The sequence below is a fragment of the Panulirus ornatus genome, chromosome 58 (genome assembly GCF_036320965.1).
Source record: "Panulirus ornatus isolate Po-2019 chromosome 58, ASM3632096v1, whole genome shotgun sequence".
Classification (NCBI taxonomy): domain Eukaryota; kingdom Metazoa; phylum Arthropoda; class Malacostraca; order Decapoda; family Palinuridae; genus Panulirus; species Panulirus ornatus.
In genome coordinates this window covers 18470443-18535628 of record NC_092281.1, presented here as the reverse complement: position 1 = coordinate 18535628, position 65186 = coordinate 18470443, and the positions used below count along the sequence as shown (strand labels likewise).

Sequence of the window (65186 nt, the reverse complement as noted above, 5' to 3'; positions counted from 1 at the left end):
AGAATAATCTTGAACACTGCAGCGTCCTACACACATGCACCTTCACTCCTTGTGTCAAATCCCTACACGTCGGGTGGACATAACGATATGAAAAAACAAATGAATTGATTATTGACAATGCTTCACTCTCAGTCACAATTCTCTGGTTACTGTCTTTTTCAGCAGAAGAAATGAAAGCCAATCAATGGACACAGTACACATACGCTGGGTGTTGGAAAGGATGACAATTGAACGTGTGATCAAGTATATTCCTACGAGTCCAAGGTGGAAATGAAACGCGATAATTTCCCGAGTGCGCTTTCGTGTAATAATCACATCATCTCCCCAGATGATGCGATTACACGAAAGTGCAGTTGGGAACTTATCGCGTTCCATTTCCCCGTAGACTCATAGGAATACATTGGGTATGTATATCATAGCTAACTCAGAGTCTGTTCTGGGGAAGTGACATCAATTCGTTATTCCAACGTGACTTTCAGTCAATATTCTTTCGTAACTTTGACGGATATATCACTTCATAACAACGACTCAGCACATACACAAGGCATTCTTTTTTCTATTGAAAAGGAACCCTCTTTACTAAGATATAAATCGGTTCCTGGAACCAACAAAAAACACTGTCATCAGTGGCATCCGAATTTGTGTTGGGAACCATTTCAGGGAAAATTGTGTGGACGAGCTATGTAAAGACATGGGTCCATCCATACTAGGATAAAGAACGGGCAATCTTTACCATCAACAGACTTATATAAATCTTCCCGGGTCCTTCATCATCTACAGCCGTACATTTTCATTTTAAGATATTCCACCATAATCTTAAAGCTACGTCAAGGCCTAAGGGAGGAAAACTGGTGCCTAATTGCTTCGACAGGACAGAGTCTTAGTTACCTCACAGACACGCAATGAGGAGAAAATTGAGCTACTTGTGTTAACGCTGCCATATATGCCAACTCCTGTTCACATATATACAGTATCTGTATAAGTTTTACTAACTAAACTTACAATAAAGTGTTTATGGAATCCTTCTATCTATAAGGGGATGAAATAAAAATGATAAAACCTAATCAATATGTAAGGTAAAAACAAATATTTAGGCTAACATGAAAGCAACACAGTTCACTCTAGATATTACAGAGTGAAATGTAATTGCATTATATATCTCATTCAGTAAGGCTAAGGGAATCATCTGCAAGGATATAAAAATCTCGAATGCTTAGGAAAACAAAAACAAAAGCAATATGCGTATGCGAGAGGTACATTGCCTTACAAGGAGGGGAAGATAGTGGACAATAGGGTTTTTGACTTGGTTTCATAAACTTTTTATAGTTTTCTCGTTTTGAGGTTATTTTCAAATTCGATCTAGTATAAACCTTTCATGGAGTCGTAGGGACGAAATTCATCCCCATAAACTCATGACGTGAATTTTCTAATAAGAATTTAGACATTTCTATTTTTCTGATATATATATATATATATATATATATATATATATATATATATATATATATATATATATATATATATATATATATATATAAAACTGGCATATTTCTCTCTTATGTCTCCCATGATGATGTGATTATTACACGAAAGTGCACTTGGGAACTTATCGTGTTTCATTTTCCCCGTGGATTCATAGGAATATATATATATATATATATATATATATATATATATATATATATATATATATATATATATATATATATTTCTTTCTTTTTTCTTTCATACTATTTGCCATTTTCCACATTAGCGAGGTAGCGTTAAGAACAGAGGACTGGGCCTTTGAGGGAATATCCTCACCTGGCCCCCTTCTCTGTTCCTTCTTTTGGAAAATTAAAAAAAAAAATGAGAGGGGAGGATTTCCAGCCCCCGCTCCCTTCCCTTTTAGTAGCCTTCTACGACACGCAGGGAATACGTGGGAAGTATTCTTTCTCCCCTATCCCCAGGGATATATATATATATATATATATATATATATATATATATATATATATATATATATATATATATATATATATATAACACGCAAAGAAAATCTTGAATACTCTATTGCTCAAGATAGTGTTAAGACCACATACGCTCTCAGTGCATATATATATATATATATATATATATATATATATATATATATATATATATATATATATATATATATATATATATATATATATATATATATATATATGTGGCCCTTAATGACAGTTGTTATGTTGGTTATTTGGGCTTTATTGCCCATCGAATGTCCAGATTATCAAGGCCGTCAGAGTCAAACCCTAATCAACAATCGTAAACCTTGACCACCTTCATAAGGAGTTCAAGGTGATTCTACGACCGTAAAACACTCGCACTGTACATGTAGGTCATGTGTGCGAGATGTGTTGCACTTTATGTAAGAGATGACTGTTGACTCATCTTGTGTGTGTGTGTGTGTGTGTGTGTGTGTGTGTGTGTGTGTGTGTGAAGAATCGCCGTTTTCTTTTCAGTGTCGACCGAAGCAGATCCAATGCTCTATGGAGAAACTATGAGTCGTCGTTCAATGAATATGATCCGGAAAAGGGGATGTATATTTCTCTCTTGCTTGAATCACATTTAAATCGTCTGAGATACATCTCACAGGATGAGCTCAGAGTACCATTCGAGCTTATCTCTTTCATTCGACCACCAAAGGAAACTTCGATAGATTCCTAATCATTTGTTGAACTCGATTAACGAGGACTAAAGAGAATACCTTGTTCAAGTGGGTTTACTTTTGACATCATCCCACTGATTTGATTTTCATGATTTTAGATATATATGCAAAATTGGATTCAGATTTGAGGATTAGGTCGTAATTTCTACCAGGAATGATGTGACATGACTTATGCATTTCACATGTAGAAATAACTTTGTCCTGAACACTGAGAAAAACAGACGTTCATCAGATATCTAACAATATAAACAGATCTTTATATCTAAACTTGGGGCAGTGATCTTTATAAAATGTTGACTATAATTTGTTCATCTTGTAAAAAGGAATCTTTTCTAGAGTAATAATCAATAAATTCTAGAAAACAATCTGGGTTTTATTTACATGAAGTGAGGCTGGATACTGTGTTGTAAGTCTTTGGCACCATAAAGCCGGGTCTGGATGGGATTTACTATTCACACTTTGCCACCGTAACATACTGATGAGAGAAAACCCAGTCACAGTTATAATATGAAAGCAAAATGTACACCCCTTTTGGCTAGAACGGATAAGTTGTTCGGCAAAGTTCGGTCACACGATCAACCCATTGACATCCAGATGACGCGGAAGTTGGTCGACGTAGACATGATTAACACACATAGCAACACCGGCACACTAGGTGGCCTTGCTTCACATTCGGGTATAAAGGTAAGCCACAGACCCCACACTCAGCATAGTAAGGTTCCCTACACACGAACACCATCATCATGAGGGCTCTGGTAACTATCATGGTGTTTCGTTTGAGGAAGACGAGCGTCTGGTGTTGCCACAATAATACCCACTTTTGATTCGTATCTAAACGGTACGATGCTAGTGTGAATATGCGAGAAAATGACCTCATAGATTTTTTCCTTTACACTTCTTAACTTCTTCATATGAATATGACGAAACTGATTTAAACCATCAAATAACTTTGAAGAGACTTTTAGTATCTTACTGTATTAAGGACATACTGCAGTATGTGTCAAACAGATTGTGACTTACACATTAAGATCGTGTAAGCGACCCCAACTGAGTGATGAAGATGATATTTCAAAAGTTATCTCCTTCCCTCAGGTTGTCTTGGCAGTGCTGGGTGTGTGCTCTGCTCTCCCCGCCATCAGAGACACCCCAGAGGTCGCGGCAGAGAAAGCGCGGTTCTTCGAAGTTTTCCGTGCTGCTCAGGCCGTCGCCCAGCCCCAGACCAAAGCTATACCCGAGCAGGCCAACATCCCTGCCCCCATCCAGCAAATATGGACCGGCCCCTTGGCTGCCACCATCCCTGCTGGCATTGATGGTAAGATCATCCCCGTGTCTAACACTAACGAGGTTGCTGCTGCCCGCAATGAATTCTTCAACACCTACCAAGCTCAGCTGGCTGCTACCGTGGGTATTGCCCCTCAGGCCGTAGCCCCTGTCCAGCCCCAACCCGCTCCCATGGCCGAAGCTCCCGTCCAAATTGTCACCCCCGTGCAGGCCAAATGGACCGGCCCAGTCGCCGCCACCATCCCCGCCGGAGTACCTGGATCCTCACCACAGGTCCCCGACACTGCCGAGGTGGTGGCCGCCAAGCAGACATTCTTCAACACCTACCAAAAGCAGGTAGTAGCGACGACACCATGATCAACCCACAAATAAACCTTACTGTGGTAGGTTACGAAATTTGTATAGAAAATTGTTGAAAGACATGAAATACATCTAATTTTCTACAATATCCAAGTGTTCATCTCCTCTCTTTTTTGGAACTTGAAAGTGGACAAAATTTCTTCCTGAGAAAACAGCGCACTTCACCGATACCATTCTTACTTGTAGGCAGCTGTAACCCAAGATTCATATGTGGTCAAAGACTCGTCAGGCTGTATCCTGACATGGCCCTGATTATTAGACTGCCTTCATCTCCGATTGATTGGTACGCACTAAAGCCTATCCACTGCAGGAGTGATTAAGGACACCGAGTTCCAAGTTAAAACCACCTGTAAAATACGCTTAACCACTTCAATTTCCTACAAAACACGTACACCCCACAGTCCAAATGTGGCCTTCCACATTGGCTGAACATGATGATAGAAGACTCTTTCTTGGTTATTGATTGGCGGGAAAGGATTGCGAGAGCTGAAGAATTTAGGAAAGGCTGTTAAGAGGGCTCTCTGGAGTGTGGCGAATATGAAACAAAGATGAGAAAAGAGTAGGAAGGGAGGCGAGAAACAGGTCCTGTGGCACTACGCAGATGTATCATAGTCCTTGAAAGGAGATAAACAAGATAAGATCATATACTATTGTAATCATCCAGCTCTATTGTATTTCTTTGGTTATTTCCATTTTACCGGTCACTGTACACAATACACATTCACTGGGCGTATATATCATGGCTAACCAAGAGTCTGTTCAGTGGAAGTGACATGACTTTGTATATTCACTGTACCATTAAGTTACACTACTTTCGTGACATTGCGAGATCTGTCACTCGATAACGAGTCTACACATGCATAACGCACTTCACACTACAAACCCTCTTTCCCAAGGAAATATTGGTTTCCGCAACCATCAATGATACGTATATGGATTTGGATTAATAATTATTTCAAGGGTAAGAATATGTAGACAGGCTATAGGAAAATATGGGTCCGTACCTAACTAAATAACAGCGTATTTCTACCATCTACTGACGTATATATTCATGGTGTTTAACATTTTCGCCAACGACTTCAAAGTTATGTCTTCTGTAGGGGCTGGGAAAAGGGGTAGGGGTGCGAATGGGTGCCGAATGCTTCGACAGGATTAATGAGCTTCAGTTACCTTGCAGTACACGAGGCTCAACTCACCTCATGAACAAGGAAAATCTAAAACGTTAATGCCTGCATTACACATATTCATCTGCCTTACAACCCAAGTATAACTCACTTCTGGAACCCAGCCTAAGTACATACGTCAAACCCACCATTCCTCGAGACCGCTTGATCCTCCAGCTTAGCATCAAAATCCACACAGTCAAGCTTCGGCTTGGAAGAGTCTATGCCGATCCACAGAACCTGATACATCACTCCTTGACACATCTCTTCACCTTAGGGGATCCCTTGGCCAACATGAGGCCGTCCGTGACACAACGTACCAGGCCAGAACCAGCTGTAAAATTTTGGGTATTTGTACCGCTCTCTCACGACCAGCGTCAGCCTCAGACGACGCCGCGAGTCGTCAGCATTCTTATTCTTGTCAAAAATCCACAATACCCTCACTACCAGGAGTTTCCCATACCATCACAGCAATCTATGACTCTCTATGCACCATATACTACGTTGTTCCACAACTCAACCAAAACACATACTTAGACGACGGCAAATTTTCCACCACTCGTAATCTGGTTTGTGTGTTGATGTAAGAGACGCCATGCGCGCGCCTACCCATGGCTACCAACCCGCCGGACAGATTCCTCTCCACCGCGCCGCAGGCCTACCAACCTCAACCAACTAACTTCCCAAATTACATATATACACAAGTGGTTTGTCTAGGAAAAAATGAAAATAAAAGTTCCATCAATATGTAATACAAAAAACATAGATATTAAGACAACCATGAAAACATATCCGGTCACTCTAGGTATTATACAAGGTGAAATTCAATTTCCTTCTCTATATATTTCATTCTGTAATGCCAAACGGTAAAGGAAACGAAATGAGATGATATGATTTTTGACGTGAATTTATATAGAAAGGAGCCTTCAAAACCAAATGCATTCCCTATAAACTCATGATGTCAAAATTCACCTCAATAAACTCATGGTGTCAATTTTCTTACAAAAATTCAAAGACAGGTTTTTCACTTTCTCAAAAATTCGTACTTTCCTTTTCCTTTTCTCTCCATATTTCAATTAGGCCCGGCCTTGATGTGAACTTTAGTCCGTGACTGGAGCCTTCATCATGCATATATGATGTGATTATTACACGAAAGTGCGCATGGGTAGCACTAGGAAAAACAAAAAAAGGCAACATTAGTTCACACAGTCTGTAGCTGTCATGTGTTATGAACCGAGACCACAGCTCCCATTCCACATCCAGGTCCCACAGAACTTTCCATGGTTTACCCCAGACGCTTCACATGCCCTGGTTCAATCCATTGACAGCACGTCGACCCCGGTATACCACATCGTTCCAATTCACTCTATTCCTTGCACGCCTTTCACCCTCCTGCATGTTCAGGCCCCGATCGCTCAAAATCTTTATCACTCCATCCTTCCACCTCCAATTTGGTCTCCCACTTCTCGTTCCTTCCACCTCTGACACATATATACTCTTTGTCAATTTTTCCTCACTCATTCTCTCCATGTGACCAAACCATTTCAACACACCCTCTTCTGCTCTCTCTATATACATACATACATACACACACACACACACACACCACACACAAGTTATCCATAAACGAGTAGCCCATTTTCTGTTACCAAAGTTAAAGTCACAGAGAAACAACGATCAATTCTATATACAGCAAAGTAACTTTAAAGAAGTAACCAGTGAAATAAAAATGTCGAAAAAATATGCAAACAAGACAAGGTGTTTACATCGTAGTCATGAAATCAGACATATCCTCATTTTTCAATCGTTTGTGATGATACTAAAGAAGAAAAAAATAATCAGGTGCGTTGTGTAAATCCTCGTATGACACAGCTGTCACAGGTACCTGTGATCATTTCACTTATAGTGAAAACCTTAGTCAATTATCATATCAACTCTCATAAAGCATCAGCAAATTCTCTATACTTAGTATTTATAGCGGCTGAACCTCTTCGGTCCACTTGAGGAATAAGCGAAATAGATTCAACATTGTCAAACACCTTTTACGTTGTGGACATCAATTTTGCTATCACGATCGTTGCAGGTGACATCGTGAGAGATGGATTCGTCATCCCTTCCAAGATTATTGTGATGAATGAATGGCTAGTAATAGATCAAGATGGACGAAAGTCTCGTACGTTAGAGGTTTTGAACATTATTAGGTTTTAGGTCATTTTATTTGCGCGCGTACACACACACACACACACACACACACACACACACACACACACAATAAGTAGATAAGGTAAGTCTGAATGGAGAAAAACTGGAGGAAGTGAAGTGTTTTAGATATCCGGGAGTGTATTTGGCAGCGGATGGAACCATGGAAGCGGAAGTGAATCATAGGGTGGGGCAGGGGGCGAAAATTCTGGGGGCGTTGAAGAGTGTGTGGAAGTCGAGAACATTATCTCGGAAAGCTTAAATGGGTATGTTTGAAGGAATAGTGGTTCCAACAATGTTGTATGGTTGCGAGGCGTAGGCTGTGGATCTCTAGAGTTGTGCGCAGGAGGGTGGATGTGCTGGAAATGAGATGTTTGAGGACAATATGTGGTGTGAGGTGGTTTGATCGAGTAAGTAATAATAGGGTAAGAGAGATGTGTGGTAATAAAAAGAGTGTGGTTGAGAGGGAAGAAGAGGGTGTTTTGAAATGGTTTGGTCACATGGAGAGAATGAGTGAGGAAAGATTGACCAAGAGGATATATGTGTCAGAGGTGGAGGGAACGAGGAGAAGTGGGAGACCAAATTGGAGGTGGAAAGATGGAGTGAAAAAGATTTTGAGTGATCGGGGTCTGAACATGCAGTAGGGTGAAAGGCGTGCAAGGAATAGAGTGAAGTGGAGTGATGTGGTATACCGGGGCCCACGTGCTGTCAATGGATTGAACCAGGTCGTGTGAAGCGTCTGGGGTAAACCATGGAAAGTTTTGTGGGGCATGGATGTGGAAAGGGAGCTGTGGTTTCGGTGCATTATTACATGACAGCTAGAGACTGAGTGTGAACGAATGGGGCCTTTGTTGTCTTTTCCTAGCATTACCTCGCACACATGAGGGGGGAGGGGATTGTTATTACATCTGTGGCGAGGTGGCGATGGGAATAAATAAAGGCAGACTATGAATCATGTACATGTGTATATATGTATATGTCTGTGTGTGTATATATATATATACGTTGAGATGTATAGGTATGTATATTTGCGTGTGTGGACGTGTATGTATATACATGTGCATGTGGGTGGGTTGGGCCATTCTTTCGTCTTTCTCCTTGCGCTACCTCGCTAACGCGCGAGACAGCAACAAAGCAAAATGAAATAAAAAGATAAATGAATATATATATATATATATATATATATATATATATATATATATATATATATATATATATATATATATATATTGCACTTTCGTGTAATAATGACATCATCAGGGGAGACACATGAGAGAGATATAACAGTCAGTTGATATACAACTTCGCCTGCAAACAGTAACACTACAAGCGAGATGACAACTTCGACAAGGGGATATCACTGCCAAACAGGAACTAGGGCAGGTTTGTATAACCTCTCGTCCAACAGGAGTCAACCTTACCCTGCTTCCGTGTGGAGCACAGCCTAGAAGCTGTAGTAGCCCGATAAAGCGAGTCTTAAAGTTAAATAACAATAATAATGATTATAATGATAATAAGCATAACAATAATAATCAACGATAATCAATAATGATAATAATAATGATAATGATAATATCATTAGTAATAATAATAATAATAATAATAATAATAATAATAATAATAATAATAATAATAATAATAATAATAATAATAATAATAATAATAACTAATATCTAAACGTATTTGTGTGTGTGTGAGTGTGTATGTGTGTGTAAAGTCTGTCAAAAACTAATGAACATTTTCAAATATTTTTAGTGGCTCAAGATAGTGCTTAAGATCGTACACGCCCTCACTGCATTATATACAGTCCTTAAAGATAGTTAAGGATGGTTATTTGGGCCTTATGCTCATCGAAAGTCGGGATGATTTAAGGCCGTCAACATCAGGTTACCATAACCAATCGAAAAACTTGAACACCTTCCTCAGATGTGACCATAACCACCCGCACTGTATATATGGGTAGTGTGCGCGAGGTGTGTTGCAGTTTATGTAAGAGATGACTACTGCTGACTCGCCTTGGGAGGAGGGAAGCGTCTGTGTGTGTGTGTGTGTGGGTGTCTCTTTGGGAGTGGGTTGGTGAAGAGGAGGAGGAGGTGGAGGAGGAGGAGGATCATCGCCGTTTTCTTTCTAATGTCAACTAGAGCAGACGTGGCGTTCTGTGGGTGATTGCCAGTCATTGTTTTTTAGACATCTACAATTTGGGATAATGGTCATCTATATCCGTTCCTGCCACAAATCACAGTGACGTCTTGTATGATAGAGCTTACTGGATAATTTCTGTGAGCCACATTCAACTTGAGGTTCCCATTATCACAACCACAAAAGAAAACTTAAATTGATTTATAAAGATTCATATGATGTGCTCGATTTATGAAGACTCAAAGAGCATTTTCAAGTCATTTTTTTTTCTTTGTTTTTGCTTTAACAGCTGCTTTATTCCATGGGTTAACTTTTCATGATTTTAGATATATGCAAGAGTGGCTTTTCAACTTAAATGATCATTCGTAAATGAAACTATGAATAATGTGTATTGACTTGTAATACGTATTTCAATTACAGAAATGATCTTGTCCTGAACGCTTGAAATATACGTTCACCAGACATCAAATAATGTACATCATTCTACCTATTTACAATTTGCGACTGTGATCTATGATGCTGACTATAACCAAACTGAAGTGCCTGCATGTGTAATCCTTTCCTGAGGTAATAACTTACCTAATTGTGGAAACAATCTGGGATCACACGAGGTAACAACGCTGGACACGCTGTAATTCAACCCTTAAAACCCAGGAGGATGTGAAGAGGATTATGAACACCATCACATCTCAGAGTCACAGATAACTTCTTCACACTTGCCACTGTAACACACTAATGAAAGAAAACCTTAACCCAATCATAAGATAAAGAAAAAAAAACCTCGTATCATATTTTTCATAGAACGTTACAACGTGAAAAACCTCGTATCATATTTTTCATAGAACGTTGCAACGTGACAGAGTCAAAATCGAACATCTGCTCTCACTGAAGATGGATAATAAGAGTTCATCAAAGTTATACCCCACGATTTCTCTCTCTCTCTCTCTCTCTCTCTCTCTCTCTCTCTCTCTCTCTCTCTCTCTCTCTCTCTCTCTCTCTCTCTCTCTCTCTCTCTCATTCTCTCTCTCTCTCATTCTCTCTCTCTCTCTGTCGACCAGATGGCGGAAGCTGGTCTACCCATAGCGATTAACATACATACATCCATACCAGCAGCAGCACTGGGTGACCTTGCTTGACATTCGGGTATAAAGGGAAGCCACAGGTCCACACCCAGTATAGTAAGGTTCCCTACCCACACACAGCCGAACATCATGAGGGCTCTGGTAAATATCGCACTGTTGTTTCGCTTGAAGAAGTGTCTAGTGTTGTGCAATTTTATCATTTAATTTTTTTGTCATTTGCATCTTCTGTGGTACGATGCCAATGTGATTATTTGTGGAAAAAAGGAGAAGCCTCATCGTAAGTTCCTTTCTTTGTCTATGACTTTTAACAGCTTCATTGAACGAATGTGATATGAAGCATATTACAGACGTCCTGATGGTGTTAAATTTGTACCATTACATAACTGGAGTAGGCTTTCATTATACTTCGGTGTTCAAGACGTGTGTGTAAAGTGGCAGCTGCAGTATTTCCCCTCCCTCCCTTGGCATGTCGTCTGCTACACAATGGCTTAGATCTTAAAACATTTAGCGACTCCTCTGAACTGAGCGCTTGTGTATGTAATCAGTAAGAAACCCAAAAGTTATTTCCTTTCTTCAGGTTGTCTTGGCAGTGCTGGGTGTGTGTTCGGCCGCCCCCTTCGGGAAAATCCCTATGGGGGCTGAAGAGAGAGCGCAGTTCTTTAAAACGTTCCTCGCTGCTGAGGCTGCTGCTCCGTCACAGGCCAACACTGTACTCCAGCAGGCCCACAACCCTGCCCCTGCCCTGCACAAGTGGACCGGCCCCTTGGCTGCCACCGTCCCTGCCGGTATTGATGGCAAAGTCATCCCCGTGTCCTACACTAACGAGGTTGCTGCCGCCCGTAGTCAGTTCTTCAACACCTACCAAGCCCAGGTGGCTGCTACTGCCGTTGCCGCCCCCGAGACCGAGGCTCCCGTCCAACCCCAGCCCACTCCCCAGGCCGAAGCCCCTGTCCAACCCCAACTTACTTCCCAACCCGAGGCCCCTGTCGAACCCCAACCCGCTCCCAAGCCCGAAGCCCCTGTCGAACCCCAACCTCTTCCCGCCCCCGTAAGGCATAAATGGACCGGCCCACTCGCCGCCACCCTCCCCGCCGGCGTACCTGGATCTCCACCTCAGGTTCCCGACACTCCCGAGGTGGTGGCCGCCAAGCAGGCATTCTTCAGCACCTACCAGAAGCAGATTGAAGCAACAGCATCCGCGTCACCAACACCCTAGACGAACCCTACTGTCGTGGGATACGAAACCGTTATATAGAACATTGTTGACTTCTGTATTATGACAAAATCTCAACAAAATACGAGTTTTAATCGACCTCTTAGAACTTAGATGACGTTGCTGGGATAGAAAAAAAAAAAAAACACATGGGTTATTCAGTTGAGATCACCACTGTCTCTTATAGTACACACTGTAACCTGTACTCTGGCACGTATTACAGCGCCACACTGACTTCCACTAAAATGTTGATCGTTTGTGGTACATAAACCTTTCCAACTGCTTCGTCAGATCACGGCTACGTTTCTTACTACCTGGTACTGTATACAAGAGATAGCCATGGGCTCGACTGAACCAGGGTATGTGAAGCGACCATGGAAAGGTCAGTGGGACCTGGTTGTGGATAGGGAGCTGTAGTGTTGCTGGTGCATTACACATGACAGTTAAAGAATGGATGACAGCGAATGAGGTCTTTCTTCGTCTGTTCCTGGCGATACCTCGAAAACGCGGGAAACGGCAAACACGTATGAATGTATATTGTTATATACATAAATGAATATATATATAGATGAATATATATATATATATATATATATATATATATATATATATATATATATATATAAATGAATATATATATATATATATATGTATATATATATATATATATATATATATATATATATATATATATATATATATATATATATATATATATATATTCATTTATATTTCATTTATTATACGTAGTCCCCGTCTCCCGCGTTAGCGAGGTAGCTCAAGGAAAAAGACGAAAGAATGGCCCAACCCACCCACATGCACACACATAACGCCCACACACGCACATATGCATATACATTTCAAAGTATACATACACATACATACACAGACATATACATATATACACATATACATATTCATACTTGCTGCCTTCATCCATTCCATTGCCACCCCGCCACACATGAAATGGCATTTCATATATATATATATATATATATATATATATATATATATATATATTTCTTTTTTCTTTCAAACTATTCGCCATTTCCCGCATTAGCAAGGTAGCGTTAAGAACAGAGGACTGGAGATATATATATATATATATATATATATATATATATATATATATATATATATATATATATATATATATATATATGTATCCCTGCTACTGGCAGTAGCGCAGCTTCTAGAAAGGTCCTGGGTTACACCAAGACTTTCTTCATATCAAGAAATTGGTCGTGGAGTAAGTATGATAATGATCATTCTAATAACAACCTCTGGTCTGTTCCTACGTCTGATTAGGATAAATAACCGGCCTACATTTTCATTTTTCTGAGGCCATTATTACCAAACGGCTCAAAGTGATGGATCAAAGGCAGCAAAGGTGATCCACTTCTGCCGGATGAAGAGAAAACGAGACACAGACAGACAGACAGACAGACACACCCTCACACTTATGATGTGGAACTGAAGGTAATCCACTTGACCACCCTCAGGGTGGAACACCTGAAGAATTCAAATCTCCCTCGAGAGATGAAAAGTCTTGAAGATTGACCCCGCTTCCGTTTTGTTGAGGAGAAACTTGATGTGTGTGTGTGTGTGTGTGTGTGTGTGTGTGTGTGTGTGTGTGTGTGTGTGTGTGTGTGTGTGAGAGAGAGAGGGAGAGAGGAGAGCAACCCTACCCTGGATCATGAGGAGGTGAAGATCACATGCTTCTCTTTATGGAGGGGGAAAAAACAATGAGTGACGAGAAACAGATCTCTCTCTCTCTCTCTCTCTCTCTCTCTCTCTCTCTCTCTCTCTCTCTCTCTCTCTCTCTCTCTCTCTCTCTCTCTCTCTCTCACTCTCTCTCACAAGAGCCAACAAACGCATCCGAACTGCATGTAAAAGTTCAGGAAGGTCACGGCGTGGAAGGTTTAATGTCAGTTGTGCAGGGACAAAGGCCAGTACAGCCTCACCCCCCTGCCATTTATACCTGCTTGTGGGTAGAGTGATGAAAGAAGCATACCGCTGTGAAGGAAGGAATGAAAGACTCGCACAGCTGTGAAGGATGCAATGAATGAAGCAGACCCCCAGGACGTGTTGGAGAACAACAGGGATATCGAAGACGTGTTGGAGAACAACAGGCAGACCCAGGATGTGTTGGAGAACAACAGGTAGTAGACCCAGGACGTGTTGGAGAACAAGAAGCACACCTAGAACGTGATGAAGAACAATTGGCAGACTCAGGATGTGTTGGAGAACAATTGGTAGTGGAGCCAGGACGTGTTGGAGAACATCAAGTACACCCACGACGTGTTGAAGAACAACAAGTACACCCACGACGTGTTGAAGAACAATAGGCAAATCGAGGATGTGTCGGAGAACAAATACTGAAAGAGCAGCGGGGCGGAGAGCGTCACACTGGAACGGCTGGGGGGGAAAAAAACATAAAAAAACAAGAGCTTCGAAACAGATCCTGGGAAGGAAAGACTCGCACACCTCACTGACCAACCAGCAGGGTGGCTGGAGTGTGGCGGTAACGTTAAGACATGGATTGATATACGAGGTTTGGTGAGGTGAGGTAGGGGGAGGAGATGGGGCTAATTAGGGGAATGGGGTTGAGCTTGGAGGTTAGGAACACGAGGTATGGTGAGGTAGGGGGAGGAGATGGGGCTAATTAGGGGAATGGGGTTGAGCTTACGGGTTAGGAACACGAGGTATGGTGAAGTAGGGGGAGGAGATGGTGCTAATTTGGGGAATGGGGTTGGGCTTGGGGGGTTAGGAACTGTAGTGGAGGTTAAGATTGGGTGGTTGGTGTGCGGGGTGAGCCACTGGTGAGGAGGGTGAGGTAGCGGTGCTGGGTGGTGATGGAGGGGAAGGGGGGGGGGGGGTCCGGGTCGTCAAGCTTTGAAAGGTATCTTCATTCAAAGGTCTGTGGAGGGTTTTCTTTTTCATTCCATCAACGTCAGAACTGAAATTTTTGACGTTCAATTCAACGGCTCTTGAAATTATGCAATTATTTAAGTCGAATCCACTGTACCCTGTCAATCTTGGTAATGTATTCTCTGGAAATATCAATACAGCCAGGCACTAAACTTTACCTTCCTTGAGAAATACGAGTAGATTGACTCCCACATGACAAAGGAAGTTTCATATGTCATACATTAATGAAAACGTTTCATACATATTCAGCTATGTAAACGTTTCATACATATTCAGTTATGAAAACGTTTCATACATATTCAGTTATGACAACGTTTCATATGCATGGTACAGTTATGAAAAAAAATTTCATACATATAATACAGTAATGAAAACGTTTGATACGTATGATACAGTTATGGAAGCATTTCATACGTATGATACAGTAATGAAAACGTTTCATATGTATGTTACAGTTATGAAAACATTTCATACATATGATAGAGTAATGAAAACGTTTCAGATGTATGATACAGTTATGAAAACATTTCATACATTTGATAGAGTAATGAAAACGCTTTATATGTGTGATATAGCCATGAAAACGTTAAACTCTTCTTACTTTTGGTATGTTTTACGACAAATATTATTCCTTTCACCTCGAAGTGTCTCACAATGGTTAAACGAACCTATATGGAAGCCCTCCATAAATTTCTTTCAACATCATTTACCTGAATGTTATTTTCTATAAGTTTTACTGGTGTCAAAAAATGCACCTGAGGCTTATATAGTTTTATCTGCCACGTATCTTCCATGTCTTATAATTATTGAGTGCTGGTTTCATCCTTCCCAATTCTTCTTATGATATTCAATCCTGAATACAGACAATATTCCGTCCTTAGAATCAGAATATGCTACTCTGTTCTGAATATCGGCATTTGAATCAACGTCAGCGTCATAAAAAAAAAAATCGATGGTTCGTCTCCTTTGTATTACGTAGCACCTCCGTGGCGTAACGGTTAGCGTTGCTGGCCGTGACGCATGGGGGGGCGGGTATCGATAAAAATAGGCACAATTGTAATATTCTCCAGCGCAGAGTTGGTCTACCAACTTGAACTTTTTCTGTTTGGACTTGAACTCTTAGAGTCTCTCTGAGGAAAACACGTCCCAATCCATTCACTTCATATGACTTTACTATCGTCCTTAGCATCTTTCTAGTAAACCCAACAATGGTTTCGGCATTGATTTCTTTCGTGTAAGTCTGTCATCACTGATTTCACTATAATGTCTCTGCTCTCATATTTCTTTTCTTCTCCAACAATCGTTTCCTTAACCTAGAGACCTATTTGACCTGGGGTGTAAGGGTCAGATCAGGGGACACTGTAGTGTCGAACGTGAAGTCAAGATGAGTTTGTAGAGGGTGAGGTGAAGTGTAGTGAAGTGTAGTGAACATGTGTCTGGTAGCGTGACCCTCCATAGTGAACATGTTAGTGAGTGATAGTGTGGAGCGGGACTTGCTACATTCGCTCGAGGATGCTGATGTTTCTAGTCTCATGATTTTAACTGTAAATTCATCATATGAAACGATATATATATACTCCACAGTTCTCTTATTTCTGCTGCTGCTGCTTGTGCGTTACAACCCAGTCCAACCTACATTACCCTGACCATAAATAGTGTGAATAGCAGAGGTGATCAACACATTGCCCTTCGGCACACCACATCTGACATTAAGCCATTCTCTCCGTTCCTTATACTTGCCAAGACTTTAATGAACGTTTAAATGTAGTATAAAGGGTTTTACTGGTTCTATGAGGTATCTCTCCTCACTCGATTTTCCATAGGGAGAACCAGACGATCTTCAGTTCCTCATAACAACGCGTGAGGGTGGCTCTCCACACACACACACACACACACACACACACACACACACACACACACATTTCTCCTTTAAGAAAACGGAAGCTGCGTCACCTTCGAAACTTCATCTCTCGAGGGAGACTAAATCCTTCAGGTATTCCTCCACTGAAGGGGGTTGTGAGAGTGGATCACCTTCTGTTCCTCATCATCGCAGGTGTGAAGGTGTTGTGTCCACCGTCCTTCATACGACAGAAGTGAGTGGATCACCTTCACTTGCCTCTGATTCATTAGTATATACCGTTTATTGACCTTAAAAGAAATAGGCCAATAAAATAAACGGTAATAAGACGTAGGAACCCAACACCTCTTCTTAGATTATAGCACAGCGGAAATGGCTGTATGATTCACTACTAGTTGTATTGACGTATATTGGAAATTCAGTACATGTTCCTGTATTATCATTTATTCGTCCGAAGTTCGGCCCAAGATATGAAAGAAAAAAACGGTGAAAAATAGATTGCTTTATATTTGTGCTTAACCATCTCAAAAACGCACCCGTTCACAACACGTCGTTAAAAAAGAAACGAAGTGAAATTCCATTGGTAAATACATTTACTCCAGGACATGCAGGATAAATGGGTAGATAATGTTAAGAGAGCCTTCGGTTCAACAAATGACAGTCATAAGCAATGAAAAAAAAAAAAAATCTGACACACACTTTAATGGAATAAGAACAATACAGCCATCTCCACTAACGGGGCTGTGCGTTTGTGTATAAAGATGATTAAAAAATCTCGTTGAGGGGAAAAAAGTGGATTCTGGTGCCCTGGAGAGAGGAGGGAGGGAGGGAGGGACGGACGGACGGAGGGAGTGAGGGAGGGAGGGAGTGAGGTGTTGCGGGGTGGGGAGGGGATGACAGTTATAAGCCACGCCTCTGCCAACTAAAAAGGACCAGCACCATTGTCCTCAAGTCCCAGCCGCCATGAACCAACCCCAGTGGACGGACCAGACCCGTCGTCTCTGCTGTCACCTCAAGACCCACATAGGGACCAACCACCGGTTCTGTCGCATCTGATGTCCCAGCGGCCATGAACCTAACCTAACCAGTGGACCAGTCCCACCGTCCCAGTGGCCATGAACCAGCCCCAGTGGACCAGTCTCACCGTCCCAGCGGCCATGAACCAGCCCCAGCGGACCAGTCCCACCGTCCCATCGGACATGAACCAGCCCCAGTGGACCAGTCCCACCGTCCCAGCGGCCATGAACCAGCCCTAGTGGACCAGTCCCACCGTCCCAGTGGCCATGAACCAGCCCCAGTGGACCAGTCCCACCGTCCCAGTGGCCATGAACCAGCCCTAGGGGACCAGTCCCACCGTCCCAGCGGCCATGAACCAGCCCTAGTGGACCAGTCCTGCGGTCCAAGCTGCCGACTGAAAACCTACACGGACAGGCACTTCCCCTCTCTCTCTCTCTCTCTCTCTCTCTCTCTCTCTCTCTCTCTCTCTCTCTCTCTTGCTGGATGGCCTCCTAAACGGGAACCTCACCCACGCACACACACACACACACACACACACACACACACACACACACACACACACAGTCCTAAGTCCCAAATTCAAACTAAAGAAAACGATAATCACTGGTGAAATGACTGCGTCGAGGTTGATGGCCTTCACTACACGACAACCAGATAGATAGATAGATAGATAGATAGATAGATAGACAGATAGATAGCCGGCATTACGACGTGAAAAACACGACACCTAGCCAGATAGATAGATAACTACGGCATTACGACGTGAAACACACGACACCCAGCCAGATAGATAACCGGCACTACGGCATTACCACGTGAAATACACGACACCCAGCCAGATAGATAGAAAGATAACTATAACTACAGCCTTACCGATTGAAATACACGACACCCAGCCAGATAGATAGAAAGATAACTATAACTACAGCCTTACCGATTGAAATACACGACACCCAGCCAGATAGATAGATAGATAACTACAGCATCACCAAGTGAAACACATGACATCCAGCCAGATAGATAGATAGATAGATAACTACAGCATTACCACGCGAAAGAAAAACAAAAATAATGAGCAATGAAAAGTTTCCACGTCGACGAGTGACGATTCCTAACAAACACATCTAATCATCAACTGTGGACCTATGTAAAGGTCATACGGGCGAGGGGGGACAGACTTTGTCAATCCAAGACCGGACTTAAGGACATGGTTTGACCACCTCATTACGGAGGGCCCCGCTCGCTGCTCGTGGAGGCACTTCCCGTGTGGTATTTGGAAGAGATTTCGCTTTGGTTATTAAGCCATTCGGGATGAAACGTATCCAACTTTCTCTTCCTGTGACGCTGAAGGATATCATACATCATGGGCACGTACTCCAAGTGCTCAGACATACATACATACGTACATTATATACATATATATATATATATATATATATATATATATATATATATATATATATATATATATATATATCTTTCTTTTTTTCAAACTATTCGCCATTTCCCGCATTAGCGAGGTAGCGTTAAGAACAGAGGACTGGGCCTTTGAGGGAATACCCTCACCTGGCCCAATTCTCTGTTCCTTCTTTTGGAAAATTGTGTGTGTGTGTGTGTGTGTGTGTGTGTTTGAAGGAAGCAATTATGAATATGTACATGTGTATACATGTATATGTCTGTGTATGTACGTGTATGTATACGTTGAATTGTATAGGTATGTATATGTGCGCGTGTGGGCGTGTATGTATATACATGGGTATGTGGGTGAAATGGGCCATTCTTTCGTACGTTTCCTTGCGCTACCTCGCTAACGCGGGAGACAGCGACAAAGTATAATTTACTATTATATATATATATATATATATATATATATATATATATATATATATATATATATATATATATATATATATATATATATATATATATATATACCCATTTCATCGACCAAACCTTAGGGGTGGATGAACAGCTGGGTTGACTGTGGGCCGACTGCCGCAACCCTGGGCGGCCCTTGAATGCGTCACGGTCAGGAACGCTAAACAGCTACAGTACGGGAGACCATATATAGAATGAGTTAGTCATTCATCAACAACTTATGCTCTAATGAAAAGATTGCAATGACCACTTTATAACACGGCGTATAGGAAAAAAAAAAAAAAAGAAAAGGGAAAAAAAAAGGACCTACTACCTTGGTGTGGTGTGGTATATATATATATATATATATATATATATATATATATTGTTTTCTAGCTTCATATATCGACAGTTATTATATCCCTATAAGGACGATAGCACGTCACTTCGACCCGGATTCTCCCATGAACGCATCAAACAAAGTTACGACGGCATTAAAACATTCTCGAGTCTCTCTCTCTCTCTCTCTCTCTCTCTCTCTCTCTCTCTCTCTCTCTCTCTCTCTCTCTCTCTCTCTCTCTCTCTCCACAGACCAACAGAGGATAAGATAAAACTTCCAAATGAAGCCAAACATATGTCACATGAAATGCCACTCGGCTTCAGTAGTGAGAAAGCCAAGACTGGTTTATTTATGGCAAGTCGACCGGTAGGGCAAAAAAAGAAAAAAAAAAAAAGGATCTGAAGGTTTGAATAGATTCCTGCTTAGCTTTGGAACACAAGCTGGGGGAAAAAACTCGACCAGCTGCTGAAAAGGGAGTGCCTAGTGCACCAGAGAGAAGGGATGACCATATATATATATATATATATATATATATATATATATATATATATATATATATATATATATATATATATATATATATATATATATATACCAACCGTATAAAAAAAACGGGAGAGGGAAATATAGGTAAATGAAGAGAAAGACGTTAAAAGAAAACTTTATATATTTCTCAACCTTCCTTCACGTCAGGGAGCCATCGTTGCCATGCAACTCTGGGCAGGCAGCACTTAAATGGGCAGTTTTTCGGCCTAGGCAAATGCACACAGGCACACACGCACACACACACACCAGGCGACCCTGGTCGATGTTTGGGTATAAATGGGGACGGGAGGCTCCACCCAAGCACAGTGCGGCTCCCTGCTTACTCACACATCATCATGAGGGCTCTGGTAACTATCGCATCGTTTTCTTTTGCTCACTGGAAAGGCAACGTCTTGGTATTCACGTTTGGTTAAGAATACATAGCGGCTAAGTTACTATGAATGTTTATAGTGCCTCAATATGTTTCAGCTGCGATGGAAATGCAGCGAAGATGAAAAAATATATATATATATATATATATATATTACTTTTTCAATAATCACTGTGGCATGGAGGTTCCATCTTGTTAAGAATACAATAATGTGAACAACTTCTGTTATCATGTTATCATCATTATCATATAAACCCCCTAAGGACCCCCATCTTTCCCTACGTGTTCCTTGCAGCTTTAAAGGTTCTTCACTACTCTCAGTAGTAGGGTAAGGTGGAACTCCAGGGATATTAAACACCCCGAAGGAGACTTTCCACTTCGTGGCTTAACCACACGTAGGCTGTGTCCCCCTCGAACCTTCTAACACTCCCGTGTCATTAGTGAATGTCTGGAGATGACGACTGTATATAGAATGTTCGTCAAACGACCTTAGTCACTTTGAGAAAGAAATAGAGTTAAGAGACACATACTCTGGTCTTACCGTTGTCAGAGCTGGTCTATGGGTGATAGTTTGATCACTGGACACCAGGGGTGTGTTCCATGCGCCTTAGGCAATAACAGACACCTGGTTACGTATATACACAGGCCGTAAACATTTACATCAAGATTTACGATGCCGTTCAGCGCTTCTGTCAATTCTTTCGTTCTAAAAACGTGATTCATTGCTTCGGATGACGTTCCAAGTGTTTCATTTTGACATGTGAAACATCCCACATGTTTTGTTAGAAGCCATACCACACGTGTTTCATTGTGTTGGATCACACATGTGCTTCAACGTGGCAGATGGTACAACACACGCGCTTCAGTGTGTCAGATTTTACAACACACGCGCTTCGTGTGTCAGATGAGACAACACACGCGCTTCAGTGTGTCAGATGAGACAACACATGTGATTCAGTGTCAGATGGCACAACACAGGTGATTCATTTTGGCAGATGGTACAACACATGTGCTTCATTGTGTCAGATGGTACAACACACGTACTTCAGTGTGTTAGATGGCACAACACACGTGCTTCGGTGTGTCAGCGGGCATCCCACAGAGGGGAAAAACATTCTCTCAAGCTACAGTTATTTCATCAGAATAACAATAACCTTGACTGATAACTGGCTGCCATTATTATTTCCTGTTATGGTGAAAACGGGACTCCGCCTGCTCGAGTACATTCTCGTCAAAGATCTTCTCAATCTAAAAGGACTCAATATTGCCCTGCTACTGGAAGTAGTGCAGCCTTGGGCTTCAGTAGCCTCTGGAGAGACAACCTGGCTAACACCGGGACTCTCTCGTGAGTGCTTTACGAGAGGCAGGTATAAGTACTCAGTGCTTAATGACAAAACATCATTTTCGTTAACGAAGTAACCATTCCCTCACGACCATCACCTCCGCATCTTCAGTAGAGGAAGTAATGCTCACACAGGTATCAAGGACAACCATAAGATTAAGACATATCCATTATTTTTTCTCTACAGATCGTTTTGGCAGTGCTGGGCGCCTGCGCGGCTGTCCCCTTCATCGGAGACACGCCGGAGGTGGCGTTTGAGAAAGCGCGGTTCTTCAGCGCTTACCGCGCTGCTCAGGCCGCCGCCCAGCCGAAGTACAACTACGCGCCCCAGCAGGCCTACCCGCCCAAGCAGGTCTACAAACCAGCCCCTGTCCAGCCCAAGTGGACCGGCCCCGTGGCCGCCACCATCCCAGCCGGCCTTCCGGGATCCACGCCTTACCTCGCCAACACTCCCGAGGTAGCGGCCGCCCGCGGCCACTTCTTCAACGCCTACAAGGCTCAGGTGGCTGCCACCGTCCCCTTGCCGGGATCCCCTGTCTATTACCGCGATCCCTCTCCCACCTACAAGCCCGCCCCCCCCGTCCAGCCCAAGTGGACCGGCCCCGTGGCCGCCACCATCCCGGCCAGCCTACCAGGATCAGCACCCCAGGTTGCTGACACTCCCGAGGTGAACGCCGCCAAGCACGTCTTCTTCAACGCCTACCAGAGGCAGGCGGCCGCAGTGGTACCCCAGTCACCCTCTTATCGATCGTATCATTAAGCCCTGCTGTGATAATTAGGTCATCTACTTCCGTTGGCCTTAAGTTCAAGGCGACAGAATGTAAATTAATTGTGAATAAATTGAGAAATGTTAATATCTACCTCATCTAACCGGCCACATCTCTGAGACATTTCATAAACACTTGCGAAAAACACAAAAAGATATACGAGCCATGACCTCTCCTAAAATGCTTAGGTTTTAAACAAACGAGCGTTAAAAATTATGGTAATTCACAATTACTTATCACTTTCGAATAAGTAGTCACGTATCAAAGATGGCTGGATGGTTGGTCGTGTTTTAGGCCCACCACCTAACAAGGCCATTAAGACAAGACAACGTCGACATGTAATCACCAGTCGACAAATATTCTGAAACATCAGGCGTCAAAAATAAATTCCCTAAGACCACATACATTATCATTCCGTGTATGGATGGCCTAGATGTTTCATCTTAAGTCCAGCAACGTGTCCTGGAAGTCTCCGCTGAGCGTGGCGTAACAATAGACGAAGCAATATTCTTGTACACCGCCTCGTACACACCCGCTAAGAAATGCCTCGTCAGATCACACGCATTCCACACGTAATACTTTCTGACCACACTTCTCTTGCCACTCCCCTCTCTGGTGAAGGATGTCATGATGTGGGGGAGAGGATGGTGGTGAAGGATGTCATGATGTAGGCTCACTACATAAAGCCCAAATAAGGGAAAGGCTCAAAATTTCCACCGAAATGCTTAAGTATCCTCTCTCTCTCTCTCTCTCTCTCTCTCTCTCTCTCTCTCTCTCTCTCTCTCATGACTGATGCCTGCAGTCTCACGTATGACGCTGGCAGCGGTTGCGGTACAAGGGAGTATGATGCAACGTACAGAGCACGACTTTCAAATGTCCACAGTGAAGTCTCCACGGGTCAAGACAGATTCTAATCTGGTTAGACCCTACGGACATCAGCTGAGGGGGTACACAGGTACACTAATAAGAGACTACCAGCAAGGATGGTACACTAACAACAGACTACCAGCAAGCATGGTACACTGACAGGAGACTACCAGCAAGGATGGTACACTAACAACAGACTACCAGCAAGCATGGTACACTAACAGGAGACTACCAGCAAGGATGGTACACTAACAGGAGACTACCAGCAAGGATGGTACACTAACAACAGACTACCAGCAAGCATGGTACACTAACAGGAGACTACCAGCAAGGATGGTACACTAACAACAGACTACCAGCAAGGATGGTACACTAACAACAGACTACCAGCAAAGATGGTACACTAACAACAGACTACCAGCAAGGATGGTACACTAACAACAGACTACCAGCAAGGATGGTACACTAACAACAGACTACCAGCAAGGATGGTACACTAACAGGAGACTACCAGCAAGGATGGTACACTAACAACAGACTAGCAGCAAGGATGGTACACTAACAGGAGACTACCAGCAAGGATGGTACACTGACAGGAGACTACCAGCAAGGATGGTACACTAACAGGAGACTACCAGCAAGGATGGTACACTAACAACAGACTACCAGCAAGCATGGTACACTAACAGGAGACTACCAGCAAGGATGGTACACTAACAACAGACTACCAGCAAGGATGGTACACTACCAACAGACTACCAGCAAGCATGGTACACTAACAACAGACTACCAGCAAGGATGGTACACTAACAACAGACTACCAGCAAGGATGGTACACTAACAACAGACTACCAGCAAGGATGGTACACTAACAACAGACTACCAGCAAGGATGGTACACTAACAACAGACTACCAGCAAGCATGGTACACCAACAGGAGACTACCAGCAAGCATGGTACACTAACAGCAGACTACCAGCAAGGATGGTACACTAACAACAGACTACCAGCAAGCATGGTACACTAACAACAGACTACCAGCAAGGATGGTACACTAACAGCAGACTACCAGCAAGCATGGTACACTAACAACAGACTACCAGCAAGCATGGTACACTAACAACAGACTACCAGCAGGGATGATACACCAACAGCAGACTACCAGCAAGGATGGTACACTTACAGCAGACTACCAGCAAGCATGGTACACTTACAGCAGACTACCAGCAAGGATGGTACACTAACAGCAGACTACCAGCAAGGATGGTACACTAACAACAGACTACCAGCAAGGATGATACACCAACAGCAGACTACCAGCAAAAATGGTACACTAACAGCAGACTACCAGCAAGGATGGTACACTAACAGCAGACTACCAGCAAGGATGGTACACTAACAACAGACTACCAGCAAGGATGGTACACTAACAGGAGACTACCAGCAAGGATGGTACACTAACTCTTATTTCATTCATGTATGCTTGACGTACACAATATGGACACCGATTGAACGGTCATTCACTATTCCATAGTCATTCAATCCAGCAACTTTTACGAGCTTACTTGTCGAGAGGGAAACACCCCCCACAGGTAACTAGCGTCAACACAAGGCGAAACCACAGACAGTCAGTCAGGTGTGGCGAGGTGTGTCGGATACACTGGGGGTGGGAGGGATCACAGTGCTTAACAGTGAAGCAGATAGAATCTACTCCTTTTTGACGCCTTGGGTGCTTCGTTGAGCGTGAGAGAAACACTGGTGGTGGACGAGACGGTTGTAGAGAGGACGAGATAAAAATCTTATTAAGTGGGAAAGTCTTCAGCCAGAATGAGAGGCTTGTGGATAGAAAGACTCGCAGGAAATGTGACGTGTTTAGGGAAGGAAGATGCCAATCCTTCAACTACACTTGGATTCTAAAGATTAATAATCTATATATTGAGCCAGATGCAAGGTAAGCAAGGGAAAATCTAATACCCATGATAATGCTATTTGGTGTTTTCCCTCGTGACAACGATTAGGTAATAGATGCCATGATTCAGGAATCCCTAGAACGATCATCAACAAAAGACTGTCGTGATCACCTATATGAATACTGAAATACAAAAGAATTTCCATCAAAAGAATAAAAATCATAGTTTTTATTTATCTAAAACGAATGCGAAGGACACCAGTGAGTGGTCGGGACTGAATGCAAAAGACGAGGAAAAAGGAAAATGATAAGTCTGTCATCTAGTTATGAATAAAGACCTGTAAATAGATCAGTGTAATGCTAAATCAATGTGGCTAAATTCGTGAGAGGAAGGTGGAAACACAGGAGCGCGCAAGGGACACAGTCTTGCATAACGGCACACTGGAACTCCAGAGAAATATTCAGGTATCCACAGAAGACAGAAATCTCAAGATGATATGAATCTGTTGAGGCGTTTCTTTGGCGGGATGTTTTTAAGGCTAAGAGGAAGGGTGAGGCGGGCGGGAGCGACCTGCTCTGGAGAGGGCTGAACCAGAGAGGATGAAGCTGCGGAGGTAAACAGTAGCGTATGTGGAGCTTGGCTGTGGATGGTGGGTGCTTGTTGTGGTGCGCTGCGCACACGTCAGAGAGTGGACGTACAAGCAAGGCTTTTGTTAATCTGATCTCGATACTAGCTCGTTAAGGCTAGAAAAGAAATGGTATATATATATATATATATATATATATATATATATATATATATATATATATATATATATATATATATATATATATATATAAATAATCAGTTTGATAGTGTTCCCTGTCGAGATCGTTTTTGGCTTCATTTGGTTCGTCATCATATTCCGTTTAAAAAACCTCTATATATCTAGCAAAACATCAACAAGAACTTGAATTATCGTCGTGTAAACCGCCGACATTCTGAAGGCATTTAGTAAACATCTCATTGCCATGTTACTTCTATATTTCAAGGGTCATAAAGCTTAGATTTGGTGTATACATGCATAACAGTTGGCCAGGTCGGTGGATCACTGCGACAGTCAGGCTCAGTGGTAGGTGTAGTGGTCGGGGGCGGCAGCTGCTGCTGCTGCCTGCTGATTGTAAAGCCTGAAGAACTCAGTCTTGGCCGCGGCCACTTCGGGAGTGTCTCCGACCTGGGTTGGGGCGCCGTAAGAAGGAGCGTGGGCGCCGTAAGAAGGAGCGGGGGCACCGTAAGAAGGAGCAGGGGCGCCGTAGGAACGGGTTGGGGCACCATAGTGGCCGGGGGCAGCAGGTCCTGGGCGACTGTAGCCGGGGGTACCATACCGGTGGGCTCGGATGGTAGCCAACTGGTCCTGGTAGAGCTTGAAGAAGTTATTACGAGCGGCGGCGACCTCGTAGGTGTCGGACACGGGGATGATCTTGCCGCCGACGCCGGCGGGGACTGTCGCAGCCACGGGGCCGGTCCACCTGGGTTGGACGTAGCCGTAGGAGCCGCCGTACGGGCCGTAGCCAGGGTTGTAGGCCTGATAGGAGGCGGAGCACACGCCCATCACTGCCAAAACAACCTGAGGAAAGGATTAAGATTTGGCCTTCATGTGTAAATGAGGCTGAAAACAATACGCATTCATTTACGATGGTCATTAACTGTAATGTTACTCATTCAGTCTAGACAAATGAAGCGTTCTGAATGTGCACTCTCACATTACCGTGATATTTGGGTCATTGTCAGAAAACTGTGGTTGTGTTAATAATGAGGACAAATAACGCATTAGTTAAAAATCAAACGTACAATACACACACACAGACACACACACACACACACACATATATATATATATATATATATATATATATATATATATATGCGTGTGTGTGTGTGTGTGTGTGTGTGTGTGTGTGTGTGTGTGTGTGTGTGTCGGAGGTGGAGGGAACGAGAAGTGGGAGACCAAATTGGAGGTGGAAAGATGGAGTGAAAAAGATTTTGTGTGATCGGGGCCTGAACATGCAGGAGGGTGAAAGGAGGGCAAGGAATAGAGTGAATTGGATCGATGTGGTATACCGGGGTTGACGTGCTGTCAGTGGATTGAATCAGGGCATGTGAAGCGTCTGGGGTAAACCATGGAAAGTTGTGTGGGGCCTGGATGTGGAAAGGGAGCTGTGGTTTCGGGCATTATTGCATGACAGCTAGAGACTGAGTGTGAACAAATGGGCCCTTTGTTGTCTTTTCCTAGTGCTACCTCGCACACATGAGGGGGGAGGGGGATGGTATTCCATGTGTGGCGAGGTGGCGATGGGAATGAATAAAGGCAGACAGTGTGAATTGTGTGCATGGGTATATAGGTATGTGTCTGTGTGTATATATATATATGTGTACATTGAGATGTATAGGTATGTATATTTGCGTGTGTGGACGTGTATGTATATACATTGTGTATGGGGGTGGGTTGGGCCATTTCTTTCGTCTGTTTCCTTGCGCTACCTCGCAAACGCGGGAGACAGCGACAAAGCAAAATAAATAAAATAAATATAATATATATATATATATATATATATATATATATATGCGATGCATATATCATCAATGAAAGAATATTAATGAAAAGTTTAAACTTTCTAATGTCTATCCACCAGAAACTATTTCAAATATCGTTTCAAGTTTTTGATATACTTTTTTAGCGGGTATCGAATGCACAGTTTTCACATGTGAGAACACATCGTGAGGTTGTATAGTTACCAGAGTCCTCATGATGGCGTTGTGTGTGTTTGTGTGAGGTGGGGAGCCAGACTGTGTTGGGTGAGCCTCCTTCCTCACTATTTATACCTCACCACAACCCTGACTGGCTTACTCTCATGCTGTGGCCATGCACCTTCGTCCATGAAATGCATCATTTTCTGCAATTGAGCGAAGTCGATTCGCATGATTATACTATAAATATATTCTCTGATGTCATCCTCAGTCATTACAGTTTGCTCTCGCGTTCCCTGACTGGTCGAGAGCGAGAGACGAGAGAATGACGAAAGTGCTGGGAAGAGACGGTTTAGCAAGAAATGAGACGTGCGAGGCAAGCAAACAACACACCTATTTGAATGTCTCTGCTGGTGGCGAGAAGAGGGAATAACACGCACGTCACGCCGACGAAGACACACTCGATACGAAGGGGAAGATATCATTAGGATCATCGTACTCACATTCAGGGATAAATCACTGTTGTATCTTCGTGTTTGAAGGGACGGTGAAGCGGTGTCAGCGATCAGCGTCTGTGCTGTCGATAGCAAGGGAGTTCAAGATGACTTTAGTGAGTGAGGAATGTTTGGGGTTTTCAGATGCATGGACGGGGTATACGACTCCCTTTCGAAGGGTGTCTAGGAAGGATGTAGCACAGAAACAAAAGAAGGCTGCCCAACCAACCTGGCAGGTAGTAGGGAAGGCTGCTCCACCACCACCAGCCCAGGTACCGAGTAAGAGTGTAGCTATGTTGGCTGACCCACCAGCCCAGGTGACTAGCTACGCCCAGATGGCTATGTCGGGTGCAGCAAAGAAACAAACCCCACAACTAATCCAATCCACTTCACATAATGTAAAAAGTTCGTCTCTTGAAACGTTCTTGAGCAAAACATTCTACACTGCAGTTTACTGTGACCCTATACTGTGTCACTGTACAGTGCAGTCCACTATGACCCGACACTATAAAGTCTACTGTGACCCCTCACTATATAGTCTATTGTGACCCCCAAACAATATAGTCTACTGTGACCACAAACAATATAGTCTACTATTACCTACACAATGCAGTCCACTGCGATCCAACGCTATACGGTCTATTGCGACCGCACACAGTACACTCTATTGTGTCGCTAGGCAGTGAAGTCTAGTGCTTTAACCCAGAGCACAGTACATCAGTGTACTTCACCTAATCTTTAGTAGCTACGTGATTCTACTGCTCATTGCTCAGTCATACTGAGATCTTGCCACGAAGATAGGAAAATCTAACTTCAGATTATCCATACTTTCACATGAAGTGTTACCGATTGTGTCAACATGTTAAGAAAAAGAACACTCGTACAGTGAGAGAATTTAAGTGCTGATCTTGTGAACCGGACGAGTAAAGTGTTGGTGGTGTGATGGTGGTGAGGAATACATCAGTGTTGGGTGTGGAGACGAGATAGGGTTTTGGGTGTGGCTGTCGAAGTTGTCACAGTCTGTCTCGAGCTGGGGGATTCGTTCGGGATTCAGTGAAGTCGTACAAGTGTTGTTAGCGAGGCGAGGTAAAGCTTAAGGGCGTTTATAGCTGGGGGGGGGGGGGGGCGTTGGAGGGGTGTGCTTGGGTGTGACTTAGAAGATTTTGTGGAGGTTATACAGCGGTTTCGGAGGCGTGAATCAGTCCGGCTTGGGAGGTGTGTCAGCGCGGGTTGGGCTGTGGTTTGAGAGGTCGTGGTAGAGACGTGGGTGGAAGTAATGAGATTTAGGGCACGGGTTGTGAGGTGCGAGTCGGGCTTGGCTGCGGCGTGAGTGGTACTCGTATGGGAGATGGTGGTTTGGCTTCGGAGGTGTTAAGGACTGTAGGAGTGTGTGGCTTGGAGAGTTAATTCAGCGAGGGACAGAAGGATCATTTTGGAGGAAACGTAACTAGAAACTGACTCCATGAGTAGTAATACATAACAGCAATTCGACTTAATCATTCCCACTACACACAAAATATAAGGGGTAGACACCGAGTATCACTAAACGTAATGTACTTTGTCGTATTCCTTCAAAAAAAAATATGCAACAAAAATAAAAGGGGAGGAGAGGAGGAGGAGGAGGAGGAGGAGGAAATGACCAGACCTTGCATTGTGTCAAGACGCTTGAACGGGTAATCAAACGTCAGGAACGTAGTTCCTCAGAGGCAGAAAGCCGAAGGTAATAATACACACCACTTACCTTCCTGAGGCCCCCTCAGCGCTAGGGAGTCCCGTTAGGCTAATGTGAGCAGCACCTCTGCCCTCCGTGACTCCCAACCTGTGTAGACAGTCTGATCTTCGAGTGTCACTCAGGCGCATTGTCTATTGGGCTCGGAAATGCCTGTTTTGACCCTACAAGTCATCTACCTATACTTCTATCTATTTACGTATCTATCTATCTATATATATATATATATATATATATATATATATATATATATATATATATATATATATATATATATATATATACATACGATAACCTAATCTAAAAATAATAGTGGTAAAGTGATTTTGTACCAATTATCACTCACTTTTCTCGTTCTTGTGCAACTATCAACTTGGCTGTTGAAGATGACGCAACAAGGTGTACCAACAAATTACCAATACTTCCCTTATCATTTCTTGTCTATTTTCTCTTTGTTAATGAAGAAAACAGTTGCCCTTGTGCTAATCTGCGGTTCAGTCATAAAGAAATTCCCTTCCTGTTGTAAATTGAGGTGTTTCTTTTTTTTCTTCAGAGGGGAAACAAATGTTATTGCATTGGTTATAATGTAATTTGTAATGGTAGCAATGGAACACTACCAACAAGAAACTTTCATAATTATATTTTTCATCTTGATATAATCAATTAGTTGATATGTGGTGCCCCGCCTCAATGAGTTCAGTATATGGTACCCCTCTATCTCCAATCCTTTCCCCATAGGATTCAGTATGCGAGATGCTCCTCTTCATAGGGTTGAGTATGAGGTAACGCCATTACACTCACTTCCTCCAATATGTGTTGCCCATCGACAAGCAATTACTCATAACGTTCACCATGTGGTGCACTCTTATATTCATACCCTCATAAGCTCAATATGTGGTTAGCCTTCCCACACACCCGCTCATAAAACTCGCTACGTGTTTGGCCTTCCGACACACACACACCCCTTTCATAAGACTCAGTGTATGGCCCCCTCTTTCGTACACTCACACACCCCCCGTCCATAAGGGTGTTCATTACGGAAGTGTTGGAATGATTTTCTCACCAACATTCCCAAAGAGAACGTGGGGGTTATCACTGTAATAAATCCCGAGACAATCCAGAGTGGCCATAACCTTTCCAGGATGTTTCAAAGTGAATTGGTCGAGGAAAAATTATCTTTCACGGGTGATATGATGGCCAGAAGCCGCGAGATAACCTTCGTGTCGTATCATCGGTCTCGTAAATATCTTTTCTTTCATGTTTTACAAAAAAAAAATCTAATTTTCTTTTCAATGTTACACGAGTTTTTATTTCATCTGTGTAAACAATTATTCAGATACTAAAATATGGCAGTATCTTACGATATATACATATATATATATATATATATATATATATATATATATATATATATATATATATATATATATATATATATATATATTAAATATCGTAAGATACTGCCATATTTTAGTATCTGAATAATTATATATATATATATATATATATATATATATATATATATATATATATATATATATATATATATATATATATCCTAAAAGAATGATTTTTATACAAAACTCAAGGCGGTGAAACCAAGAACCCATCTGGATATGTGGCTCTACGTTTTCCTCCCACGTTACGTTATTTTAGATAACTAAACAGCGCGCGAGACATCCAGGCTCAAGGATGCATGACCGGGTACCCCCTGCGCCTCTCTCTCTCTCTCTCTCTCTCTCTCTCTCTCTCTCTCTCTCTCTCTCTCTCTCTCTCTCTCTCTCTCTGTCTGCTCACTAGCGACGAGGAAAATTGTGTGCAGTGAAAAAGTGTATCGTTTGGGAGCATACACACACGGGTGTCAACACTAATTTTCGTTAGGTTTATCTCAAGAGGTTTTAACACAAATTATACGAAAAACCTTCACTGCCCCACACCACAAATATCACAAGCAAGAAAGCTAATGACCTCAGGTTTGCACAAAGAAAAATAATCCGACATTATCTTCTACGATGAAATCATTCACGCCATCCTAAACTATGCAACGCTGTCTGTTCATGTATCCCGTTCATGAAAACAAAAAACACATCAGTTAAAAACAAAGAAATAGAACACAGAACAATCATCAGCTGCCTGGTAACCACAGACACTCAACGTCTACACAATGAAACAAGGATTCTCCCAGCACAGCCCACCTCACTGGTGTCAGATGCAGCCAACTTCTTCAGCACTGCGTGTGTGTGTGTGTGTGTGTGTGTGGGTGGGTGGGTGGGTGGGTGTCTATATTCTTTAAATCATCCGTTCATCCATTTTTCTTATTTTCCTTTCAAGGCTTTTCTTTTTCTACCTCATCAGTTCATCCACTTTTCTTATCTTTCTTTCACAGCAAATTCTCTCTTCAAGTTAATTCGTTCCTCCATTTTTCTTATCTTTCTTTCATCGCAAATAAGTTCATTCGTTCCTCAATTTTTCTTATCTCTCTGTTTGTATTATGGGACAACCATTCCTACCGCTGACTGACAGCAACAACAGGTTCATGGACCACATGCCTTGTCAGCGTAGCCTTAATATTATCTAACCGCACCTGAAAGTGTGAAGACATTTTTCGGTTGGTAGATGGACACAATGACGCTATTACGGCTTTAACGACCCCTGGTATTTGACACGTCGAAAGCATAAAAATGACCAAACACAGTCATCATGGGCTACATGCATAGTGGGAGTGTATTACGTGTCGTTAAAGTTATCCATAACACCTAAAGATGTTGAAAGGTGTTGAGGTATTTTACGGTTGGTGGATGAAGTTCGACTTTAAGGACTTCCGTGGCTCGGGGAGATGATACAAGCATAATAATCCCCCAACCAACCTACCAGATATAAATCAGGACCTCCAAGCTCCTCATCACTCCATGGCGTCTCTCCAGCAACTGACTCACTCACTCTTCTGAACGTTATTTCAAACTAATACGCGTTGGCATAAGTACAAGAAAGTTACACGAACGGTAAAAAAAAAAAATAGAGTCGAGATTCCTTATAAATGAATAACAAAATCAAAAACTATATTTCATGTACATAAATGACATATAATTACAATGATAGCAAACTTTAAGGCGAACGAATCATCAATAAAAGAAAACGTCATGACGCTATGGAGGTCTAATGTAAATGAGGGTTATTCTGTGGGTTGGAGTAGAGAGATGTTGTTGCGGTTTCATTCAGGCTTAGATTGTTGGCTAAGTAGGTATTTAAGTATTCTAACGTTCAGTTCACTATCACCATTATCTACTGCTGGACGTTCTTGTGGTAATACTCGCTCAACTGAAGTAGTGAGGGTGGTTTGTCATGAGCTGGTCTGTTCCACAGAACCGAGCAAGGTGCTCACGAACTTTGATATGTTGTTATTTTTACTACCAATATATCTGACATTAGATTGGAAAAAGATAATGCTGAAAATTCATTAATCATATCAGAAGAGTTTCTTGGCTATTGGGCCATTAACGTAAAGGAAAAGAAAAAAAAAAGGGAGCTTATTGTATATGGATTTGCGAATTCTAAATACGCTTGTGACCGGTACTTAAAGGGTAATTTTGCATTTCATTTCTAATGTTCAAACAAGTGCTCTATAAGAGGTAACCTTAATGTCCCTAGCGTGGTTTCGCAACATTTGTCGAGGTGCATGACGCGTGGATTGTGTGGCTTAGAAATGTCCTTAATAATATTTATATCAAACTAAGGGAGGAACCATTGGTCGAAAAAAAATATTATATATATCATACATACACATCTGTATGTTTGAATAGTTTGATTTAAAGATGCGACCCCAGAGCCCCTTTGAATGGGCTCCTGCAGCACGAATGCTGCACTCCAATCAGGAGCAGGGAAATTATGAACTCTTTTGGAGATAGAAAGGTCCTCAACGAGACTGTATTCTCTTTCGCCCATTAACGATGATACAACCTGACGAAGGCAAGTTTTCACTCGTTGTATTACCATATGTGGGCGGAGTCCAGTACTATCCAAGTCGGTACAAGGGGTAGAGCAAATTGGAGCAATGTGATATGTAAGGGGCGACGTGCTGTGATCGGACTGAACCAGGGTCTGGGGGGGGGGGGGGGGGGGGGGGTAAACTTACGCAGGCGGAGGCTTGTTATATATATATATATATATATATATATATATATATATTTATATATATACGAATAAAGTGCATATGAACGCGCACCTCCATAGAACATACAAACCTCCAACAGCTAGTACATATATTGTCTTTTAACAGATAAGGAAAATTCCCCTTTTTATAAAGACAACTGTTAAGAGATACTTATAATAATGTTTCATAGCAGAGAGTCTTGAATATAATAACTTGGCCACTCGTTTTTAGTCTTTATGATAAAGCTCCGATATAAAAAATACAAGGAAGAAAATCAAGTTTATTTCCCAGAAATTCGAAGCCGCAACAAATGCATCAACGTGAATGCAAACACATGCTATTCATCATAAGTAACTCAGAAATAGAAGGAAAGATCCGACAACTCAAAACCTCTATCAATGCCCTCGGCACGACCATTCAAACCTCTACATTGCAAGAATGTAGTGGATTAAACTCTACAAGCAAACGCCTTTATCTGTTGGCACTTACATGTAGTGTCTCACGGCGGAAGCAACATAGCCGCTATTGATACTCTTAAACAGGGGAAGAAAGATACAGAATCAAAACGTAGTGAAGTTAGCCCGCTAAATTTACCTGGAACACTTTCGTAACATCAGAGTCCTTACCTTCCCAATACCTCAAGTGTATTTCTTGTCTAATGATCATTTGTGGAACGCGACAGAGTTGACCGCTGTGGACTTCGTCGAAGGAATCCTTCGGATTAAATACAAGCAACTGCAGAAAATGAAACAAAGCGTGTGAGGGACAAAGGCACATGACCACACCATGGGAGTGAGGGAGTCAGTCAGGGTTGTGGCGGGGTATAAATAGTGAGGAAGGAGCCTCACACAGCACAGTCTGGTTCCCCACCTCACACAGACACACACACACAAGCCATCATGAGGACTCTGGTAACAATACAACCTCACAGTTTGACCTCATTTGTGGACAGATCATGCACCATATACCAAGATACCAAGTAAAGAGTATCATTAGATACTTTATCTTATACTGAATGAAGAATATTAGCAGATGGTAAACGAGTCAAATTAAATCGCAAGCAATGAATCAGAATTTCCAATAATGTTCACCATCAAACTTTAGTTCATTGCCTCTGAATGTATTCATTATACTTCCTATGAAGAAGAGTCTTTCCTCTATAATGCTTTCTTTGCCTCCACGCAGAGTAATATCCCCTACGATCAAAACATAAATACATCAGCGAGCAGTACTGGTGATGTCATGTGTACTTCTCTTCTTTTGCTGACATGACATTACCCATACTTCCCTCAGGTTGTTTTGGCAGTGATTGGCGTGTGCTCCGCCTCCTATCAGGCCTACAATCATGGCTATGGCCATTACGGCGGCCACTACGGCTACTACCAGCCCAAGTGGACCGGCCCCGTGGCTGCGACAGTCCCCGCCGGCGTCGGCGGCAAGATCATCCCCGTGTCCGACACCTACGAGGTCGCCGCCGCTCGTGATGCTTTCTTCAAGCTGTACCAAAAGCAGTTGGCTGCTGTAGGTGGCCACCGGTATGGTACCCCCGGCTACGCCCACGCTGGACACGCCTTCGTCCCCGCAGTCCACGCCCACTATGGTGCTCCCGCCCACTACGGTGCTCCCGCCCACTACGGTGCTCACGCCCACTACGGTGTCCACGGCGCCCCCACCCAGGTGGGCGACACTCCCGAGGTGGCCGCCGCCAAGGCTCAGTTCTTCAAGCTCTACAACAAGCAAGCAGCAGCAGCAGCCGCCGCCCCCGACCACTACACCTACTACTGAGCCTGTGACAATGCTCCACCAAGTCTGCAGTGACGCAGTATTGCACCAGTTTTAATCTTTGTCAGCGCACTATGTTCAAAATATAGAATGACACAGCAGTGACGTCTTTTCAAAGTACTACCTTCGACATACTAATGATTCACGCCACATAGAATACACCTTAACGTAACAGTGATAATACACATGTGAGAACTTAGCCTCATATATTTACCTCCCTCCAGCACACAGACACACACACACACACACACACATATATATATATATATATATATATATATATATATATATATATATATATATATATATATATATATATATATATATTCATAAGCAGACTAAGTGTGTGTATGCAGATGTTAATCTTCGTAAACTTAAGCAGGCGGAGGATTGATATATATATATATATATATATATATATATATATATATATATATATATATATATATATATATATATATGTACATAATTCACACTTACTGCCCTTATTCATTCCCGTCGCCACCCCGCCACACATGAAATGACAACCCCCCTCCCCCCGCATGCGCGCGAGGAAGCGCTAACTAAGGCCACATTCGTTCACACTCAGTCTCTAGCTGTCATGTACGATGCACCAAAAACACAGCTCCCTTTCCACACCCAGGCCCCACAAAACTTCCCATGGTTTATTACCCCAGACGCTTCACATGCTCTAGTTCAATCCACTGGCAGCATGTCGACCCCGGTTTGCGGCAGGGGCGCGTGATGTCTTCATGGTTGTTTAATTTGTTTACGGATGGGGTTGTTAGGGAGGTGAATGCAAGAGTTATGGAGAGAGGGGCAAGTATGCAGCCTGTTGTGGATATAGAGCTTGGTAAGTGAGTCAGTTGTTGTTCGCTGATGGTACAGTGCTGGTGGCTGATTCGGGTGGGAAACTGCAGAAGCTGGTGAATGTTTGGTACAGTGTGTGAAAGAAGAAAGCTTAGAGTAACTGTGAATAAGAGCAAGGTTATTAGGTACAGTAGGGTTGAGGGACAAGTCAACTGGGAGGTTAGTTTGAATGGAGAAAAACTGGAGGAAGTGAAGTCTTTTAGAAATCTGGGAGTGGATTCGGCAGCGGATGGAACCATGGAAGCGAAAGTGACTCACAGGGTGGGGGAGGGGGAGAAGGCTCTGGGAGTGTTGAAAAATATGTGGAAGGCGAGAACATTATCTCGGAAAACAAAAATGGGTATGTTTGAGGGAATAGTGGTTCTAACAATGTTATATGGTTGCGAGGCGTGGGCTATATATAGAGTTGTGCGGAGGAGGGTGGATTTGTTGGAAATGAGATGTTTGAGGAAAATATGGAGTGTGAGGTGGTTTGATCGATTAATCAATGAAAAGGTAAGAGATGTGTGGTAATAAAAAGAGTGTGGTTGAGAGAGCAGAAGAGGGCGTTTTGAAATGGTTTGGTCACATGGAGAAAATGAGTGGGGAAGGATTGACAAAAAGGATATATGTGTCAGAGATGGAGGGAACGAGAAGAAATGGGAAACCAAATTAGAAGTGGAAAGAAGGGGTGAAAAAGATTTTGAGCGATCGGGGCCTGAACATGTAGGAGGGTGAAAGGCGTACAAGGAATAGAGTGAATTGGAACGATGTGGTATACCGGGGTCGACGTGCTGTCAGTGGGTTGAACCAGGGCATTTGAAGTGTCTGGGGTAAGCCATAGAAAGTTTTGTGGGGCCTGATGTGGAAAGGGGGCTGTGGTTTCGGTGCATTATACATGACAGCTAGAGACTGAGTGCGAACGAATGTGGCCTTTGTTGTTTTATCCTAGCGCTACCTCACGCGCATGCGGAGGGGAGGGGGCTGTCATTTAATGTGTGGCGGGGTGGCGACGGGAGTAAATAAAGGCAGCAAGTATGAATTATGTACATGTGTATCTATGTATATGTCTGTGTATGTATATATGTATATACGTTGATATGTATAGGTATGTATATGTGCGTATGTGGACGTGAATGTATATACATGTGTATGTGGGTGGGTTGGGCCATTCTCTCGTCTGTTTAATTGCGCTACCTCGCTAACGTGGGAGACAGCGACAAAGTATATATATATATATATATATATATATATATATATATATATATATATATATATATATATATAGTCTTTTAACAGGTGAAGGAAATTCCCCTTTTCATAAAGAAAACTGTAAAGAGGTATTTATAATATTGTTTCATAGCAGAAAGTCTTCAATATAATAGCTTTGCCACTAGTCTTTTGTCTTTATGATAAACCTCCAATATAAAAATACAAGGAAGGAAATCAAGTTTATTTCCTCAAAACTTCGAAGCCGCAACAAATGCATCAACGTGAATGCAAACACATGTTTTTCATTATAAGTAACTCAGAAATAGAAGGAAAGATTAGACAACTCAAAACCTCTATCAATGCCCTCGGCACGACCATTCAAACCTCTACATTGCAAGAATGTAGTGGATTAAACTCTACAAGCAAACGCCTTTATCTGTTGGCACTTACATGTAGTGTCTCACGGCGGAAGCAACATAGCCGCTATTGATACTCTTAAACAGGGGAAGAAAGATACAGAATCAAAACGTAGTGAAGTTAGCCCGTTAAATCCTGGAACACTTTCGTAACATCAGAGTCCTTACCTTCCCAATACCTCAAGTGTATTTCTTGTCCAATGATCATTTGTGGAACGCGACAGAGTTGACCGCTGTGGACTTCGTCGAAGGAATCCTTCGGATTAAATACAAGCAACTGCAGAAAATGAAACAAAGCGTGTGAGGGACAAAGGCACATGACCACACCATGGGAGTGAGGGAGTCAGTCAGGGTTGTGGCGGGGTATAAATAGTGAGGAAGGAGCCTCACACAACACAGTCTGGTTCCCCACCTCACACAGACACACACACACAAGCCATCATGAGGACTCTGGTAACAATACAACCTCACAGTTTGACCTCATTTGTGGACAGATCATTCACCATATACCAAGATACCAAGTAAAGAGTATCATTAGATACTTTATCTTATACTGAATGAAGAATATTAGCAGATGGTAAACGAGTCAAATTAAATCGCAAGCAATGAATCAGAATTTCCAATAATGTTCACCATCAAACTTTAGTTCATTGCCTTTGAATATATTCATTATACTTCCTATGAAGCAGAGTCTTTCCTCTATAATGCTTTCTTTGCCTCCACGCAGAGTAATATCCCCTACGATCAAAACATAAATACATCAGCGAGCAGTACTGGTGATGTCATGTGTACTTCTTTTGTTTTGCTGACATGACATTACCCATACTTCCCTCAGGTTGTTTTGGCAGTGATTGGCGTGTGCTCCGCCTCCTATCAGGCCTACAATCATGGCTATGGCCATTACGGCGGTTCCTACGGCTACTATCAGCCCAAGTGGACCGGCCCCGTGGCTGCCACAGTCCCCGCCGGCGTCGGCGGCAAGATCATCCCCGTGTCCGACACCTACGAGGTCGCCGCCGCTCGTGATGCTTTCTTCAAGCTGTACCAAAAGCAGTTGGCTGCTGTAGGTGGCCACCGGTATGGTACCCCCGGCTACGCCCACGCTGGACACGCCTTCGTCCCCGCAGTCCACGCCCACTATGGTGCTCCCGCCCACCATGGTGCTCCCGCCCACTACGGTGCTCACGCCCACTACGGTGTCCACGGCGCCCCCACCCAGGTGGGCGACACTCCCGAGGTGGCCGCCGCCAAGGCTCAGTTCTTCAAGCTCTACAACAAGCAAGCAGCAGCAGCAGCCGCCGCCCCCGACCACTACACCTACTACTGAGCCTGTGACAATGCTCCACCAAGTCTGCAGTGACGCAGTATTGCACCAGTTTTAATCTTTGTCAGCGCACTATGTTCAAAATATAGAATGACACAGCAGTGACGTCTTTTCAAAGTACTACCTTCGACATACTAATGATTCACGCCACATAGAATACACCGTAACGTGACGGATGGTGACAATACACATGTGAGAACTTAGCCTCACATATTTACCTCCCTCTAGCATGTATATATATGTTGGCTCACCATTCTACCTTCCCATACCAACTGTACACTTCACTCATCACTCGTGCACCAAAATCTCCTGCCCTCACTTGTCACCTACATTCATAGACTCCTGTCCTTCCCATCCACCTTCACACTTAACCTCTCGCCTCATCTTACACCCGACGACCTGCCCTCACCTTCTGCCATCCTTAACGGTTGGAATCAACCCAACACCGAGTTCCTGACCGCCACGACCACTCCTCTCTCTCTCTCTCTCTCTCTCTCTCTCTCTCTCTCTCTCTCTCTCTCTCTCTCTCTCTCTCTCTCTCTCTCTCTCTCTCATTTACTGAATATCAGAACTCTGCCACTCAACAGTGCGATGACATGAACACGTTGAACATCACCACACCCTGCAGTCTCACCTGGAAACCTCACCTGGTGAAAATCGCAAATGCTACATCCCAAAAAACGCTGGGGGGTGTGTGTTGTTATAGGTGCCGTAATCATTCTTCATACCGGCAGTTGTTCCATATTTACCAGGCACTCACTCGCCCTAGTGTGGAGTACCACTGCTCACATGTTTACGATAGCTGTAAAAACAGCTGGGCTAACGTACCGCAGCATAACACAGTGGATGCCTGGTGGTGGTGTGAATCATGATCCGTGAAGGCAAAGTGTGAGAGGATCAGAACACGACAAAGCCCCCATGATAGATGCATATGATATGTGTGGATCATGACTGTTGTACATGTGTGGATCATAACTGTCATACATGTATGGATCATAATTGTTGTACATGTGTGGATCATAACTGTCATACATGTATGGATCATAATTGTTGTACATGTATTGATCATAACTGTCATACATGCATGGATCATAATTGTTGTACATGTATTGATCATAACTGTCATACATGTATGGATCATGGCTGTTGTACATGTGTGGATCATAACTGTCATACATGTATGGATCATGGCTGTTGTACATGTGTGGATCATAACTGTCATATATGTATGGATCATAACTGTCATACATGTATGGATCATGACTGTTGTACATGTATTGATCATAACTGTCATACATGTATGGATCATAATTGTTATACATGTATGGATCATAACTGTCATACATGTATGGATCATAATTGTTATACATGCATGGATCGTCACTGTTGTACGTTGTTGACATGCGACCTCTCAACCACAGAGATGCACCACAGCAGCAACCCTTCGTGTTCCTGATGACCACACCTACTCAAGTGTTCCGTTCCCCGACAGATATGTCAACACCTCTCCGTCAGTACCACCACGACCGAGTTAACAACACAAGTAAGCTGCTGTCACCTAACCTTTAATACGTCGAGAGGAAAAAAAAAGACGATAAATCCAATCGTCACGACCTTGATAAATGTGTGATCGATCCCCCACCCCTCATGGCCTCGCTCATCAGATTTCTCAACACAGGTCACTGCACAGGTGTGGCGAAACAATACTCCTCCTCCTTCCTTCCTCCTCCTCCTTCTCCCTCCTCCTCCTCCTCCAGGCCCTTCCTCCCTCCCACATTGCGGCGTCTCTCCCTGCCCACCACTCCCCACCAGCTACTGCGTCACGAGATAATCTCTTCTCCCAGCCCTGGGTCGAGCGGGACTTCCTTCTCGTCTGAGATCACTCAATAACTCCCTCCTCTTACGGTGCATCTCCTCTCTGAAGGTAATGAAATGACGGACGCCCTGAATGGGCCAGTGGCTGAGAGATTTAAAAGAGACAGTTTATCTAAAATGAGTATATGCTGGATATGTTAACTGTGATGTCTGGCAACAGCATATGTTAACTGTGATGTCTGGCAACAGCATATGTTAACTGTGATGTCTGGCAACAGCATATGTTAACTGTGATGTCTGGCAACAGCATATGTTAACTGTGATGTCTGCCAATAGCATATGTTAACTGTGATGTCTGCCAACAGCATATGTTAACTGTGATGTCTGCCAACAGCATATGTTAACTGTGATGTCTGCCAACAGCATATGTTAACTGTGATGTCTGGCAACAGAGAATTAAACATAACATCTCTTTCACTCCCGCGTTAGCGAGGTAATGTCAGGAGCCAACACAACTGGGCCTTTCGAGGAGATATCCTCGCTTGGCTCCTTCCCGTACTCCGTTTTCCTCTTTGGAAGGTAATAATACAAGAGTGGAGAATTTCCAGCCTCCCGTTCCCACGCCTAGACAATAACGGGGGAAATGTAAGAGACTTGATCATCATTATTACTGTCTCGACCACCAAAGTCCTGACCAGGTCGAAGGTTTCGCAAAACTGTAAATGAGAAATGGGAGAGGCAAAGAGATGCTCTGTTCCTTCCTGATTATGATTTCTACTTCAGTACAGAAGTTATATTATGGACTGATATGAGAGAAAGAAGAAAGGAAGGAATGGAGAGAGAGAGAGAGAGAGAGAGAGAGAGAGAGAGAGAGAGAGAGAGAGAGAGAGAGAGAGAGAGAGAGACTTTTAACACAGCAGCCTGAGTGACCAGGGACTGACGAACACCGAGTACGAGACGAACCAGAGCTCAGTATGAACCAACCAAGAGACGCCGAGACCGGCCAGGGAAGCGAGGCTCGAGGAATAGACACAATCGTGGACGTGAGTGAGGAGCTGGAACCAATCTTATTCCACCTATAGTTGCCCACGGGGACGAGGAATCAGAAGCGTAGTCAAGTATAAATGATGAAACGGATTGCGCGAACAGGAACCGAATCCGGCGAAGCTAAATTTTTTACTGCGAATCCTTGCTCGAACCAGTTGTTGAAAAATGTCAACGAACGTGTCGTTGTGTGTCCAGTGTGTACGGTGAAGTGATACACCTGAACATAAACACTGGGGGCTTTGTTATTTTCACAAAGTGTTTCTTCCGAGAAATGACCCGACGTAAATGGGCCATGAACTTCTCCAATCCATTAGGTCTTCAACAACGTTATTTCAGAAAACCGGTTTTCGTGTGTAGCGAGAACAATCTATCAGCCACTTTATAGGATATGCTGTCGTGTGTTCGCTTATGGTTTTACAACCAGGTGCCTCAAACGATTTTATGTGTCATGTTTACTTTTCAAAACACTGTTGTAAGACTCAAGTGAACGAGTGAGAGGAGAGGCACATGACCTAAAAGAATTCGTAAGGTAAAAACCTGCTTACAAAAACTCATTCATATCTTTTATCATTTTCTCTCGAAAATTGGCTGATTAGGTCCCACCATCATTGGCTAGACAACGTCATATTCGGCAAGGCACTTCATCATGTTCTGTGTAGCCTGTGGAAACTCACGGGAGGGGCAGTTGTAACGTCTGTTCCTTTCCTTACACCGCTTAGCTTTGGGACTCCCTAACTCCTCTCGTCTTTACAGACATCTACGAGTCAGTTTTTTTTTTTTTTTAAGCCAACCATTCTCTTCCTCCAAAACTCTTGAATTATTTTCTCGCCTCTCTTTACTACCCTAAATCTTAAGAAGTCTTTTTTTCATATTCAGTATAAAGCCTGGGCCTAGATGAGGGCTTTCTTAACCAGAGTCTTCGAGATCATAATTAAAAAAAATGTAAAATCGTAACTGAATAATACGAGGGCTGAGGTTGTGCTTGCTACACCCTGTCGATGGAAAGTCAGAAGCGTTTTCCAGCGAGTGATACTAAAGAGAGGTTATAAAAGGCAATTTGCTATTCATCATCACAAACACATCATCAAGACCAAATGATATCAGACACGAGCAAGACAAACGCCGTCGTTACAATTTACAAAGTGAATGCAGCGAAAATTCATCGTCCTTACTGGGAAAAGAAATGATAATGCTATAAGATTACTAAAGTCGAAAATGACACACACTGACGCTATGATCATGACCTCTGGAGCGTGACAGAGCCTGTCTCTAAAATCACTATCCTTACGTAACAATCTATTTACAGCGTTACGTTACGTAACCATCTCTCGTCCTCCAGTAACAGTCGCACAATGACATGACTTCATTGTAATGGTTCCACCTCACTGGTGACGACGCCTCGTCTGTCCTGACGGCGTGTGTGTGTGTGTGTGTGTGTGTGTGACCCCGCCCTCAACTTAGCCCCAAGTCACGTCGGGGAAGATGACTAGCGGCTCCACACATGAGCAGGATGTTACGTCGTTTCACAGTTACGTACGTCAGACGCATTGAGGAATATTGTTGAAGTGGAGTTCGCCCAGTCCCTGAATGCCAAGGGTCAGTGAAATCTTTTAAGGAACGCAACCAAAAGTAGGAAAAAAGACGTACAAGATTTCAGTTCAATGCTGAACCTCCAACAATAACAAGAAGGTCTTCGGGAAATCACGTCTCTCACAAGGAAATGCCCACCGGGGTTTTCACATGTACCTACACTTAACGACCCACCATTTATAACTTCGTTTTAGTCCGTCATAAAAAAAATGACATAATCTTTTTACTCGACAGGATATGTATCGTTAAGCTGACAGGCTAATTAGGCTGTTAACTTAAGCTTTAAGTCCTGCAGTTTGACGGACGTGATGTCATGAAATCATTGGAGCAACATCAGTGCTTCTCGCGTTTAGAATCTGGAGTGAGAGACTGTGGAAAAAACACTTCCCCTGCCAGCAAGGCGACAGTAAACCTGACACAAAAGACGAGAGTATGACCAAGGCCCGATACGCGGAGAGAGAGAGAGATGATCCAGGGTTGATATATATATTTTGACAATAACAGATGAAACATGTTGCCTCGGGCAATTCATTGCAGGGTCACAGAAAGACATGCAGTGCGCGAGCCAATCAGGGTTGTGGCAGGGGGGGTATATATAGTGAGGAAGGAGCCTCACCCAGCACAGTCTGGCTCCCCATCTCACACACACACACACAGCCATCATGAGGACTCTGGTAACTATAAAGCTTTGAACCCTCTGGTCTTACGAGTATTGTGAGGACCATGTTATTCTGCAGCTTGTGAAACGTACAAATGAAAGTTCTCGAGGAGTCGACCTTATTTCAGAATCCAGTTCAAACTTGATATAGACAAAAGTTGCTTTAAAAGCAATCAAGATTAATCTATTGGGTTCCTATGAAGTAAAGTATATCAAAATCCCTATATTCGAAGGCATCTATTTCCTGATATTATGAGATTAACGTGCGAGAGTAACGCTTTTTGTCGATATGTATGCACTAATGTGGCAGTTCTAGTTGTGTGTAGGTAGTCAAGTGTTAGGCCAACTCATGAATGAAGTCCAAGTTCTCTTTTACTCCCTCAGGTTGTTTTGGCAGTGATTGGCGTGTGCTCCGCCTCCTATCAGGCCTACAATCATGGCTATGGCCATTACGGCGGCCACTACGGCTACTACCAGCCTAAGTGGACCGGCCCCGTGGCCGCGACAGTCCCCGCCGGCGTCGGCGGCAAGATCATCCCCGTGTCCGACACCTACGAGGTCGCCGCCGCTCGTGATGCTTTCTTCAAGCTGTACCAAAAGCAGTTGGCTGCTGTTGGTGCCCACCGGTATGGTACCCCCGGCTACGCCCACGTCCCCGCAGTCCACGCCCACTATGGTGCTCCCGCCCACTACGGAGCCCACACCCTCTACGGTGCCCACGGCGCCCCCACCCAGGTGGGCGACACTCCCGAGGTGGCCGCCGCCAAGGCTCAGTTCTTCAAACTCTACAACTTGCAGGCAGCAGCAGCAGCCGCCGCCCCCGACCACTACACCTACTACTGAGCCTGTGACTGTCATGTAATGCCCTGCTGACGCCACCTGCACTGAAGCTGTAAAGATACATCGTTATGCTTTGTTCATCTCTTTCAGGATATGGAAGGAGGTAGCCACGAGGTCTTCGCCAAGTGGCTTCATTATGCAAATAACTTCACCATATTGTTATTCTCTTGTCGCTTTACAACCAACGGCAGGGGACCATCATATAGTCAGTGTGAGTGAAGCTTTGCTTCCAGTGGTCTCCTGCCTCCAGTGGTTTCCCGCCTCCAGTTCTGGAGGATATGCCATATAAAGATTCAGGTGGTGGTGGATGGGGGTGTGTCCTCCCCAGATTCTCTCTGATAATAAAGTTCGCTTCGCTCGCAAACACCAATGATTGTTCGTCACCTCAAGTACATAGTACGACCCTCCCCTGTAGCTAGGCTTTGACTAAGTGCTCCGTCCCTCCCTCCACCCAACCCAATAACTTGCAATCTACTGACATGGTGTAACTTAAGCTAAGGACAAGCATTTCCGCACACGTCTCGAAAACTGTGAAAGGGCGTTCTGTTTCACACCAACATACATGGTTTTGTGTCCTTCTTAAAGTTGCTGCTAAAACTAGTGTAAAGAGAGTATCCAAAAGCCATTGATTTTTTTCCATTTTCGTTGTACCGTGTACATACACAAAAGACCTAACTCTTTTAATCACTCTCCAATAACGCTCCACCTTCTTGGGTCCCGTGAAATCTTCCGTCTGTCATCGTCTCAGATTATTTCTCACAAGAGAAAAATAATATCTTAACAAATCATTCAGTTACCCCAACAATGACTAAGATGAGCAAACTTCACGCTGCATTAAAAATTCAGCAGTTTGCAGTTCTGTCATTCACAAGATGATATTTACAAATACAAGCACGAGTACAAAAAACAAATGTTTTAATCTTCATTTACCTTTTATTTTCATCATTTCATAAATTTCCGAAGTCAAATACAACATTCGAGATGTAGTTCTCTTCCTTTTTTTTTTTTTTAAAGATTCGCTAGGCATTAGCATGTCCCCCTGCTCATCCAGAAAGAGACACAAGAATTCTTTAAAAGAGGAAATGAGTTCCTGTTGTGAAACAGGTCTACAACAAAGCTCGACTCACTAGCCACCATCACCGGTTTCTTGCATCAATTGAATGATCCTCCGCTCATCATCGAGTCTACTTTTCATGATCATGATGAGGCAAGACACTTACACTTACTTTCTTTTTAGAAACCAAACAGAAACTAACATTAGAAATGAACTAAACAGATAAGTAGTTCAGGAATTTGAAGATTTAGATATGATGATGATGTGAACACCATACGAGTAAGGACATGAGTAAGGAATGAGTAAGGGAATGAGTAAGGACATGGTTAATGCAGAGAGCATACACAGATTTAAAGTGTGCGATGGTCGACAGTGTTCAAGAGATGGTGGCCTTACGAGTGCAATACTCCCTCCCCATACTGAACAAACAGGTAATTGCAAGTAGGTAGACACATGCAAACATTATCTATCAAGACATAAGCTGCAAGAAACTGTGCGAAAGGGCCAAGACAGCTTGGCACGTCTGTATGGCTAAGTCGCACAGGAGACAAACTGTACGCTGACAAATATTAGAATTGCTCTCAAATACATGGATGAGAAAATGTTTAGCTACCTATTCATTTCCTAAAGCAAGCACAAATAATCAATAAAGAATCAAGTGAGGACAATAAAGATAGTACGCACCGGAATAAAGGAAAGGCGAGCTCCATTGTGTGATCAAGAGGCCATCTATATATTTCTCCACCATGAAAGAGAGACGAGTAAGTATTGGTTTGACTACAGCCTTTTAAGTTTTCATGCCGTTCTGATGAGGTTAATAGCGAACGGTTAAAGCTTGGAATTCAAACAAGGTTAAAAGAGACGGGACAACACAGAGTGTAGGACTCTCTCTCTCTCTCTCTCTCTCTCTCTCTCTCTCTCTCTCTCTCTCTCTCTCTCTCTCCCCGTAACACAAATGATAATCACACACACACACACACACACACACACACACACACACTGCATGATATGACGACAACTGATGGAAGATTACATGGCCATTGTTAAGTACCAGTTTGTTTCACTCATTATCATAATACCCTCCCACTACCACGATCACGGTCTATAAGAAAACCGTTATACACAAATACGAAACTATTTTACGAAGTTTTTGTCTTGACTGACAGCGATGTTTTTTTCAATATTCTTCCTAGCTACTTATTGGATAAATTGTTCGCAGGGTAGTTACTCGTTATGAGGCAAACACTTGACATAACATTAATCTCTTCTTCTCTATATTATATATCTTTCATTGCAACGAAAAGCCAACTGTAAATCAACGTCGCTTTCTTACTGTGAAGCGTCGACCGCGGACGAAATTGTGGCTTTATACATGTACGAAGAATTTGTTCAGCCTTAGACGAGAATTCTTCAGGTGATGGACTGATGCGTATCATAAATCTATGCATTAATACAGTATAGAAAAAAGAGTTGAATATTGATCGTGAGGTGTACTTAAAAATATTTACAAAAAGGTTTCCGTTTCCACACAACCGTATCTCATATTCGGGCAGAATCTATACATTATGATAACTGGAGATGGAAGTGTTATACACAGAAACTTCTCTTACCTCCTACACTGCTTAACAGTCATGGCAAATCCCTCCGTCTCGTAGCTGATCACTAACACTAAACAAGAGTAGACCGATAAGGGCGTCTCCGCTGGCCAGACTGTGTGGCGCCGTGAGGCAGCTAGGCTTGGTAAACAATCAAATCCCCCAGAATTCCCTGGGTGGGTCGACCGAGCTTAGTAAGGACTGAAACGCTACGCACTGAACTACCCGACTGTCGTTCACCTGTGTGGCTGAGGGAGGTGCAGGACCGAGCGAGCACCTGTGAGTCGGCAGAGTGCGACGTGTAGGCTGGACAGATTAACATTGAACTGAAACCTCATTCATGTGAAAAAGTTGTTCTGGTGTACGTCTGTATGGTGGTGAATCTGACTCAATGGCCTATTATAACTGTTGATCGGTCATTCGATCCAAAAACAAGCCATGGATTGGTCGCGTTACAGGCGTAATCTGTGGTCTCTCGAAATAACAGGAATGGTGGAGATAACGACGGGAAATGATCAATATTACTTTCACAATGAATTCTTAAATCACCACCTCTCTCATGACCACCCGTAACTGCCACAGCGCTCCCTCTTAACTGACGTCTACGACCACTACACCTGACATTGAGCTCGACTTTAACCTTTAACAAACTTGGCCTCGCAAGCATTCATATTCATGTTCTTGAAACGTGTGTGGTGTAGAAAAGCCTCGACCATCCTAACTAACATTACTATGCTGGCATTCCCTCACCCTGGCCGCTCCTCACTGACTCGCTCGCCACCTCAGACTCGACTTCCTTCTCAAAAAGTTTTGAAAGAAATGATACAGTTGTTCTATACAGTTCTGATTACAGGAATATTACAGACAATATTCCTTTTTTTTTTTTTTACTTCTCAAAGGTTTTGAAAGAAATGATACAGTTGTTCTATACAACTCTGACTACAGGAAATTACAGACAATATTCCTTTTTTTTCTTCTTCCCAAAAGTTTTGAAAGAAATGATACAGTTGTTCTATACAGTTCTGATTACAGGAATATTACAGACAATATTCCTTTTCTTTTCTTGTCAAAAGTTTTGAAAGAAATGATACAGTTGTTCTATACAGTTCTGATTACAGGAATATTACAGACAATATTCCTTTTCTTTTCTTGTCAAAAGTTTTGAAAGAAATGATACAGTTGTTCTATACAGTTCTGATTACAGGAATATTACAGACAATATTCCTTTTTTTTTTTTACTTCTCAAAGGTTTTGAAAGAAATGATACAGTTGTTCTATACAGTTCTGATTACAGGAATATTACAGACAATATTCCTTTTTTTTTTTTACTTCTCAAAGGTTTTGAAAGAAATGATACAGTTGTTCTATACAGTTCTGATTACAGGAATATTACAGACAATATTCCTTTTTTTTTTTTTTACTTCTCAAAGGTTTTGAAAGAAATGATACAGTTGTTCTGTACAGTTCTGATTACAGGAATATTACAGACAATATTCCTTTTTTTTTTTTACTTCTCAAAGGTTTTGAAAGAAATGGTACAGTTGTTCTGTACAGTTCTAATTACAGGAATATTACAGACAATATTCCTTTTTTTTTTTTACTTCTCAAAGGTTTTGAAAGAAATGATACAGTTGTTCTATACAGTTCTGATTACAGGAATATTACAGACAATATTCCTTTTTTTTTTTTACTTCTCAAAGGTTTTGAAAGAAATGATACAGTTGTTCTATACAGTTCTGATTACAGGAATATTACAGACAATATTCCTTTTTTTTTTTTACTTCTCAAAGGTTTTGAAAGAAATGATACAGTTGTTCTATACAGTTCTGATTACAGGAATATTACAGACAATATTCCTTTTTTTTCTTCTTCCCAAAGTTTTGAAAGAAATGATACAGTTGTTCTATACAGTTCTGATTACAGGAATATTACAGACAATATTCCTTTTTTTTTTTTACTTCTCAAAGGTTTTGAAAGAAATGATACAGTTGTTCTATACAGTTCTGATTACAGGAATATTACAGACAATATTCCTTTTTTTTCTTCTTCCCAAAGTTTTGAAAGAAATGATACAGTTGTTCTATACAGTTCTGATTACAGGAATATTACAGACAATATTCCTTTTTTTTCTTCTTCCCAAAGTTTTGAAAGAAATGATACAGTTGTTCTATACAGTTCTGATTACAGGAATATTACAGACAATATTCCTTTTTTTTCTTCTTCCCAAAGTTTTGAAAGAAATGATACAGTTGTTCTATACAGTTCTGATTACAGGAATATTACAGACAATATTCCTTTTTTTTTTTTACTTCTCAAAGGTTTTGAAAGAAATGATACAGTTGTTCTATACAGTTCTGATTACAGGAATATTACAGACAATATTCCTTTTCTTTTCTTGTCAAAAGTTTTGAAAGAAATGATACAGTTGTTCTATACAGTTCTGATTACAGGAATATTACAGACAATATTCCTTTTTTTTTTTTACTTCTCAAAGGTTTTGAAAGAAATTATACAGTTGTTCTGTACAGTTCTGATTACAGGAATATTACAGACAATATTCCTTTTTTTTCTTCTTCCCAAAGTTTTGAAAGAAATGATACAGTTGTTCTATACAGTTCTGATTACAGGAATATTACAGACAATATTCCTTTTTTTTCTTCTTCCCAAAGTTTTGAAAGAAATGATACAGTTGTTCTATACAGTTCTGATTACAGGAATATTACAGACAATATTCCTTTTTTTTCTTCTTCCCAAAGTTTTGAAAGAAATGATACAGTTGTTCTATACAGTTCTGATTACAGGAATATTACAGACAATATTCCTTTTCTTTTCTTGTCAAAAGTTTTGAAAGAAATGATACAGTTGTTCTATACAGTTCTGATTACAGGAATATTACAGACAATATTCCTTTTTTTTTTTTACTTCTCAAAGGTTTTGAAAGAAATGATACAGTTGTTCTATACAGTTCTGATTACAGGAATATTACAGACAATATTCCTTTTTTTTTTTTACTTCTCAAAGGTTTTGAAAGAAATGATACAGTTGTTCTATACAGTTCTGATTACAGGAATATTACAGACAATATTCCCTTTTTTTTTTTTTTACTTCTCAAAGGTTTTGAAAGAAATGATACAGTTGTTCTGTACAGTTCTGATTACAGGAATATTACAGACAATATTCCTTTTTTTTCTTCTTCCCAAAGTTTTGAAAGAAATGATACAGTTGTTCTATACAACTCTGACTACAGGAAATTACAGACAATATTCCTTTTTTTTCTTCTTCCCAAAAGTTTTGAAAGAAATGATACAGTTGTTCTATACAGTTCTGATTACAGGAATATTACAGACAATATTCCTTTTTTTTCTTCTTCCCAAAAGTTTTGAAAGAAATGATACAGTTGTTCTATACAGTTCTGATTACAGGAATATTACAGACAATATTCCTTTTTTTTTTTTACTTCTCAAAGGTTTTGAAAGAAATGATACAGTTGTTCTGTACAGTTCTGATTACAGGAATATTAAAGACAATATTGTTTTTTTTTCTTCTCAAAAGTTTTGAAAGAAATGGTACAGTTGTTCTGTACAGTTCTGATTACAGGAATATTACAGACAATATTCCTTTTCTTTTCTTGTCAAAAGTTTTGAAAACTTATCCATGTAACTCCTACTAACGACAGGTCAACAGTGGAATGAACCCGCATCCCATTTTCAAAAGCCTTGCGACGAGTGAACACAGCAAAACGGATTGAGATCAGCAGAATAACGCGCACGGCTACAGGCAGATCATTACAGAGTTACAGGTGATCAGGTCAGGGTTGTGAGGAGGTATAAAAAGAGAGGAAGGAGCCTCACCCAGCACAGTCTGGATCCCCACCTGACACACACACACACGGCCATCATGAGGACTCTGGTAACTATACAGCTTCGTAATTTGGTCTGACGTGTGAGTGGTGATGTGCATCGATCCACTGCGAGTGATAACACACACACACACACACACACACACACACACACATATATATATATATATATATATATATATATATATATGTGTGTGTGTGTGTGTGTGTGTGTGTAGCGAGAATGTGTACGCGTGAGTCTACGCATTCTTCACTATAGAAGAACGATCCTTAAGCCATAGCACTACGTACAGTGCCAGCGTGACTGTATCCACCATCCACCAGTGCCGCTATGGCACTGGTGAGGGGAGGGAGGAGGATGACACTGCTGTGCTCATGCTTCACACTCACAGTCTTGGGTCATTTCCGTCGTAAGACTGACCTTTAAGGTAAAAGATCCGCTCTACTTGGGAGCTTAGCTTACATTTTATTACATCATGTAGTACGCAGGAATGCGCAGTTTGCTTGCATTTCCCCACTTCTATTTCGTATCATAATCTATCCTCTGAGAAATAAGAAGAATTATCTCACTTCTTTCAGGTTGTTTTGGCAGTGATTGGCGTGTGCTCCGCCTCCTATCAGGCCTACAACCCTGGCTACGGCCCGTACGGCGGCTCCTACGGCTACGTCCAACGCAAGTGGACCGGCCCCGTGGCTGCGACAGTCCCCGCCGGCGTCGGCGGCAAGATCATCCCCGTGTCCGACACCTACGAGGTCGCCGCCGCTCGTAATGCTTTCTTCGGCGCCTACCAGACCAGCTGGCTACCATCCAAGCTCTTCGCTACGGTTCTCCCAGATACTCCCGCCCTGGACCCGCTGCCTCAACCCACTATGGTGCTCCCACACGCACCTACGGTGCTCCAGCCCACGGCTACCAAGGCGGCGTACCAACCCAGGTGGGCGACACTCCCGAGGTGGCGGCCGCCAAGGCTCAGTTCTTCAGGACCTATGAGAGGCAGGCGGCAGCAGCAGCCGCCGCTCCCGACCACTACACCTACCACTGAACCTGACTGTCACGATACATCAACTTAACCTGGTCGAAACTTTGGCATTAAAACATCAGCATTATGATTCCATCATTATCCTCAACTTATTAGGTAAAAAAAGTTAAAAGTAGAATTAGTTTTAAGTCTGGCGAAGGTGATGATCAGTAACCTATACTTATGCTTTACGAATAATGTTCTCGTTCTTGCAATTGTAGAATTACGATTTCCTTTGGAATCCTTATCTTGGTGTCGAGAGCTAACCAAGGCTGGAAGCTAAAGACAATATCTAATCTCAGGAAAGAAAATTGAGCGATCTGCTGCTTGAGAGACGTGATACCACACAGGCGAGGTCTTGATTCTGCAAACGTCAAAATACTTTCTGTTAGGTATCAAACTTTAGTTCCTGGTGACTGAATCTGTGATGTGTCATGATAACGTAGAACAGTTATATAAAGAATTTTGCCAAATTACAGACACATCAGTGTTATTTCGCTGTCAAATAACTCTGTGAAATTGGAACTGTTCCATTATATACCTATTTGATCTCTTGTATTTCTACTTTCTTTTTCTCACCGCTGTGCTGGACGGGGACTACACCACAGTCAATATCTGCTTGTGCTGGTAACCCAAGCAAATTTATTGTGCACCCTATGCGCATCCTGTGAGCGGAAGCGCAAAAAGGATTACAAGGTTCACAAAGGATCTTAATCAGACCCCAGTGGGCTGATATTACATAGGTTGTTACAGTTCATTGTAGATATTTCATTACATACATCATATCGTTTCGTAAGCTTTACCGATCAGATGCAAAAAAAAAAAAAAAATGGATACAGACTTAACATTTCTGGTTGTCATGTTATCCACAACGAGGTGTTGTGAGTCAATAGTAAGAACCCATTTCCTCACCTTCGTCTTGCCCCCGCGCGGCACCACCCCCTTGCTCTCAGTCACGACCTCTCTGGTGTAGACCCCTGGCGTGTCGTGTTCACACACACCTCACGGTGAAGCAATACAAGAATCACTTAACCATCTCCTTCCCTCTCGGAAGATATCAGATCTCCATTACCATCGCCAGCTATTACGCTGACTGAGGAGTACAACGTACCAACACACAGATATAACGTTGCCTGTGCTGGTAAGAGAAAATTAGGTCCTCTGAACTTGAAGTAAACTAAAGACATCCAATTCTTTTGTCTTCTCTGAAGCTAATGTTACAGTGTGATTCGTGGGTGGCGGCCGTGGAGTGTTGCCTGGGAGGAGGACACTAACGTGGCTAACGAGAGATGACGCTGGAATCTGGTTCAACCAGACGTTGAGTGTTCCTGGAATGCTTCCAGCAGCACGGTGGCTTCATCTGGTGACCAGGCTACCCAAAGCCGTCTGTCTAATCATACGTTACAGACTCCGAAGGAACAAGTGACCACATTCGTCTTCAGCACATTCGTCTTTGAGTGTCTGTGACTCTGATTGGCTTGAGAATCTTTAGAGTTTAAGATCTGACAAACAGTTTCATTTTTTCTAATCACTTTGTCTCAGAGGAAGTGGCCGATCATGACCCAAGATGTCAGACTCGGTAGGTTATCGTTGTTCATACTCTTTTCAACGTGGCATGGCAGCTTATAAGAATGGGTCTGAATGCATGTGAAAGCCACAGAGGGGTTCAGATCGTGTTTGCATAGCAGTGTCGTACCTTTGCCATCAGTGGGAGCATAGTCGCGTCAACGTATCATTGAAGTATACGTAAGATGTGTGTGTGTGTGTGTGTGTGTGTGTGTGTGTGTGTGTGTGTGTGTGTGTGTGTGTGTGTGTGTGTGTGATCACATCTTCGTAGGCACCAAAACAACTCTCTAACTTCAACAAGATTTCTATAATGTCCATGCACCGGGGACTGAATATTTCTACTGTTTATCGCAACCGACAATTTGGACTGGAACTTCAAAAAACTATCCTGATACTTCGCAACTTCGTGACGGCGAGACACGAAATCCATGCAAGAAGGCCATAGTAATGAAGACACACACAAGCAACGAATGAGAGTGTGAGCGTGTACAGACGGTGCGTTACTCCTAGGCTACTCCTTGGTTGGCTGGGCTTAATTAAGGACTTATCGGCTCCAGGATAACCAAGGCCGTTGACCTTAATTGAGAAATCTTGAACAACTTCTTTAGGCGTTTAAGTTAGTTCTAGGGATATACTCACAGTCACTTAATATAGATACAGCCCATGATACCACAACTCGCGTTATGCGTATTTGTGTTTCTTAAGCCGTAAAATACAAGGGTTATTAGAGAATCTGAGAGTTTTCCATAACCATTAATAAGAAGTTGTTTAACCCTGTAAGTTATCATGCATATTCCCCGCGAATGTGATTGGGTTGTGTACGTGACAATGTCAGTTCACTTCTCCTTCGAGTTATACATACATCTCTTGATACAACCATGCAAATATTCACAGGTCAGAGTGGGAACTAAGTGTTACTGAACGGGAATTGAAACATAGCTTAAAACCGAAGTATTCCCAGGTTGGTGAAATCCTCGTTCCATAACGTCAGGGAACAGCCTGGATGGGTCTACATGTCACTGAGATTAATACTCAGTGGTGGACAATACAATGCTATAATATTCACAACAAGCCGTAGGGGGGTGGGTGGGGCTGCAGCTCTTGGCCATAACATCGTCATCACTACTACATCTGACTCTACAACATCTTCGCTCATCCTCCGTTGTAGCCAACGGTAGATTTACGAAGGTGTTTACACAACAACAAAAAGAGAAAACGTAATGGAAGAATGTGTGTTACAGCGTCACTCACATAAATGAGACAAATAAGGATCCTTCACAGTAAACAGATACTTAATTGAATAATTGTCTTCATCCCTGCAATAGTCATCCAACCGATAATCTAATAATGATAATAATTTGTTTTTCAATTACTCACTTGATGATGTTTAACTCTGATCTATAAGTGAATGTAATTGCAAGGAGGAGGAGGAGGAAGAGGAGGAATACTTTCCTCTCTCAAACACCATCCACAACTCAACAGGTTCGATATCCAGAAAAATTAATATGATATATATATATATATATATATATATATATATATATATATATATATATATATATATATATATATATATATATATAATTTTTCCCCCCCGTCGTCTGGCACCTCCATGATGACATAGCAATTGTGCTTGCCACCACACCAGGAATTCCCGACCTACCCAAGGCTGAGAAATTACTGAGGTCGTCAAAATCCAGTGAGTGTGTATCCTGCGCGTGACAAAACCAAACGGATGTTACGCGCTTCGAGCCAGCGTAGTAAACTGTGTTTTCATTTGCCGAATGAGAAACCTCAACATCCATCATCGGAGGGGGAGGGGGGGGGGGCGTCATAGGAACCACAAGCACTGAGTCAGTCCCTCAGGGTTGTGGCTGGGGGTATATATATAGTGAAGGAAGGAGCCTCACCCAGCACAGTTTGGCTCCCCACCTCACACACACACACATTCACACAGACAGCCATCATGAAGGCTCTGGTAACTATACAACCTCATATATGTTGTTGATGGGGTCTACACTGTATTACATTGTGTATATATATATATATATATATATATATATTTTTTATATTATTATACTTTGTCGCTGTCTCCCGCGTTTGCGAGGTAGCGCAAGGAAACAGACGAAAGAAATGCCCCCCCCCCCCATACACATGTATATACATACGTCCACACACGCAAATATACATACCTACACAGCTTTCCATGGTTTACCCCAGACGCTTCACATGCCTTGCTTCAATCCACTGACAGCACGTCAACCCCGGTATACCACATCGCTCCAATTCACTCTATTCCTTGCCCTCCTTTCACCTTCCTGCATGTTCAGGCCCCGATCACACAAAATCTTTTTCACTCCATCTTTCCACCTCCAATTTGGTCTCCCTCTTCTCCTCGTTCCCTCCACCTCCGACACATATATCCTCTTGGTCAATCTTTCCTCACTCATCCTCTCCATGTGCCCAAACCACTTCAAAACACCCTCTTCTGCTCTCTCAACCACGCTCTTTTTATTTCCACACATCTTTCTTACCCTTACGTTACTCACTGGATCAAACCACCTCACACCACACATTGTCCTCAAACATCTCATTTCCAGCACATCCATCCTCCTGCGCACAACTCTATCCATAGCCCACGCCTCGCAACCATACAACATTGTTGGAACCACTATTCCTTCAAACATACCCATTTTTGCTTTCCGAGATAATGTTCTCGACTTCCACACATTCTTCAAGGCCCCCAGGATTTTCGCCCCCTCCCCCACCCTATGATCCACTTCCGCTTCCATGGTTCCATCCGCTGCCAGATCCACTCCCAGATATCTAAAACACTTCACTTCCTCCAGTTTTTCTCCATTTAAACTCACCTCCCAATTGGCTTGACCCTCAACCCTACTGTACCTAATAACCTTGCTCTTATTCACATTTACTCTTAACTTTCTTCTTCCATGGTGTTACATGCATGGGGTTCCTCCAAAATTGAAGAATCACATCTATCGAAGCTGTATCAGTGTCAGTGAACGAAAGGAGTACAATATAGTCGAAGAACATGACACCTTACTACAAAGAAGTCCATTATTTCCCCTGCTCCTGGGTGGAGTACAATCTCCAACCTGCAGGAACCCCATAAAAGAGGTGTTGGGGTCATACAATAGTAACACACCCTTGTGAGTGTTCGAACGCATTCACTCTGTAACATAATTGAGTACATGACACAGGAATTCTTCTCCATTTTGTGGAAAACTTTAATATCGCTACGTCCTTACCCTTAGAAATAAGCTAATGTCATGAAACAGTATCTATTTCTCATGCAATATACATGAATTACGTATCCTTTCCTCAGGTTGTTTTGGCAGTGATGGGCGTGTGCTCCGCCTCCTATCAGGCCTACAACCCTGGCTACGGCCCCTACGGCGGCTCCTACGGCTACGTCCAACCCAAGTGGACCGGCCCCGTGGCTGCGACAGTCCCCGCCGGCGTCGGCGGCAAGATCATCCCCGTGTCCGACACCTACGAGGTCGCCGCCGCTCGCGATGCTTTCTTCGGCGCCTACCAGGACCAGTTGGCTACCATCCGAGCCCACCGATATGGTACCCCCGGCTACGGTCGCCCAGGACCTGCTGGCCCCGGCCACTCTGGTGCCCCAACTCGTTCCTACGGCGCCCCTGCTCCTTCTTATGGCGCCCCCGCTCCTTCTTACGGCGCCCCCGCTCCTTCTTACGGCGCCCCAACCCAGGTCGGAGACACTCCCGAAGTGGCCGCCGCCAAGACTGAGTTCTTCAGGCTTTACAATCAGCAGGCAGCAGCAGCAGCTGCCGCCCCCGACCACTACACCTACCACTGAGCCTGACTGTCACAAAGCTCAGCCCAACGCGATCCGACCACCGAGCAATAAAGCATCGTCATTCAGATTGGTTCAATGTCCACAAAACACAAGAAAAAAAAAAAAGAAAGGGGGGGAATATTCCAGTGAAGAGATACGAAATATATCTATTATCATTTTTTATATTATTTTGCTTTGTCGCTGTCTCCCAACGAAATATATCTATTGTCTTGAATTTATTTGAAGGGATGATAGAGATCACGAGGCCCTAAGGTATTCCCTTAACCTCATCGGATGAGAGTCTCGTAGTAGCAGGATAAACTCGCCTCACAGTAGTCAGCTGATGACCAAGATATGGTTGAGAGATCCTCTACCTGAGTTTACTCACACCCTCAGCGTCCTTCATGTCGTGTTGTTGTCCCACCGAATATAAACGTATGAGAGGTATCTTTGTGATCACCTGTGAACCTAGCAATAAAGAAATAAGATATGCAGGTATATCTATCCAAACGACACGAACCATCACTGAGTTTGATGAGATGAAAGTCTTCATGATGCTTAATTAGGCAAGATTCAATGATATTCCCTATTTTTCAAAGACTTACTTGATAGGTGAGAAATCCTCCGTCTGTTTAGTATGATGATCTTTATGTCCATCGTGTATAAAAGGGACACTGGAGTCTTGTCCTATACTTACGTTCTGTTTTTTTTTTTTTTGTAGCCCATTACCACAAGCTGCAGACACCATCAAGCAAAGAATTATTCTCAGACAAATCAATCCCCGTCAATGGAGAACCACGAAAGAAATCCAAACCCTACATAACACAACCACTAACAAGCTAATCACTGTAAAAGCTAAGAGCTAACTGGCGCTCCTTCCTTAACGATATGAACGATCAGACCAAAAGGAACTCAACTTTGGCAAAGGCAGCTCATAACCCCCTCAGACCATCTCGACCCCTGCACACGAAGTGCTTCTAACCTACTCTAACACATCACTCTTCCCCGCAAATCAGCCACAAACCAACCAAACCTCTTAAGAGAAAAATAATTAAAAACCTACACAAAATCCTCCATGAAAAAAAGAACCTGTTGACGCATCTTTTGGTAACAAAATTACGAAAGCCTTAAGGTACTACCCTGCAGCAGACCTTGAGAACATAGCAACTTATCCACACAAAACATTTCAACTCAACTACAGTCCAAGCATTTACGGATATCCTCAACTAACCTTGGCTTCAAAGCAAGTAAGAAGACTCTCGGATATCTAAACTTCTGCTAAAATAGCTCCCTCCCAAACACCCTCCAAAGAGCTTAGCTTCCCCTTTCTTCTGTTCCCTCAATTACCACTGTTCTTATCAGTGTCCTTGAAGAAATGATCCTCAACAGTTATCCAAACTATCTCGCTCTCACTCCACACACACACACACACACACACACACACACACACACACACACACACACACACACACATCACGGCTTTACCACTCGCTCTTTCACTCCTCTACCAATCACTCTGCACAGAAACCACACACAACGAAACCTGTCAGATGAATTTAAGAAAATTGGTCTCCTTGGAGGTAAACACGAATTTCTTTAACATATATGTAATTTTGAATCAGGATACAACTGTGACTTGCGAGTTCTTAAGAGTTTCCAGCCCTTGAAGAGCAAAAAAAAAAACAAGGAAAAAAAGTAAGTCTCTTTTATGCAATATATCTTCATTGGGAAGAAAACGTTCCAAGAGATCTTTTTCTCGACTAGCAAAGGATCCTAGTAAAGTGTCTTTATCTCTTTCTTTTCTTTGTAGAAAGACACATATCCCGGCTACTGATGATCACATTAGGGTCGGTCATGTGGATGAATATTAATCCAAGTAAACGTTAGCAGCCCAGGTATAAAAACTACGCAAACTAATGTAGAAATATAGCCCATGGATGAAGATTCCTCCATACCTTATAGATGGATTAACACTTCAACACTTGAGCATCACAGTACGATTACTGAGTACGAAGTGTTCGAACCTCTCTCTCTCTCTCTCTCTCTCTCTCTCTCTCTCTCTCTCTCTCTCTCTCTCTCTCTCTCTCTCTCTCTCTCTCTCTCTCTCTCTCTCTCCTACATCCTACCTCAAAGCAAAATTCCTTAAATTCTCATAATACTCTAAAGACTCTGAGATCTTATCATCTCCTTGAATTGATGATCCTTGTTCAAAATTTTGTCGTATGTACTGACGTGTACCTGAAGCACTAATACCCAGACGTGAAACTACTATAGTGACCCTCTGCTACATACCATAACCCCCTCTGGTTCATCCCGAATACCTCTATACACACCGGCCACTCGCCCTCACTCCCGCTACAGAGGAAGCCAAGGGAAGGAGGCTGACGTCAAGGGCATAGTGGCGTTCTTAGTAACGACCCAGTTCTTGTGGTGTCTCACAACTCCACAACAGGTTACAGGCAACATACCCTGGCTCTGGGATATGCGAAGACTGATTTATGATATCTGTTTTTGGGTCATTAGAAGGACAAAGACGAACAGGTCTTCTCTTGAGAGAAAAACAAATTATTTGTTCGTTTAAGAAAAAAACATAAAGTCCCATGAAACACAAACAAGTCACCATATGACTGAAACACGATGGTAAACCCTGAAAGATAAGGTTATAAGCCAGGATGTCATACTACTTAAGGGTCGTACTGTCGTGCTCAAGGGTCGTATCCGTACCTTCGTGCTCATGGGTCGTCCTCGTAACGTCGTGCTCAAGGGCCGCTACTCGTAGCATCGCGCTCAAGGGTCTTACCGTCGCGCTGAAAGATTAATTTCTCACATTGGTTCACCCTCGTATTTCTCTCATACACTAGACTCTTTGTGGCAAAAAAAAAAAAAAAGAAAAACTGAAGATTTCATCTTTCAATCTTCACAGGTAGACTCATACATCCATGTTCTATGGAAAGATCGAAGTAAAGACGTCACAGCTCAGTCTTTACCAGCCCTTGAGCCAGGTTATAGTCTGTAGACTGTTATGAAGTTATGAACCACCACAAGAACCTGGGAGTAACAACTCGACAGTGTCAGCTACTCTCCCCATGGTTATCTACAGCGGCCATAAGTGGTCGACGTGTGTGTGTGTGTGTGTGTGTGTGTGTGTGTGTGTGTATTCGTCGTAAGCTCCTCACTTTCCCGGACCTTCATATTGCACGCATACATCAATACATACAACAGAAGTTGATACAGTGAAATAATATCCGTCCACGGTTTCGTTAACAATATTTAGAGTGTTTAGGCTGCCATAAAAAAAGAAAAAAAGAAAAAAATTTAAGGAACTGAAGGATTCCAGGAGACTTTCATGTCAAAATTTTCATAAGACATCTTTCAGCCTTGAGTCAAACCACTAAGAGGTCCTTCATGGTTGATGTGGGAATTCCGGGTGGGAGATTACAAACACGATCCAACTCGGAACATGTGGTGTTGTGAGAGGGACAACACCTGCTGAGTGGAGGTAGCTTACAGGAACGACACGTGGAAATAAAAGGTTCAGAATAAGTGAACTGTACACCTGGATCCCTCAGAGGTAAGCATGGAGTCATGGGTTACTTGGATGTGTGTCATAATCAATGCCACGTTGTATTCATCTGGAGGACTTGTTGTATACTGCTGATCTTCTGTATATTGCGTCATGATGCAGCAGTTTTTGTGGGGGGGGGTTGGGTTTACTAGAAGACCAGACGGTTAAACATTCATGAGACACACACACACACACATTTGGACCACTTACGGCATACGTGAGTTACCTGACATAAGTATAAGGAAGATGGAACAAAAGGTAGCTCAAGTGGGACAGTGTGAGATGATCGGTCAAGAGGAAGGCGACTCTTGAGAGAACTACGGACCTCAGATTCTATACGAATTGAAGTCGAATGTTCGTTTTCATTTAGCATAGTAAAGAAATGCCACCGTACTGTTTGTTAATACAGTTATAATCTATAGATAATATAACATGGGTATCTATATGGTTGGGAAATAAACACTAAATATCCAGACTCAAAGTGTAATAGAAAACTGTATTGCCAACAGGATCTGATTACATTGTATGGAGGTGAATTATCTGATGCTTTTAGAAGGTATTGGACAGAGCGGTATAAGGACCAGATCCTGAGCCTTCCCAACCGAAAGGTGGGCCACTTCGTAGTCAAGCTCAGTACCATGATCATTTTCCCTGAAATCTATTTTTTTTTTTAAAAAGAGAGAATATAAGGAACTTCTTGTTTCGCAAGTCGATTGTCGAACGTCAGCCAAAACAAACTGGCCGAGTATCTTGACAGTCGGGCTCAGTGGTAGGTGTTGTGGGTGTAGTCATCGGGAGCAGCGGCTGCCGCTGCTGCCTGTCTTTCGTAGGTCCTGAAGAACTCAGCCTTGGCGGCGGCCACCTCGGGTGTGTCGCCGACCTGGGTAGGGGCGCCGTGGTACCCATGGGCGGTCACGTGGACGGCAGGGGCACCATAAGAGCCGCCGGAGACATGGACGTGGGCAGCAGGAATATGGACAGGGGCTGCAGGAACGTGGACGGGAGCAGCAGGAACGTGGACGGGAGCGGAAACATGAGTAGATACACTATAAGAGTGGGCGGGAGCAGCGTGGGTAAAAGAAGGTCCAGCGTGGCCGGAGCCATATCGGGGGCCGCTTACGGCAGCCAGCTGATTCTGGTAAGCCCTGAAGAAAGCATTACGAGCGGCGGCGACCTCGGGGGTGTCGGATACGGGGATGACTTTGCCATTGACGCCGGCGGGGACTGACGAAGCCACGGGACCCACCCACTTAGGCTGGGCGGGGGCGCTGTAGTGGGCGGGTCCGGGGTTGTAGGCCTGATAAGAGGCGGAGCACACGCCCATCACTGCCAAAACAACCTGGGGAGGAAGGAATACGAAAACAACCCAAAGGTGAGCATAAAGATGATACGAAAAATAACATATTGTTGTCATTTCTATCACACTGGATATAAACCTAATAGATACAGAAAGATTACACGTCAAGAAAGGCTGAAATACAGCGACTAAATCACCTACATCCTGGCAGTGTTGAGCGACTGTGCGCGTGCGTAAGGTCGTCTATATGTATCAAGAACTTGAGTACCGCGTTTCCGTTAAATCTCCTCACACGCGTGACTTATCTAACCGCCTGTGTACAGCTTCTAAAATTAGCGCCGCTCTCTCTCTCTCTCTCTCTCTCTCTCTCTCTCTCTCTCTCTCTCTCTCTCTCTCTCTCTCTCTCTCTCTCTCTCCTGTACCATACAAACTGAGCTTCTCTCGGAGCAGATGCATACATATGGGGATTAACCTATACTTCAATGAACATAATTCGTGTCGATATCCACGTGCTTCTGAATCAGCCTTTATGATGCTTGATTCAAGATATCACTAATCCAAATCGACATTTCTCTTTTTCTTTTAAAATGAGCGAGGGTAAGATGATAAAATATCACTAGGATCCCTTCAAAACATATGGCATTTACTTAATCATCCAACATAACGGTAAATCCTTGAGTACCCTGCATGAGTTCATTTTTGGTTATCACAATATATCCAACATGATAAACTTATTCTGGGATCAACAATAAGCATTGTTCCCATCAAAGTTAAAGCGGCACGTAGCTCAAAATCACAAGTTACGAAATCATCACATACGAAGATACTAATGAATCAC

The 65186-nt window shown here is 42.8% G+C and overlaps 8 protein-coding genes and 1 pseudogene across 9 annotated transcripts in view; 7 read left to right on the top strand and 2 right to left on the bottom strand.

Moving 5' to 3' along the window:
* The first annotated feature begins 3388 nt into the window (after positions 1–3388).
* LOC139766788 (cuticle protein CP1499-like) lies at positions 3389–4463 on the top strand. The gene is made up of 2 exons (XM_071695707.1): positions 3389–3447; positions 3785–4463. The coding sequence occupies exons 1-2, from the start codon at positions 3436–3438 to the stop codon at positions 4328–4330; spliced, it is 558 nt and encodes a 185-aa protein (XP_071551808.1). The 5' UTR covers positions 3389–3435; the 3' UTR covers positions 4331–4463.
* Positions 4464–11010: 6547 nt separating this feature from the next.
* On the top strand, positions 11011–12200 carry LOC139766787 (cuticle protein CP1499-like). The gene is made up of 2 exons (XM_071695706.1): positions 11011–11057; positions 11494–12200. The coding sequence occupies exons 1-2, from the start codon at positions 11046–11048 to the stop codon at positions 12130–12132; spliced, it is 651 nt and encodes a 216-aa protein (XP_071551807.1). The 5' UTR covers positions 11011–11045; the 3' UTR covers positions 12133–12200.
* An 8668-nt stretch (positions 12201–20868) lies between these two features.
* Positions 20869–23244, top strand: LOC139766786 (cuticle protein CP1876-like). Its single transcript, XM_071695705.1, has 2 exons — positions 20869–21025; positions 22578–23244. The coding sequence occupies exons 1-2, from the start codon at positions 21014–21016 to the stop codon at positions 23148–23150; spliced, it is 585 nt and encodes a 194-aa protein (XP_071551806.1). The 5' UTR covers positions 20869–21013; the 3' UTR covers positions 23151–23244.
* A 3695-nt stretch (positions 23245–26939) lies between these two features.
* On the bottom strand, positions 26940–53787 carry LOC139766603 (cuticle protein CP1499-like). 2 transcript variants are annotated; one of them, XM_071695460.1, is made up of 3 exons: positions 53694–53787; positions 28710–28764; positions 26940–27540 (listed from the first exon to the last, which is right to left on the bottom strand). In XM_071695460.1, the coding sequence occupies exons 2-3, from the start codon at positions 28719–28721 to the stop codon at positions 27040–27042; spliced, it is 513 nt and encodes a 170-aa protein (XP_071551561.1). In that variant the 5' UTR covers positions 28722–28764; positions 53694–53787; the 3' UTR covers positions 26940–27039. The 2 variants fall into 2 exon arrangements, with proteins under 2 accessions (XP_071551561.1, XP_071551562.1); XM_071695461.1 differs by lacking the exons at positions 28710–28764; positions 53694–53787 and adding an exon at positions 49232–49384.
* LOC139766785 (cuticle protein CP1499-like) lies at positions 35882–36917 on the top strand. The gene is made up of 2 exons (XM_071695704.1): positions 35882–35945; positions 36328–36917. Exons 1-2 carry the CDS (start codon positions 35934–35936, stop codon positions 36817–36819), a joined length of 504 nt encoding a protein of 167 aa, XP_071551805.1. The 5' UTR covers positions 35882–35933; the 3' UTR covers positions 36820–36917.
* On the top strand, positions 39692–46931 carry LOC139766713 (uncharacterized). The gene is made up of 4 exons (XM_071695633.1): positions 39692–39746; positions 40129–40617; positions 45690–45743; positions 46112–46931. The coding sequence occupies exons 1-4, from the start codon at positions 39735–39737 to the stop codon at positions 46568–46570; spliced, it is 1014 nt and encodes a 337-aa protein (XP_071551734.1). The 5' UTR covers positions 39692–39734; the 3' UTR covers positions 46571–46931.
* Positions 53068–54201, top strand: LOC139766605 (cuticle protein CP1499-like; annotated as a pseudogene).
* A 3365-nt stretch (positions 54202–57566) lies between these two features.
* LOC139766604 (cuticle protein CP1499-like) lies at positions 57567–59616 on the top strand. Its single transcript, XM_071695462.1, has 2 exons — positions 57567–57638; positions 59007–59616. Exons 1-2 carry the CDS (start codon positions 57627–57629, stop codon positions 59505–59507), a joined length of 513 nt encoding a protein of 170 aa, XP_071551563.1. The 5' UTR covers positions 57567–57626; the 3' UTR covers positions 59508–59616.
* A 3906-nt stretch (positions 59617–63522) lies between these two features.
* LOC139766784 (cuticle protein CP1499-like) overlaps positions 63523–65186 on the bottom strand; it is a 2577-nt gene continuing 913 nt past the window's right edge. Inside the window, exon 2 of the mRNA XM_071695702.1 lies at positions 63523–64390. Coding sequence (XP_071551803.1) covers positions 63815–64390 — 576 coding nt within the window. The 3' untranslated portion in view covers positions 63523–63814. The remainder of the gene's footprint in view (positions 64391–65186) is intronic.

What these genes read in the sequence shown, in the direction of transcription:
- LOC139766713 (XM_071695633.1), top strand. An exon ending in CCGACCACTACACCTACTAC is followed by an intron (nt 40,618 to 45,689) that starts TGAGCCTGTGAC and finishes AGCCTCACCCAG; the next exon opens with CACAGTCTGGCTCCCCATCT. An exon ending in CAGCCATCATGAGGACTCTG is followed by an intron (nt 45,744 to 46,111) that starts GTAACTATAAAG and finishes TTACTCCCTCAG; the next exon opens with GTTGTTTTGGCAGTGATTGG.